The following is a 72,089-nucleotide window of genomic DNA, read 5'->3' on the forward strand; positions in this document are numbered from 1 at the left end:
CAGGTAAACAAGGACACTCTTATCAGGCCAGAAAGTTAAACAGAAGGTGTCTAATCGAGGGCCCATGCCACACTAGGGAACTTAGATTTTATTCTGTAGATGGAGAAGATTCATTGAAGAATCTTAACAAGGGCCTACCGGGAAAAGATGTGTGCTGCAGACAGAACATTCTGGCAGCGTTAGTAATGAAGAATTGGAGTGGAATAAACCTGGAGGCTGGGAGGCCATTGTACTTATCTGGTTAAAGATGCCAACAGGATCTCAAAGTTTGTTAATTTCTGCCCCTGGCAGCACTGCTCCCAACTGAGGCCCAGCCTCACATGCAAATCTGAACTGGCTGCCATTATATTAAAACACTCCAGCTCCACTAATGAGCGGGGTCTGGGATGGGTCTAGTTGCCAAGAGCTTAGTGTCTGGGGTACTTAAGGTGAATCCAGGGAGCCCAAACCTTCCCCTGGGTGCATCTTTTTTTTTTTTTTCTGCCTCATCTCCGTGATTGTGCCCACCTCTGTATCTGTTTCCTGATATGTGCTCCAGGTGTCCAAAGGTGAGCTGTCCTGAGCTATCTACTGTATGACCAGCTGCCTTTTCTAGGCCCACTCACTCTGGCGTGAAGGCCAGAACATCCTTCCTCATCTTCACTTCTGGACATGATTCTGCTCCTCACAGAAGGATCTCCTGGAACCATGAATTCTGCCATTCACCCAACTCCCAGCACTGTCCAGAGAAGAATGGCTAATGCATGCTCTCTCCCCACTCCCCTAGGCCCATGCAAGCAGTGCCAGCGAGCCCAGCAATCTTTCCCACTGTCATGGGACAGCTTCAAGATTTTTTCTACGCAGTATTCCAGGAAACCACTCAAGAATTAGCGCTGGCCATCAAGATGAAGGCCATTTGTCATTCTTGATGGAGGGTTCTGCCCCCTCGGATGTCGATACTATCCAGGGTGACTTCCACTTCACCACAATCCTCCAGTTTGGGTTGCTGGCATTCCTGGGACCTCATCTGGTCTCGAGTCCACTTACTCCTGGTTTCTCTCTTCAACTTGGATGTCTTGAGGCCAAGTCTACCTGAGCCACAACAATTCCAAGATATGAATTATGGAGACAGTTTGTGCTTCTGGGAATTTGGAAATCTTTGGAGGCTCAATCAAGCCTTTGGTCAGCCAATATATTGAGAAGTCCTGCTCTCTTCACAGCACTGGGTGCAGCCCAGGTGACACAGGCTTGCTTCCCCAGGAGCTTACTAGCCAGTTGGAGAGATGTCATATGGTGCCATTAGATGAACCTAAAACTCCGGGCATCAGAAGCTAAATGCTAAATGAGCAGAGAGGATGACAAGTGCTGGAGGAATTCAAAACACACAGGAGCACATATTTTCAGAGACAGCACACAGGGCTCCACCCCCGATTCATCAGCCAGTCACTGGCACGGGTCCCACAAGTGCCAGATGATGGGGAGGCAAAGCCAGATGCTGAGGAATGAGCAGGCAGGAGGAGATGGTGCCCTGCCAGCCCAGCGGGGCCCACAGGGCTTTGGTGATGCCTCCGGGTGCTGGTGGAGGTTGCAGGAGGCCGGCAGGAGTGGGCGACCAGAGGGAATGCCAGTCACCAGGAACATTCACGCGGTTCCCTGCCATTATCCGAAGTAAACTCAGCTGCACCCACAGGGCCCTGAAATCCCTGGGAAAGCAGCCGGCAGAGGAGCCATTTCCCGGTCGGGGAGGCTGGTACCTGCTCTGCGAGGTTTCCTGGTGGCTTCACAACCGCTGGGGCCCGTAGGCTTAGGAAAATGGAGAAGGACAGGGGCTGGGGCAGCGGGAGCAGAGCCCCGGCTTCCTATACACTGGCCCCAACCGTGGACTCTTCTGGGGCTCGGGGCCTGAGCAGAGATACGTCCTTGCCTTACCATTTCTTGGGAATTGCCCAGGCCTCAGGGGTCCTCAGGACAGGAGCGGGCCTGGTTTTTAGTGGACTCCTAAGGATTTGCCCCTGACCAGTCTGGGCCAAGACCATTTTGGAGTGAAAGACAAAGATGCGAAGAGCCTGAGGGAAATCAACTTAGGTACAATTCTACCTTCCCCGCAATATTTGTGTCTAGTGGTTAATCAGGCAAATACGAGCCAAAGGAAAGATGGACTGAGGAAGACACGCTGCGAAGCGGAAAGAGGCAACCTCACCTCTTCACCTTGGGGATCCCTCTCCTTCCCCCCAAAGAAGGCTCCCTGGTGCAAAGCTTGGAAAAGTGTCTGTCACTGGGCCGAGCAGGAAGGGCAGGTAAGAATCATGGGATTGGAGATACACGAAACAGTAGCCTATATTCAATTCATGAATCACTCGGTGTATTACACACAACACAGCTTAGTCAAAGTAGAGAAAAGGGAGTAACGGACCACTTTGAGGAGAAGTCTGGGAGGGAGGTGTCTCAGCTTGAGCAGTGATCTCTGGTCTGGCAAGGGGGTCTCATGACCAGCATGAGTGGAAAGTCGCCTTTTGCTCCAGCAGGGCTCTGGCAGCTCTCAGCAGCGTGGGGTCGGGTCCTCCAGCAAAGACCCTTCAAGTCAGTCGGCTCCCTGCTCTCTTTTTAAGGAGCAAAAGTTACCCCAGGGGAGGGGGTCTTGGCTCAATCAGTTGCTCCTTCTGTTCCTGTGACATAACGTGGACCATCAAATTTCTTATCTAACGCTCTTAGTTTATCCATCTAAGACACTCACAGTCCTACAGTGGACATCTCAAAACAACTACTATGGAAGTTCACCTTGATCACCATGACTCTGTTTTGGACCACTTAACATGCCTTAACATAGCTTAAATCCCATACGTTTCACAGAAGATGAGTAGGAATCATAACACAAAAGAAATCACATCATAACAAAAAGACTTAAGGAGAAAGCAGAATATCCTCAGAGGAGGTAACTACAGAAAACCAGGAAAGCCACACCCACCTCCTGGAGCAAACTTATTAGAAGGCTTGTGTCCTTTATTTCCCGGCTCCCCTTCCCGACATTGTAATCATCTCCACAGCCTGTGGTCAGATGTTGAGGGGGTCCTGTCTGGGGCACCTTCTAAGCATCTGGTAAATCAGTCCCTTCTTCTCCATCTCTGTTGCCTGCCTCTAATGGAGGCCATGGCCTTCCCTTGGCTGCACTGCCCCCTACCTGGGCTTCCTGATTCTAATCTTGCCCCGTAAACAAATAACCTGGATTTTATATTTCCCTTCTGGGAAGGCAATCTGTTAGAAATACAAAGCTGTTTGTGTCACTCTCTTGTTTAAATCCAAACTCTAGATCACAGCTTTCACACCTCTAATTGACCTGGCACATAGTTCCAGACACTCCCAGGACATGCCTCCTCTCTCCTGCCGCATTGCCCTTCACTCCGTTCCTCAAGGGCACCTAGCTTTTGGGATTTTGCACATGCTAATCCCATTGTCAGGAATGTTTTTTCTCCTGTTCTGGGCACTGTGGTCTCCTTCCCAGCCTCAGTACTTGGCTGAAATGAACAAAGGTCTTCCCTGACTGCCTTACCCACTCTGTATCATTGGTCATAAGATACCACCAACTATAAGACATACCACTCAGAAAGTAAACATGCCACTCGTTATCATCTAAGGTCTCATCTATGATAAGGTGCATCTTGATTTCAGAAATATTAAAGTGTTAAATAGAAAAGCATGTCTAGAATCAGTGATATATGGCCAGTAGGTTTTTCCTGTTATTCTCTATCATTGTACCTTGTTCACTCCCATCATAGCACTTAGCCCAATTTTTAATAATATGTATTATTATAGATATATTATTCATTGGAGAGCTGGCTGTGAACTGAAAAGCCCATGATATCTGTCTTGTCATGACTTACAACCAGCTGCCACCACAGTTCCAGGTCCACAGCAGACACTTCATAAATGGCTGTTGACTAAGCAGATGAGAGTAAAGACCACTGGCCTGGACACTGAGAGTTGGGGACTCTACTCTGGTTCTGTCCTTAACCCTGACCCCGGCCAAACTCTCTGCTTCCCTGGGCTCCTCATGCATAAAATGAAAGGATTGAACTTGGAAATGCCCCATGGCCTCTCCCAGCTCTTACTAACATGCCATTGTCAACTGAAAAAAAAAATGCACAACCTAAAAGTTGAGAATTATGTTTTATTTGATGGACAAAACTGAGAACTTAAGCCCACGGGATGCAGCCTCTCAGATAGCTCGGAGGTACTGCTCCAAAGAGGGAAGGGAGGAGCCAGGATATTTAGGAGTTTTTGCAACAAAGACTAGGCAGTCAGACATCAAAAGATTACTGTTAACTAAAGAGAACCAAATAGCTCAAGTTAAGGAATTTAGCACTTTTCCATGTATGTGAAGATGCAAGAGTCTGGGCTCGCTGAAGTCATTCCTTTGACATGTACCTCAGCTCTCTGGGGCCTGTGTCCTGCTTTTCTCCATCCTGAATCCCCTCAGAGTGCACAGCTGGCGTGACTGCAGTGGCTGAGGGCTTGGCAACGGGCAGCCTGTTTGTCTCCATTGTTTGTCTCCATCCTGAGTTCCCTCAGGGCTGGTTGTGGTGGCCTGAAGACTGCAACATCCATTGTTTACTGATATGGCAGGCAACATTTTTTTCACTCACACCGCGAACTAGTGAAGAAAGCTTTCCCCGTTGTTTAGGTCCCATAGAAAAAGTGTCTTATTCCCATAAACGCAAGAGGGACCCTTGCACACCTGCTCCCCTTCAGCCACTTTATCACGTTGGTTGATTTCTTCAAATCCAGAGAAATAAAACAGGAAAAAAAATGCAGGGCAGCAGAGAAGACCACTGTCGTGCTGGCTGGGGCCGCCCTGTGCTGCTTGCACCCCCGCTCTGCAAGAGTATTAAGAATAAATGAGATTGTAGCAATCTTTTCTTAGGTCAGTCTCCCAAGGCAATAGACATAAAAGCAAAAATAAACAAATGGGACCTAATCAAACTTACAAGCTTTTGCACAGCAAAAGAAACCATAAACAAAACAAAAAGACAATCTATGGAATGGGAGAAAATATTTGTAAATGAAGCAACTGACAAGGGCTTAATTTCCAAAATATACAAACAACTCATTCAACTCAACAACAACAACAAAAAAACATCCCCGTTGAAAAATAGGCAGAAGACCTAAATAGACATTTCTCCAAAGAAGACATACAGATGGTCAATAGGCACATGAAATATGCTCAACATCGTTAATTATTAGAAAAATGCAAATCAAAACTACAATGAGGTATCACCTCACACCAGTCAGAATGGCCATCATCAAAAATTCTACAAACAATAAATGCTGGAGAGGGTGTGGAGAAAAGGGAACCTCCTACAATGTTGGTGGGAATGTTAAGTTGGTGCAGCCGCTATGGAAAACAGTATGGAGGTTCCTCAGAAAACTAAAAATAGAGTTACCATATGATCCAGCAATCCCACTCCTGGACATATATCCAGACAAAACTATAATTCAAAAAGATACATGCACCCCTATGTTCATAGCAGCACTATTCACAATATCCAAGACATGGAAATAACCTAAATGTCCATCAACAGATGAATGGATAAAGAAGATGTGGTACATATATATTGTACTATGGAATACTACTCAGCCATAAAAAAGAACGAAATAATGCCATTTGCAGCAACATGGATACAACTAGAGATTATCGTATTAAGGGAAGTAAGTCAGAAAGAGAAAGACAAATACCATATGCTATCACTTATATGTAGAATCTAAAAAATGACAGAAATGAACCTATCTACAAAACAGAAACAGACTCACGGACATAGAGAACAGATCTGTGGTTGCCAACAGGGAGGGGGTTGGGGGAGGGATGGAGTGGGAGGTTGGGATTAGCAGATGTAAACTATTATATATAGAAAGGATAAACAACAAGGTCCTATTGTGTAGCACAGAGAACTATATTCAATATCCTGTGATAAACCATAATAGAAAAGAATATTAAAAAAAGAATGTATATATAGATATAACTGAATCACTTTACTGTACAGCAGAAACTAACACAACATTCTAAATCAACTGTACTTCAGTAAAAATTTAAAAAATAAAAAATTTTAAAAAGAAGTAAATGAGGACCGTTCAGCAGGCAGGTGCCCACCCTCTGCTCTGCAAGGCTGAGGGAGTGCGGGTTTCCTGTGGAAGGACGCTCCTTAGCTCTCCGTGGTGAGATGGTGCTCTTAGGTGGCGTCCTATTTCAAAAGCACTTGTTCAGTTATTCTCTGGGCCATCCGAGGCTTTCTGATAAGGAAATGATATGTGGCGACTGGAATTCCAAGGTCAAAAGGAGTCAGGACATGAGTCTAGAACAGGGGGCAGGAACTCTTGTCTATAAAAGGCCAAATAGTAAATATTTCTGGCTAACTAGAGACCATGGACCACACAGTCTCTGTAGCAACTACTCAACTCTGCCATTGCGACATGAAATAATATGCAATCGATGGGCATGATGGTGTTCCAACAAAACTTATTTATAAAAACAGGTGGTGGGCTGGATTTGGTCTGTGGGCCATACTTTGCCAACCTCTGGTCTAGAATTTCACATGAGATCCTTGGGGATTTTATGTTGACTCGTTGGGCCACTTCTTGGATCACCCAGTAGCAAATGTGCATCGTGACTTTCTCAAGGTCACACAGCTGGTAAATAAGGCTGGGATGGCAGTCCAGGTCTCCTGACCCTTGTCCAGTGCAATTTTCACTGCAGGGGGCAATGCCACCTCATGCTGTTCTCCTAATGTACCTACTATACTGACAACCCCAGACAGTGGGAAAACATGTGCTCTTAGGCACAGAGAAAGGAAGAAGGATTGATTAAGATAAGGCCTTTCATCCTCGTTTAATCAGAAAGTTTAGAAAAAAAGATCTATCAGTCACTCTGAGTTGCCCTGCTTCTGTAAGTCCAGCACATAGTGACTCTGAGCGGGGATGAGGGTCACCCTTTCCTTGTCTCCTAGATCCACTGGATACAGGGAAACAGTATTCTATGGGAAAAATCGCTGTGGTTCGCTTCTCAGTCCAGCTTTCCTGGCAAGGACACTTATGCTCTAATCAGTTGAACTGTTGCTCTAATCAGAGCAGAGCAGGCAGAACAAGGCTTGTGTTTGGGGAATTAACTTTAATTCCCCCATGGCCCATGAATGGTTCCATTTGCTTGGAGTTATTAGCAATCACTTTTCTGGGATGAGCCTTCTGGAAACTTTATATTAACAATTGCCACAGAAACAGCAAGTTAAAAAACAGCTTTAATTAATCCCCAAAAAGCCAGGACCCCCCCCGGATCCATTATGTGGTAGTAATGGATTTCTATTCAAACCCATTTGAATTTCATGAAGCAAAACTGATTCCCATCAGGTGTGTTAAAGCTGGGCTTTAATTAATAAATGAAAACTGAAAGTAGGAAAAACCTAATAATGATACAGGATTTTGGGAAAGGGTACTAGAAGTAGCTCTATTTTCTCTTTTATTGCATCTCAGTTTTGTTTCCAGACACAAATTTTCTCAGTGGAAGTGCCCACAGCTCAAAGGTCTGAGACTGGCCACGAATCTCTTTTTAGTGCCTTTTCATGGTAAAAAAAAAAAAAAAAAAATCTGGTTTGTTTTCCTCAGCTGGCCTGGAAGGGGCTTCCCCCTTCCTTCCTCCTTCTTTGAAGCTGCATTTTAATGAGACCCCAAGGGATGGCTTTGGGGATGCAGGGAGCCAGCACTCAGTTTAATTTAAGGGACTGGCTCTTTTAATTTTGTTTTTTTCTGTCTGGCTCTTGGGCAGTGCTGAGCGCTCCAGCTGAGCTTAGCTCCGCATTCTGAAGCATCACTGGTGTGGTTCACTGAAAAGTCCTGAGAAGACTCAGGGACATAAGAATGATGTGTGTCCAGTGACCACAATGCTGTCTTTAAAAGAAGAACAGTTTTATAGAACAGGGAACTCTGCTCAATATTCTGTAATAACCTAAATGGGAAAAGAATTTGAAAAAGAGTAGATACATGTATATGTATAACTGAATCACTTTGGTGTACATCTGAAACTAACACACATTGTTAATCAACTATACTCCAATATAAAATAAAAATAAAAGAACAGTTTGTCAGTGAGGAAAATTCCACCTCTGCCACCTGCCCTGTGCCAACTTCAACGCCCATTCAAGTATTCATTCAGCAGCACTTTTATTAAGCACCTGTTTTAGGTTCCAGAACTTCAAAGGTGAGCAAGCACAGAACTCATTTCTATTGAGGCTTGCTGTCCAGTATACGATAAACACCCAAACAGACCACTGTAAGCAGACTGGAGGTGGCCAAAGACCCATGATGAAGAGAAAAAAGCCAGGAGCAGACCAGCCTGACTAATACCCACTCCCATCTGAGTAACAAGAGTTATTTATACATATAGAGCGATATAAGACATATATGCTTATATATGCAGAGAACATTTCTGGAAGCATAGAAGATAGCTGGTTATTTCTGGAGGTTTGGCTTTGGGGAAATAGGCAAGGAGAGAGATTTTTACTTTCCACTTTATACTCTTCCGTATGTTCAAAAAACATACTTTTTACAATGAGCATGCATTACTTATATAATAAAACAACAACAACACAGTGTGGCAGTGCCATCAAAGAGATATATATATATAGTGAGTACTGGAAGCAATGAAACAAGTTACCAGATCTAAACTGAGGAGTTTTCTTGATCACTGTAACTGGGACCAATTTTTTTCTGTCTTCTGGACTCTCACAGGCTTCTGCTTATACATTTATCATACATGGCACCTATCATTCTGAACCAGTGCCTCCTTCCCCCTCTCCCTCCTCCCTCCCTTCCTCCCTTCCTTCCTTCCTTTCTTCCTTCCACAGGAGTTGATTGAGATTCTATTATGTGCAAGGCAGATGATTCAATACTGTGTTATGATCAAGCTTGGCTGAAAGTGACAGAAAGAAAAAAAAAATAGTGGCTTAAATACACAGAAGTTTATTTCTCTCACACATAAAAAGTAGTCCAGAGGTAAGCACTCCAGGACCTGTATGGTAGCTCCAGAGTCATCAGAAACCCAGGCTGCTTCTAGTTTGCTGTCCTATCATCCTTGGCATGGCAACTCAGGGTCTAAGATAGCTGTTGCAGCTCCAGCTCTAATGTCCAAATCCAAGCAAGCTGAAAGGAGGAATAGAGAGGGACTCATACTCTCCCTTTTTAGGAGACTTCCCTGAATTACCACACCATGCTCTGCTTAAATCTAATTGGCCGAGCTTAGTCACATGGTCACATCTAGCTGCAAGGGAAGCTGGGGCCTGAAAGAAAGTTGGAACATGTAGGGAAGCTGGAACATATAGCTGGGTGCATTGCTGCCTTCAACAAGTCTAGGATTCTTTTTCTAATAGAAAAGTGGAGACCAGATATTGGGAGGTCATTAGCAATCTCTGTTACACATGGGAGTCAAAACAGAGAGTCCCTGTCCTTATGATGCTTATACTCTAGTAGGGGAATTAGACAGTAATCAAACAATCATGAAAATAACACTAAAATTGCACACTGCGATAAGTGAGGTAAAGAAAAAGTTCACTGGGTTCTAGAAATATATAATTAAAGGACCTGACCTACTCTTGGGAGAAGCCATCAAGTATGTAATGGGGCTGGAGAAGTAAGCAGAAGTCAACCATGCAGGGCCTTGTTGTCTATGTCAAGGATTTTGCTCTTTATCCTAAAACAAAGGTCAGCCATTGTAGGGTTTTGAGCAGGTTGTAGGGTTAAATTATTACCCTCCTATGGTTATGTTATGAAAGATCTTTTTGACAGCTCTGTGCAGAATGTGCTAAAGGGCAGGAAGAATGGATGTGAGGGGGGAGGTTGCCCATCAGCTGAGGGATGACTGTAGTCCAGTTCAGAGTGTCTTCCCTTTTTGGAAATTGGCAGTGGTCAGTAGTGGGGCCACTCAGGGTTGTGCCATTTGTCTTGTCCTGTCCTATTGAAGCAGAGAAACAGAGGAGAGGGCCTATAACCACAAGAGAGGAAAGTCTGCATTGAGTCATGTGGGGCCATATGTTATCTACACTTTCCCAGGGAGAGCATAGCCTGGTGAACTTGGTTGGTTGCCTACACAATAACTATTCCACTCACCTATTTCCTGCTGAGTGAACCCTGATTTACTCAATTGCATGGTAAACTCAGTAAGGTAGATCTCTCCTTCACTCCCGGGGATAACCCATGATTGGACAGATATGGTAATCCTATACCTCTTCCCAGATACTTTCCCAGCCTTCCTGTAGCTAGTGGTGAACTTATGACTCCATGAGATTAAAGACGGGAGTTTCTTGCCTAATTACCCTAGCTAGACCCTCCAGAACAATATGGGAAAAAATGTGGTGAAAGCGGGCATCTTGCCTTCTTACTAATCTTAGAGGGAAGGTCTCCAGTCTTTCGCTACTAAGTATGGTATCAGCTGTGGGTTTTTCATAGATGCCCTTTATGGAGTCAAGGAAGTTCTTTTCTATTCTTAGCTTGTTGAACAAAAAAGCACTGGATTTTGTCAGATGCTTTTTCTACATCGATTGAGATTTTCATGTGATTTCCCCCTCTTCATTCCATTAATGAGAATTACATTGTTTGATTTTCTAGTGTTGAGCCATCCTTGCATTCCTGGGATAAATCACAGCTGGTCACAGTTTATAATTCTTTTTATATATTGCCAGATTTGGTTTGTTGTCATTTTGTTGATGGTTTTTATATGCATATTCATAAGAGCTATTGAGCTATAGTTTTCTTGTTATGTGTTTGCCTTGTTTTGATAAGACAGGGTTATACTAGCCTCATAGGATGAATTGAGAAGTGTTCTGTCCTCTTCTGCTTTTTGGAAGAGTTTGTGAAGAATTGGAATGAATTCTTCTTTAAATGTTTGGTAAAATTCACCAGAGAAGCCATCTGATCCTGTTTTTCTTTGTGGGCAGTTTAAAAAATATTTATTATTACTAATTCAGTCTCTTGTCTATTCAGATTGTCTATTTCTTCTTGAGTTAGTTTGTGTCTTTCTAGGAATTTGTCCATTTAATCCAGTTTATCTAATTTTTTTTTTTTTGCATATGACTATCCATTTTGCATACATTTCCTATATAATCTATATTATCTTTGTAAGTTTGGTAATAATGTCCCCTCTTTCACTTATAATTCTAGTAATTTGAATTTTCTCTCTTTTTTCTTGGTCAATCTAGCTCAAGATTTATTAATTTTATGGATTTTTTTCAAAGAATCTACTTTTGGTTTCATGGTTTTTTGTCTATTGTTTTCCTATTTCCTACTTCACTAATTTCTACTCTAATTTTTATTATTTCCTGCATTCTGCTGGCTTTAGGTTTTTTCCCAGTATCTTTAGATTATTGATTTGAGATCTTTCTTCTTAATATAGGCATTTACAGCTATAAATTTCCCTCTAAGCACTGCTTTTAGCTGCATCCCCTAAGTTTTGGTATGTTGTATCTTTGTTTTAATTCATCTCCAAAGTATTTTCTGATTTCCCTTTTGATTTTTTCTTTACCAATTGTTTTATTTAGGAGTATATTGTTTTTCCACATATTTTTGAATTTCCTAAAGTCTTTCATATTCTAATGAATAGAATATGGCAAAATTGAGACAATATCACCGTTGGGATTAGATTTTTTAAAAAAACTGGTACTTCCATCTTGTTTGCAAAAACTCTTTTTGGTTCTCCCCTCTTGCTTTTTCTAGTGAAACAAGCTGCCATGTTACACACTGCTAGAGAGGCCCAACTGTCAAGAACTGAGGGCAGCCTCTGACCAACAAGCCAGAAACCTCACAAACAGAAATGAATAGAATAAAATTTCTGTTCTTAGAGCTATTAGTCCAGAACTATTACCTGTATGGGATAAGTTTGTCTTTATAGGCCATCTCATAATTTGAAGTTCAATTGCTAAGAATCCACTAAGTTTTTTCTCCACACTTTCCCCAACCCATCCTCCTAAATAATAATGTCAGGAAGTCTATATTTTTTCATTTTAGCTTCAGTCTTGGTGATGGGTCTCTTCTGAGGCCATCCATCTGGATATCTCCTTGGCTACTAGTCCTGGAACAGAGGCCTGCCCAAAAGGAACTCTGGGAAGCCCTCTACCAGCCAACATGGTAACTTGGTGCAAATTAGAAAAAAGCTCCTGAACATCAAGTCACTTCACAGCAATTGGTCTCAAAATGTTCACAATAATGATACAACTCTATGACATCTATGAGGTGAATTGTTCCCCACGGTTGTATAGTATACGCTTGCACAACCGTGAGTGGTGTACAACTTGTATTGAGTGGGCCAGAAGTTTCATTCAGCTTTTTCCATAAGATGGCTCTAGTAGCACTTAGTTGTCTTTAACTTCATTCAGAACAATTTTGTTAGATTGTATGTGAGAGCTGTCATATCAGCGTGCATGTAAAAAAAGACATCAAAATTGGTGAAATTTTGTGTAGCCATTTTAATATTGAAGATGGAAGAGAAAAAGCAACATTTTCGGCATATTACGCTTTATTATTTCAAGAAAGGTAAAAACGCGACTGAAGCGCAAAAAAAGATTTGTGCAGTGTATGAAGAAGGTGTTGTGACTGATTGAATGTGTCAAAAGTGGTTTGTGAAGTTTTGTGCTGGAGATTTCTTGCTGGACGATGCGCCACAGTCGGGTAGACCAGTTGAACTTGACAGCGATCAAATAGAAACAATAATTGAGAACAATCAACGTTATACCACGTGGGAGATAGCCTACATACTCAAAATATCCAAATCAAGTGTTGAAAATCATTTGCACAAGCTTCGTTATGTTAATCGCTTTGACGTTTAGGTTCCACATAAGTTAAGTGAAACCTTCTTGACCATATTTCCGCATGCGATTCTCTACTGAAACGTAATGAAAACGTTCCGTTTTTAAAACAAATTGTGATGGCGATGAAAAGTGGATACTATACAACAATGTGGAACGGAAGAGATCGTGGGGCAGGTGAAATGAACCACCGCCAACCGCACCGCAGGCCAGTCTTCATCCAAAGAAGGTTATGTTGTGTATATGGTGAGATTGGAAGGGAATCCTCTGTTATGAGCTCCTTCTGGAAAACCAAACGATTAATTCCAAGTACTGCTCCCAATTAGACCAGCTGAAAGTGGCACTCGACAAAAAGCATTCAGAATTAGTCAACAGAAAACGCATAACCTTCCATCAGAATAATGCAAGACCACATGTTTCTTTGATGACCAGGCAAAAACTGTTACAGCTTGGCTGGGAAGTTCTGATTCATCTGCCATATTCACCAGACATTGCACCTTCAGATTTCCATTTATTTCAGTCTTTACAAAATTCTCTTAATGGAAAAAAGTCTCAATTCCCTGGAAGACTGTAAAAGGCAGCTGGAACAAGTCTTTGCTCGAAAAGATAAGAAGTTTTGGGAAGATGGAATTATGAAGCTGCCTGAAAAACAGCAGAAGGTAGTGGAACAAAAGGGTGAATACGTTGTTCAAGAAAGTTCTTGGTAAAAATGAAAAATGTGTCTTTTATTTTTACTTAAAAAACCGAAGGCACTTTTTGGCCCACCCAATACAATTGTAGGGAGCAGGAGTGCTACGGGGAAATGATCTGCTTGATGTGGAAGCAGGAATCCGGGGATGCTGGAGAGAGATGGAGCACCTCAGAGGAGGAGGAGTGAGAGGATGGCCTCTTCCCGGGCCTCCCCACCACGTGGGCACATGATGCTGACCTTAACACAGGAATTTGCTAGCTCACAGTTGCCACCTTTACAACCGCAGGATTTTCAGCGTCCCCCAGTTAATTCTGCTCTCAGATACATCCCAGATCAAGTTGGCTTTTGCCTCCTCATTGAGCGCCCCAGCCCTCCAGCCACTTGAGGGCAGTATCTCACCACTGCAGCTGCTGCTGGGCCTGCACTCAGACCAACGACTGCCCCTTGCTTAGGCTGCAGCTTCCTGGGCAAAGCACAGCAGAGCACTTCAGATGCCAACACTCCAGTCTGTGTTCCCTCTCGTCTCTGTCCATCGAGAGCCACACTGCATCCCAGGTGGAAATCTACAACCCAGACCTACCCTGGTCCTGGCTCCCAGGCCCTTCGGCAACAATGCTTGTGCCCCAGACTTCATGCTTCGCCTCGTGCAAACAGCGCCCCGAGGTCTTCTCTCCTCTAACATTTCCTTCCTTGAACTTATACTTCCAACTTTTTCTCCACAGACTAACAATTGCCTCCAAGCATATCAACTGGTGCAAAAGGATGTCTGGGTATCACTGTTCCACCAGTTTGTTAGATGCAACCAGATTCTGAATACCTGTCATGGGGTGTCAGAGACACTCAGAACTTCCTATTACAGTAATTCTGGGAAACAGACCTTTACTTCAGGGAAGGGATCTCCAAACTTTTTGGGAGTTAGAATAGCACTGTTTCCCCCCTACAGCCATATTACTACTGGTACAAGAGGTGCATACAGGGTGAAGAGGGCTAAAATCCTTGAGCAAGTTGTGTTTTACGTGACCGTGTGTGTGAGATGTTGACCCACATAAACCTTAATGCAAGATTAGAAGATTAGAATGGAAGCCCCTGCCAGCTTCACTCTTTTCCCTACCGGAAATCCCAGCACACCTCTGGGTCCAGGTTGGGGATGAATCACAGCAAGATGGCTAAGGATGGTAACCGGTTTCCAGAGCAACTGGATGGAGCTTTGGAATCTGTCCTGAAGGGGTTTCTGTGCTGGACACATAAGCTGTGTCCGGGAGACTGGCTTCCAACCAGAAGAAAACTCAAAGTTCAGTTTTCGGGTGAGTAAATCACTATGTTTGGACAAATACGTCAGTCAGATGCTTGACTGAAAATTTCCTGGGTTTTTCCTAGTCTTCTAAATACCTCCAGATCTTTCCTTGAACTTTTCTAGGAGGTGATTGCTTCTATTCTCACCATGAGTCAACTCAATTAAAAAATTAATGAATGTTAAAAAAAAAAATTAATGAATGAGCCTGCATGGGGGGAGGGGAAGGATGGAAGAAAAGAAAACTGAACAAGCATTGGAAGACCATGACTACAGGCTTTGTCATTAACTATTTGGGTGACACTGTGTCTTAATGATCTCACCATTAAAATAATGGTTAAATTAGCTGTTCTTTAAGGCAACTTGCAATGCAAGTATTCTCTGAGGACACCCTCTCCCTCCCTTTCTGCCCTTCCTCCCGAATTTCTTCCTTCTTGCCCTCTTTCCCCTGTGCTGTCTCCTTTCACTCTTCCTTTTCCTTTTCTCTTATGTCTGTTGTTTTTATTCCCAGACCTTTACACAGGCTCTTTTATTTTCATCACCAGGAGATTTGTGCCAATGAGTGTGATGCAAATAAAGTTAGACAGGATTTTGGTTCTGACTGAATAAGAATTACTCCACTTGAATTTTAAAAAACCAACCCAGTCCCTGTCAGCTGATTCTATTGAAAGTTTCTTGGCTCCTGGATTGTTCGATCCACCCCCTTCCCCATGAGTGACCTACACACAAAATGCATCCCTGGAAGAGTGAGCAAACTCAGAACAGTCTTCCGAAGTGAAGACTTTCCTCTCACCTACCAGATCAGAGAACCCAAGTTCAAAATTTAAAAATTCTATGAAGCCAAGTCTATCTAACGATAATGAGTTGAGGATTCTCAGGAACATTTAGTATTTTCTGGCACACACACACACCAGGCTTGGACCACTGCTGTCAAAACAGACTGGAATTAGCAACTTCGACTTTCTAAATGATCTCTCTTGCTTATAGAAACAAGTGGCCATGGTGAGGTAGTGAAATCAGGAGGAATAAGAAGAGCCACAAAAAGATGAAGCATCTTGAACTTCCTAGTTATGAGTTAGGGGGAGAATAGGATCCAGCTGCTTGAGGGGATCACATAATATGAACAAATCATGGGAATAAGACATAATTCTACTCTTTTTCACCATTTTTATCAAGGAGATGGAAAAAGCAAATTGAATCAAATAGAATAAACAATACCTTTGTGCCTAGAGCCCAAGAAAGGTGAGAAGAAATTAAGAGAGCTCCTAGTTGCCCAGATGAATTACCTCCCAGACAGTTAAGATGGACATACCATCTTAGCAGATGTTTCGATGCCTTGTCCCGTATCTCTGGGACCCACCTGAGTTTGCAGCTAAGGTGAACAGTTTCTGCATGTGCCAGCCTCCCAACTCAAGCACCCAACCCTCTCTTCTTCTCTGTGTGATGGGTTTCTCTGTTACCGCCAGGCATCATTTGACTGCTCCCAGACACAACCCAGAAAGCAAGAGGGGCGTTAATGCCCACAGAGGCAAATCTCAGACCAATGGGGAATAGGATAGCTGCTGTAACCTTCCCATCCTCCAGGGAGATGCTCTTAAGTCACGGTCCACCTGGTACTCAGGATCAGGCAACAGTTACCCACAGATGCAGGCTGCTCCTTAACGCTTCCTTGCATGGGCATTTTGCTTTCTCTGTCTCACTTTCCCTGTTTCCTCACTTGAGCTTCCTGGCTTCACTTCCCAAACAACCTAAACCCAAGTCCTTGTCTCAGAATCTGCTTTTCTGGGAACCCAAACTGAGGCTCCGCTATGTAATTTTTTGAAACTGTGGTAAAAAATACAGAATATAACATTTACCATTTCAACTATTTTTAAGTGTATATTCAAGGTTAAGTGGCCTCAAGTTTCATCCCTGTTGTGGCACGTCTCAGAATTGCATTCCCTTTTTTTAAAAAATTCAAATTTATTGAGGTACATATAGAAAAATTCACCCTTTTGAGGTATATAGTTCAATGCGTTTTGACAAATGGACACAGTTGTGGAACTGCCACCATAAATCAAGATATAGAACATTTTCATCACCTTAATGTACAGTGGCATTAAGTACATTCACATTGCTGGGCAACTATCATCACCATCCATCTTCAGAATTTTTTCACCTTCTCAAACTGAAACTCTGCACCCATTAAATAACAACTCCTAATTCTCCACCTCCTCCCAGCCCCTGATAGCCATCATTCTACCTTCTGTCTCTATGTATTTGACTACACCAGGTACCTTGTATGAGTGGAATCATACATTTATTTGTCTTTTTGTGGCTGGCTTATTTCACTTAGCATGATGCCTTCAAGGTTCAGCCATGTTGTAGCATGTGTCAGAATTACATTCCTTTTTAAGGATTTACTGAGGTACAAGTTGCATATAGTAACATTCACCCTTTTGAGGTATACAGTTTAATGGGTTTTGACAAATGGACACAGTTGTGGAATGGTCACCATAAATCAAGATATAAAATATTTTCATCACCTCAAAAAGTCCCAGTGTGTTCAAATAGCCAACACACACATAAAAAGATGCTCAACATCACTAATCATCAGGAAAACGCAAATCAAAGCCACAAGGAGATATCACTTCACACCTGTTAGGATGGCTCTTATCAAAAAGAATTTCTTTCCTTTTTAAGGATGGATAATATTCCATTGTATGTATATACTATTTGTAATCTTTAAGAATTCATGTTAAACACTAGAAATGTTGAAAGGCTGCGGAGGGACTAGTTTTCAAAAAGGAAAGCATATTAGTTTTTGCTGCACAGCAGGCAACCTCAGACTCTCAGTGGCTTACAACAACAAACATTTATTTTTCTCACTCCCAGGTGTGCAGGTCAGCTGGGGCAGCTCTGCGTCAGGCTGTGGGTCTGGTTCAGATCAGCAATATGTTTCTCATTCTTTGTGGACCAGCAATCCCTGGGACAGGTGATTTTCATGGTGAATGGCAGGAGCACCTGAGGAGTGAGTGGATGCATAATGCATCTTGTATGTTTTACATGCCTGCGTCTACCCCAGTCTCTTCTGCTGCCTTCCTCCAATTGGCCAAAGCAACCACATGGCCACGCCAACGTCAGTGCTGGGGGAAAATAGAATCTTCCTGCTCCTGTGCGAATCCTGAAACATCACACAGAAAAAAACTTGGGTACATTATTTTAATACAGGAGAGTGGAGAATTAGTAGCAATAATCCAAGCTACAACAGAGTTGATTATGGAAAATATAGGTGAGTAAACCTGATATTGATCCCCAGTAAATTTCAAATGGGGTTATTTAATGGGTGGTTCTTGAGTATTTAAAAAGGAGAATGATGGCTATATGGATTCAGCACAACTTCATTAAGAATATATCAGGTCAATCTAATTTCTGATCTTTTTTCTCCCTTATATTTGCTTTACAACCAAATCAAGGGAATATGGCAGTTTTACTTAACTTGGATTTTAGAAAGGTACTCTAAATTTTTTTTTCCTGCTATATTCCGCATGTTGTATAATACATCCCTATGGCCTATCCTACACCCAATAGTTTGTACCTCCTACTCCCCCACCCCTATATTGCCCCTCCCCACCCTCGTAACCACTAGTTTGCTCTCTGTATCTGAGTCTGCATCATTTTTGTTATACTCACTAGTTTGTTGTATTTTTTAGATTCCACACATAAGTGATATCATACAGTATTTGTCTTTCTATGTCTGACTCATTTCACTTAGCATAATGCCCTCCAAGTCCATCCATATTGCTGCAAATGGCAAAGTTTCTTTCTTTTTTATGGCTGGGTAGTATTCCATTGTGTATACATACCACATCTTCTTTATTCATTCATCTGTTGATGGACACTTAGGTTGCTTCCATATCTTGGTAATTGTAAATAATGCCGCTTTGAACATTGAGGTATATGTTATGCATCTTTTCAAATTAGTGTTCATTTTTTCCAGATATATACCCAGGAGCAGGATTGCTGGGTAATATGATAGTTTTATTTTCAGCTTTTTGAGAAACATCCATACCGTTTTCCACAGTGGCTGCACTAATTTACATTCCCACCAACAGTGTACGAAGGTTCCCTTTTCTCCATATTCACCATTTGTTGTTTGTGTTCTTTTTGATGATAGCCATTCTGACAGGTGTGAGGTGATATCTCATTGTGGTTTTGATTTGCATTTCCCTGATGATTAACAATGTTGAGTATCTTTTCATGTGCTTGTTGGCCATCTGCATTTCCTCTTTGGAAAAATGTCTATTTAGTTCTGCCCACTTTTTAATTGAGTAGTTTGTTTTTTTGATGTTAAATTTATGGGCTGTTTATCTATATTGGATATTAATCTCTTATCAGTCATATCACCTGCAAATATTTTCTCCCATTCAGTAGGTTGTATTTTTATTTTGTTGATGGTTTCCTTTGCTGTGCAAATGCCTTTAAGTTTAATTAGGTCCCATTTGTTTATTTTTGCTTTTATTTCCTTTACTTTAGGAAATGGATCCAAAAAAATATTGTTGTGGTTTATGTCAAAGAGTGTTCTGCCTGTTTTCTTCTAGGAGTTTTATAGTATCTGGTCTTACATTTAGGTCTTTAATCCATTTTGAGCTTATTTTTGTATATGGTGTTAGAGAATGTTCTAATTTCATTCTTTTACATGTAGCTATTCAGTTTTCCCAGCAACAGTTATTGAAAGACTATCTTTTTTCCATTGTATATTCTTGCCTTTGTTGTTGTATATTAATTGACTATAAGTGCGTGGGTTTATTTCTGGGCTCTCTATCCTGTTCCATTGGTCTATGTGTCTTTTTTTGGGGCCAGTACCGTACTGTTTTGATTACTGTAGCTTTGTAGTATAGTCTGAAGTCAGGGAGTGTGACTCCTCCAGCTCTGTTCTTCTTTCTCAGGATTGTTTTGGCTATTCAGGGTCTTTTGTCTTTCCATACAAATTTTAAAATTACTTGTTCTAGTTCTGTGAAAAATGCCATTGGCATTTCGATAGGGATTGCATTGAATCTGTAGATTGTTTTGGGTAGTGTGATCATTTTAACAATATTGATTCTTCCAGTCCAAGGACACATCTGTTTGTGTTGTCTTCAATTGGCAGTTATACTTTATTTGGATTTTAGAAAGGCATTCTAAATTTTTTCCATAATATCCTTGAAGATAAAATGGAGACATACAGATTATATAACAGTATAGTTGGACAAAGCTACAGATGTTTATACAACTATTCTTAAATTTTTGACTAATGGGTCATGTGTCATTCTGAGAGGGAATCTTTTATGGCATACTACAGAGATAAAGTTCTGTCCAGGCCACCATTTTTTATGAGTGATTTGTGTGAAGATAGGCATGTGAGTGAAGCAAGCACAGACTGGAATTACAGATAAAAACCAAGAGCTTGAAATTTAACAGGAATAAATGCCAACTATTCTACTTATACATTTTTAAAAACACCAAACAAACAAAAATCAACTACAGGAACAGGAAGCCCATGAGAATGACACAAGGGAATGAAGAAAACTTTAAAACTCTACTGGGGACCATAAAGGAAGACTTGATTAAAGGGAAAATATAACTAATTCTTACACAGGAAGACTCAATGTTATAATGATGTCAATACCCCCTCAATTGATATACATTTTAATAAATGAGTTTAACTCATTCATATTTTGGGGAATTACTGATACGTTTGGAATTCTTTCTCCTGGCTCTTTTAATCGGGGCAGCGAGCACATGTGAACTTCCAGGGTACTGGCAATGTTCTATTTATGGACCTGGGTGGTGCTATATAAACGGGAAGCCTGCTTGTGTCTCTTCTTTACACCCATACCACTACCAACGCTTCACTTCACTTCTGACACCAGTAACACTATCTTATCTCTTAGAGACACACACTGAAGTATTTAGAGATGAAATGATATGATGTCTGGGATCTACTTTAAAATAATTCATTAAATTATTTTGGGGGAATGCATGAAGAAAGAATAACAGAAATTTGATGATTTGGCATAAGGGGGTGTTCAACATTTGTGTGCGTTTGAAATTTTCCATAATGAAAAATTAAAAAATAAAGACAGCCTTTGTAAAGCATCCACCTCTGCTCCTAGGAAGCACTCAAACCTGTTAGCTAAAATCACAATAACCACAAGCATAGAATGTTAGAAAATATTCTACCAATTTTTACTGACAAAGTTTATAAAAGACATTGAAGCTGATAATATTGATGTGATTTGTGTTAAAGTATATTTTAACTGGGAGAAACAGACTGGATTAAGAAAGGGCTCTGACTTCCAACTTAATATATTTACTTAATGTCTTGAATACTGCATATAAATAAGTTCTTGGACTGTGATTAAGAAACTTAAAAAAATAAAATTCTTAAGTTAGCAGTTTAAGTTTCCTTGTTTTAATATTTCTGGGCGACAGTTTATTCCTGGAATTTCCTGCTTAAATTATTTCTTCCTTTTTCTCATTAATATTCTCACACTTTCAAAACTCAGCATAAAGCAAGTTAACAGGAATCTTCTTTTCGTATTACCGTTATGAGATAAGAAGCAAAATGTCTTGCGTGATAAATGGATATGAGGTCTAATTTTTTTCACATTTTTGGGCTCATTTCATACATACTCTCTCAGTGTACAATTAACCCAATTAACTTCTGATTAGTCCCTAATAGGCTGGGAGGGTTCATTACATTTTGAGGGCCATTTGCCAAACAAGGCAAAAAGAAACATCCCTGTAATCTTCCTCCTCATGTGTAGGTACTATAACAAAGTAAGGATAAAGAAGGCATGTTGAGATAACCCTACGGTCCAGGGATCCCAGATGCAGTCTCTGGAAATCCCTTCAATGGGCCATGTCCTGGGGTGTCATATGTGAACCTGACAACCTTAGAGAAGCTCAGGGTAATCATTAACTTCCAACTTTTTGAGTCCAACACCTTCTGGTGCTCCTTGATATTTTGAGAAGATAATATTATAAGGAAGGGGAAAATGCTCTTCAAAATCACAACTGCCTTCAAGGTCAGACATAGAGTCTCTGTCAGGCTTCTGTGCTAATATGCTAATGAGCCCTATTTTTCAACTGATGACTCTTGATATGGGCCTGGTGCTGGGTTAAGGACTAGGGGCTGAAGAGAATTGAAGTATAGGTCTTAATAAACAGCAAGAATTTGTAGTTCCTGGGGACAGGATTGGGGGAGGAGGGGTAAGGAAAAGAGACTGAGGGGTAAGGAAAAGAGGCAACCAGCTAGTTGGCATAAGGCCTTGAATGTAGGGAGTCCTGCCAGTGAAACATCTGGTAGCATTAGTGGCCAAAATGACCTTTAGGAAGAGGGAGGTCTAATACACAATTTAAAACAATTTTGCAAATAACTTTGGTTTCCCCAAACCCTGCTATACAAACAAAGGCCTTTATGATCAGACTATGTTTATTTCTTGTTTGCTTGGTAGGAGAAGGGTAAAGAAAGTCAAAGAAACAGGTTAAGTTTCCTATCAGGATGGATCCAGCATAGAATAATGTGAAGTTCATAAACTCAAGTAATTCATCAGGAGAAAGAAATTAGAGAGAGATGTGATTATGAAAACCCATAGTCTTCTGAGAATTTGCAAAAATTGGGGGTAAGAGCTTAGACTTTTTACAAGTTGTGGTGTGGGCGTTTGAGCAAACCTTCTCTAGCTCTTAAGAGGCAGAGCTCCCTTGGCTGATAATGAATCACACTGTTAGGGGAAACACTGACTGAAACCACCCACCCTGGCCAGGCAAAGACAATAACAATTTGCACTGAGTTATTTTATGACAGGAGATCCTAGTAAGGAACAAGGAACTAACAAACCACCACCAAATGGAAGAAAATGGGAAAGGTCAAAAGGAGAGAGGAGACGCCAGTCAACATGTCCTACCAACCCCCCAGAATCCTCCTTGCTGGAAACCATCTTGGCTGAGTGATGCGTGCGTCACCAGCAAGGACTCTCAGTCAGAATGATTAGCCAGAGACAACCTAGAAACTAATCCCATCACCATAAAACACGAGACTGCGAGCCATGTGGCAGAGCAGTTCTCCTGGTTTCCCTTACCCTCCTGCTCTCCACCCGGGTGCCCCTTCCCAATAAAGTCTCTTGTTTTGTCAGCACATGTGTCTCCTCAGACAATTCATTTCTGAGTGTTAGACAAGAGCCCACTCTCGGGCCCCGGAAGGGATCCCCCTTCCTGCAACAACATGACCCTACTGTGTGTGCTCATCCTAAAACAACATTGCCCAAACTTCAAGGAAGTCATGCCTAGTTTCTACTGTTGAAATGAAAGCTAAGTTCCTTTCATCAGTCCCCTTCAATCTGTTCCCATTTGAAGCCGAATCTGGCCTCTGTACCCCAACACTAAATTAAATCTTGGAGACAGAGTTTTGGGTGAAGTAGAAAAGAATAGCTTTATTGCTTTGCCAGGCAAAGGGGGTCACAGAGGGCTAATGACCCCAAAACTGTGTGTCCCCACCTAGAGAGCGTAGTGAGAAATTTTCTAGTAATAGTTCAAAGAGGGCATGATCAGCTTGGACATTCTTCTAATTGATTGGTGGTGAGGTAAGTAGGAGTCAGCATCATCAACCTTCCGGTTCCAACTGGTCTGGGGTCTTCCTACTTGTGGGCAGCATACTGTGGTTAATTGTTAACTTCTCCCGGCTGGTGGGGGTTTCAAACAAAACAGCTGGAAGATATTGTTGTGTGTATCCCTTGATGGGGAACCAGGACCCTGCCCCAAGGCTGCACTATTGTTTCTCTTGACTGCTCCTCCCTTGTCTCACATCCCCTCCCTTCCCTGATTAGCAACTGTTAGAACCTGCCCCTAGAACTCAGGAAAGGTCATTGAGGCTGAAGGAAGCCTATTTCCTAATCAAAGAAGTGGGGAACACAGGAAGGCTTTTGTGCCCAGGAGCCCCACAGGGTCCTGCTCGGTATTACTTTGAGCCTAAGTAGTTGTAATCATTTCAGTCTATCTTTGAGCGAAAATGGTTCAATCTCCATCAGCATTTTAGTTGAATGTCTCTGACGCATTTCTATTATGATGTATTTCTTGTGTAAGACTGTGTTTAAAACAAATATTATCCAAGTTCAATGCTTCTAACCATTGCCACTGGATCAAGAGGGTTGTGTGTGCCCTGGATTTGATCATCTCAGAGATGCAGAGGACTCCAGACGAGGAGTATAAAGTTCCATGTTTGGGTCTCAGCTCTGCCACTTAACTCACAGTGTGACCTTGAGCCCTCGATTTCCTTATCTGCAAAATAGGGTCACAGACCTTCACTGCTCACCTCATAAGACCATTGGAAAAAGTAAAAGAGATAATTTATATCAATGATCTTTTTCAGCATACAGTGTTATGTAAATAAAGGTGAATAATTGAGCTGATGATATTTAGATAATAAAGACGAAGGTATTTCCTTTGCTAAGGACAATTTGGTTTAGCAATGTACATGAGAAGAATTACTGAACCCTGAATGTTCTTCATTGCTCAGTGGGTGATCTGGTGACAGTCTAAACAAACACAAGATTGGGAACTCCTTTAAGCCTTCCTGGTTGTTAATTTCCCTTTGAGCATTCAAGCCGGCCAACAACCCAACTAACTTCCAGTTTCTCTCTGTGAACAAACTCTGCATGGAGAACTTCAGCCAAACTTACTTTAGTGGTTACTACCCTGAGGCTCTTGATGTTACTGAGGACTTCCTCAGTAAACCAAGAATCAGATCTTTAGAGAGGGCCAGTCTCAGATAAATAGCCTCAGGGCTGTAGTGCTTCAACTGAGAAGAGAAACACCTTCCCCAGTAGCATCCTCTGGCTTTCCTACTGCTTCACACCCCTTCAGCTGCCCTTCTCTGCGGTCATCACTCTGGATGAATTCTCTTCCTAGCTCCAGGGAACAAGATTGAAGAACCTCCAGGTCTCAACCATGTGCATGTTTTTTAGACTTAGGTAACTGGGGCAGATCTTTTTATGGTAGGGTGAGAAAGTCACTATTGTGACACAGGAAAAATAGAAACGAATTCGGACAATGAGAATTCTTGGTATGAGATTATCATGAGGGATAGATGTCATTACACATTTATCCAAACCCATGGAATGGGTACACACTAGGGTAAATTATAGGCTTTCGTTGATTAGGATGTGTCAATGTAGGTTCGTCAGCTGTAACAAATACACCACTTAAGGATGTTGATAATTGGGGGGGTCAATGCATGCATAAGGGCAGAGGGTATACGGGAAATCTCTGTACCTTCCTCTCAATTTTGCTGTGAACCTAAAACTGTTCTAAAAAATTAAAGTCTTTACAAAAGAAATGCAACAAAACTATAATAATCTAAACAAATATACTCTTAATGTTAGTATTAATACATCCTTTCACAATCTAAGCCTTAAAGTTCTTGATATCTCTCTCTCTCTCTCTCACACACACACACACACACACACACACACACAGAAGCAAAGTAATTACAGAGCAAGCTCCTTACCCACCTGTCAAGGCACTCACTGGTTCTGCGTGAATGGCTAAGTCTGGGGGCCACATGCTGGCTCTTGGCTCCACCTTGGTTTCCCAGTCTCTCATTCTTGAACATCCAACAGTTATCATCTAACATTTATGGCCAAACACTCGCCGAGAACCGAGCCCTACTCTTTGTTCCTTCTCTATTTTTTTCTTAGATGTGTCCTTTCCTTGGGCTTACCCCTTTTCTCCTCTTCTTCCCATTCCTGAGAAGAGCAAATATGACCTATTTATACATTTCTTTATCTTTGTTGTCTTAATATCAGTAGCCCAATTATTAATAACATACTCCATCTGTTACACAAAGCAAGTCAATCAAAGAGCAATGGATTGGTTACACCAAAAATATATAGTTGGGAAAATGAACAGTTGGGAATAATTATAAGGCTTTTTAAAAATAATGACTTTTCCTTTTTATAAAATAATAAATGTTCACTATAGAACTTGGCAAAACATATGAATAGCCCTAAAACCCTTCGTTGGAGATATCTGATTGTGCATTTGGTTGTAGGACCCAGATGCAAATGAATGTTGTCTTAGCCTAGAACATCTTCCTCTTTACATGGTACCCACAAAGGAAGCAAGATCAGGAAGGATGACTCCTTACTACTAGGAGGGGTTCTGGATCCACGTCCAATACTAGACCTGCACTGGAACACATGGAGTCCTCCTTTTTCTGAAAATAATTGGGCTTAAATGGCTTTGAACCAAAGTAGACTATAAACTGCTCCATCTGGAGCCTCCGGTCTTGAGCCCAAGGGCAGTGATGTCTTATTGGAGCCAAGGGGAGAGAGGAGTCAGGACAGGGGCCACCTAGGCCCTGGACTAGCCCTGCTCTGGTAGGCAGTAGCCCTGGGCCCAGCTGTAGGTGGAGATTGCATGGCACCCCACCCCGGCCACCTGTGCTGGCCCAGAAAACAAGGCCCCTTGGTGACCTGGGATCTGATGGATGCAGATCCCTCTTGACCTCTTGGGGATGGGGTAAGGGGAGAATGGGGGAGGGGTGGGGAGAGACGAAGAGAAGTAGTCTTCCCCCAGAGACCTTCACCTTTGACCCTACAACCCCACTCCAGGGATTGTGTCTAATGAAATAATCAGGTGCACGTGAAAGCTTTGGCTATAACAATGGCCATTACAGCCTTACTCATGATATTTAAAGTAGTTCAGATGTTAAATGTTAAATAAATTATGACAACTAAATTATGAGGCTCTTAAAGGGCCCCTCAGCCTATCAAAGCCATTTTCAAGGAGTTCAGCTCATAGCTCAAGAATACTTACTTTTCTAAATGTCACATGATTAATCTGTTTTCCCCACAAGTAAAACATCAGAAAAAAAAAAAAAAAAGTGAAATGCCTTTCACAGATCCAAAGAGTAGTGAAAAAGCCAAAAATAATACTGACATTTGGAACTGGACAGCACTTTAGAGATAGTTTAGTCCAATACCTCTCACTGTGCAGATGATAAAATTGAGCGCTGTGAGGGGACATGACTTACTTGAGATGGGGTCAGGACCAGAATCCTGTTTCTTGGACTCTCCCCAACCCAGGGCTCCTTCTGCTGCCCCTCTGAGGCTGCAGGGCCCTTTGCATTCTGGGAGAGATTTGGATCAGACCCTTCCAACTGACGTAAACTCTGATTAAATTTGGCATTCAAATAGAGTTGCTCAATTCAGCAAATAGGAATAAGGACACCCAGTAAAATTCGAATTTCAGATACACAACAAAAGTTTTTTAGTATAAGTATGTCTCGTGCATATGTGTACAAATAAATATGTATACATATATACTAAAAATGTATTTTTATGTGTTTATAAACATATGTTAGTATATACCTATATATATATTTAGTATATATATGTACACTAAAATTATTTATCTAACATTCAGATTTTACTGGACATATATTTTAAAAAACTGGATATATTTTTACTTGCTAAATCTGGTAACCCCACATGCAAAAAGAGATAGGAGTCAAAGTTTGTTAGCATAAGAATGGATGATCCATTTCAATTTCCTGGTTTTTACAGACGAGAAAACTGATGAGCAGAGAGAAGCTGTGACTTACTCAAGGTTTCAAAGCTGTAGGAGGACCAAGTTGAGACCAGAAATCAGAGTGATGACTCCCAACCTGTGAATCTCTTAATAAAATTGCAAGGAGGTGGTCTCATGTTCAGTCAATCCTCCTCCACACCTCTCTTAGGCTATGGCCTCACAGTGAGGGCTTTCCATATTGCCAACACAACTTAGTCCAGCAGAGCATGCTGGGAAGATCTTTTAGAGCAGTGGTTCTCAGACGCCACCGTGTATCAGAATCACCGGGAGGGTTTCACAAATTGCTGGGTCCCACCTCCAGTGTTTCTGATGCTGGAGGTCTGGGGTGGCACCCTAGACTTTGCATTTCCAACAAGTTTGCGGGTGATGCTGACGCTGCTGGTCCAGGAACCACAGTGGAGAATCACTGGTTTAGCTGATGCAGTCATGCCTATCTATATGAGTTCCCCGATTAAACAAGAAAAAATAAAATCCTCGTGTTGGGTAATCTCGTATGTCAGTCATATAAAATCTTATCATGTGTGTTATGAAAGACATTGCTTTTAGGGGCAGAACCAGTCTAAAGTAGTTTGCTGAGCTGAGACCAGTAAGATTGGACTACAGCAATGAATTACACGATTATGAGACAAATTTAGCTGGCAAGGGAAAGAGGGAATAGGGAACAATAATTAGTTTCAGGAATGGGGAACCACGTGAACAATTTGAGAATGCACTGTAGTCAAAATGTTCTGTGACTATTTCATACCTTTTGTTTTCTCCCCCAAACTTAGCTATCAAATTACGTGACAAATTGCAGCTGAATGAGACATTTTGTTAACATTGTTAGGGCCCAGATGCAAAGTTTTGAGGCTTTTGTTCAATCACTTTTGTGGGAACTCAACGCTCTATTTTCACTCATCCATGCTACAGCGTCCAGTACAGTTTCTTGTTCTCCTTTCCTCCTCCTCACCTGTCATGGGGCCTCCTGGACTGTCCCCTGAACAATGACTTCATTGTCACACCTCTTTTGGCTACTGAAAGAAACAATCAAACCAAAGTTTCCAAATATCTCCTTCTCATCCTTGTCCTCCTTCAAATGGCCCCACCACAGCCCTGAGCTCCAAGGCTGAGAAGTCAAGTCCATGGTCAGCATCTCGCCTTGTCCCCCTGCATGTAGTAAGGCACATATGCAATGATTATTTGACGTTGCATCAAATGGCATAGCTCAATTCTAAAATTACTAGAAAATGCTATTAAAAAAAATCACATTCTATCTTGAAACTGAAGGGTCTGATAGATACTCATGGGAAGAGCAGTCTTTTCTGGGAAACTCAGGTGGCCATGGTGGAATTCCATGGATGAAGCTTAATTGGAAAATATCCATGGCAATAACTAAAAAACAAAGGGGGAAAAGCTCCACCAGCCAGCAGGTGAGCTGGAGAGTGGCAGTCCTCAAAGCTTATGGATCCTGGGAGCTCATTCCCAGCTCACCTGAAGGCAGAGGCCTGTTGTCCCATGAAGTTGGAAGCTAAAAACAGAGGGAAATGGTTCCCTAAATGTAACTGAAGCCCAGAAGCTCTCCCAGGTAACAAGAATGGCACCTCACCTCCATGGAAAGTGCAATAAAAGCAGATTTCAAATTCTGGCTGGATATTAAGGAAACAGAAATTAGAATGAACTCCTTCAAGGATAGACGTGTGGTAGGCAATTTAATACAGGGTTCTGGTTTCCTCTCTACCTCTCAAATACCATGCCTGTGACTCCCTACAGGGAACCCAATGGAGGTCAGGAATAAACACTTGTAATACATCCTAATAAATGAGACCACAGCGAAAAGCAGCATTGGTGTGCAGGATTACAGCAGTGAAATGCAAGGCAGGTGTGTCCCTCAGACCTTCTCACTGCCAGGGTTCAGAGGCTTCAGGGAGCTGGGTGGATACATTCCTGGGAAGGGGTTGGACAAAGACATGCTATTCAGAAGACCACTATTAATCATAGGTCAAATTGATCTGCAAGAATCAACTAAGCAGAAAGCCTGAGCAACCAGTCATGTGGTAATGAGATATTTTTACTTTTTCCTGAGTTCAGAGGTTGAGGAAATTAAATAGCTTACCCAAGATCCAGTAGCTCTAAGTGGCAGATCTCAGACCTGGACTGAGGTCTTCTGTCTCACCATCCCATCTGTTGTCCACGCCAGCCCACTCTCATGTAGGAAAAGTGGTTTGATACAGAAAAAGATAGGCAAGAGAAGGGAGTTTATCTTTGCATTCACAATTAATGAAGAGGATCAGAGTCAAGTCTTTCCAACTGTAATTGGGCTGAAGATACTATGGATAGAGTAGGTGAATGAGAGAGCATAAGAAGAAGGAAATAGAGTGGCCTAGAACAGAAGGCATGGAGGGTGGGAAGGCAAAGGGGAGAAATGATGAATAAAAATTGTAGGAAATATATATATATATATAGGTGTACGTGTGTGTGTGAATGCACTATGTGACAGGCACTCTTCTAAGTGCTTTACCTACACAAGGTATTTATAATTCATAATCCTACAAGGTAGGTAGGTGGTCAGTTATTAGATAGGTGGTCAATTATTATGGTCATTCTACAAATGAGGAAACCAAAGCACAGAGGAGGCAATTAGCTTGTCCAAGGTCACATTGCTCAGTCACATTGCCAGTAAATAGTAGAGCTTGCATTTGAACCTATGGAGTTTGCGTCCACCCTCTGTGCACTTAACCTCTGTGCTACCCAAGCCTTCCCAATGAGTAAGTCACCTGAGAATACCACGGACATGGAAGGAACACTTTCATGAGGTCCAGGTAAAAATGGTCCAGGTGGGACTGGTTGTCAAAGGGTAGTGGTGCAGGATGAGCTCAGCTGGTGGAAGAGCAGAGTGATGCCTCCCCATAACCGAGGTTTGGAGCCTGTGTGTCCGAGTAGAAGGAGTGTGGATTTGGACCCTGCTCTGCCTGACGTGAGCTGGGTCATCTTGGAAAAATCACGTAGGATCTTTAGACCTGGATTCTTTATCTAAGTGAGGAATCCAATAGAACCCTTATAATATTAGATAGGTGGTAATTAAACAATATTGCCCTATTGCTACCCCTAGGGATATTTAATGGTGTTTCACAGAAAGTATCTTGGAATTGAGTACCTGGGGATCGAATTTTGGATCCCTCTCCAATCCAGTTAATTCTTCTCCCCAAGAGAGATTTCGAACACTCATCCCATTACCACCACATGCAGAAAAACGCTGGCCCTGCAGAAAGGAAGCAGCCAGCAGAGAACACAGAGATCCAAATCATCCATAGTAGACGATCAGAGAGGCACTATTTTATTATGGGAGCAGCCAGCCAGCATCTCGCAGAAGGTATTGGTGCGAACAGCCTTTATAGAGACCACTTGGTAAAGGTTGAGCTTAAAGGGATGTTTACTCACATGTCTTGGTGGGAAACTTACTATTGAGGGCTAAGCCTAAAGCATGAGATAGGCATCTCAATATAGCAGATTGAGCAGACACACATATATAGCAGTTGTCTCAGACTGTCCTGTCCAACAAGACATGGTTTTGGCTGAACTGATTAAGGCTTATCAACAGTGCCTTGTGAGAGAGCTGCAGGATGGTATCAGAACTCATGGTTCCCTTCATAGTGCCTTTGTATGTAGACATATCAAAATCTATATATCAATCCATCTGTAAGTATATGATCTTCAAAGAGTATGATGCTCAGTTCTTTTGATGTCAAGCCTCAAGTTAAAGAAATGTTTAACTTGGAATGTTTGTGTGTAGCTGTCTAGACTTGATGAACACTATTACATGTACAATTCTGTGCCTGGAGTAGATAAAACAGGCAAGTGGCACCCTTTAAAAATTCTATATTGGTAAGATTCATTTATTTGTGTGCACATATATACATATATATATATATATACATTAAAATATTATATGACAAGCTCTTATAGTAGTGTTTTGTCCAGAACAGGTACCTTCTACAAGTAAATCTCTCAGACAGCATCATTTTCTAAGTACCTTAGGTCTTTAGATGACTATATTTGACTTGATGGAGATTACAAAGGGAAATTCTACAGACTAACCAAAGCTGATCACACATCTGCATAATTATCAATGGCTTGCTAGGGTGATCAGAAAGGGAGAGCCCAGTGAAACCCATCAAGGACACTCTGTCAGTGAAGTGCGGGTGGAAGGCTATGAACTGATGGAAAGGGAGGGATTAGGTTAGGAGAATAGGAAACGTTTCCATTCAGGACACACATCCTGAATTCCCAAAGAGGAGGAGTTAGTTAGAATAAAACATGAACACAGTGTCAGCTGAGTAAGAAAATGATGTCATTGGAGAAGTAGTTAGAACACACAGTTGGGGCATGTGGTCAGGTAATATACTGAGAAGGCCTCCAGCAGGATCAGGAATAATCTGTGCCTTAAACAGTGCAGGAAGATGGGCTTCCTGCCAAGGCTGTGATAGGCGGGAGGATGACAAACATCTTCCTGGGAGAAAGGAGGACAAGTCAGAGGAGGAGCAGAGTAAGAACTCCTAGAAGTCTCCGCAGTAGAATGGAGTGGTCTTGGGGCAGATGGTGTATTCCTGGCTACGGGAAAGCGTAGTGTGCTGTGACCAGATGATGTCACAGAAAAAGAGAGCCAAGTGTATGTGTGATGTGTGCTCCTGCTGGATGTTCTAGATGCAGGACATTGGGTTTTTACACTGGAACACCAGTATCCAGCCAGGGAGCTTTGGCCATGAGAGCCAAGACAGACAAACACATAGATGAAGAAGAAAAGGCAGTACCATGCAGGATCAAATCCAGTGAGTGGTGCACGGAGGATGTGGCCAAAGGAAGCAAGCAGCACAAGAGGCAAGAGGAAGCAGCATGTGACCTGGCTTTTGAAGGAAGGGGCAGGAAAATGGGTAAAGAAAAGAATGACATTCTGCTTGATGTTTCAATTCTCTAAACCAGTGGGTCTCAAACTTGAACATGCATCAGAATCACCTGGATGACTTGTTAAAACACAGACTCGTGGGCTCCAAACCCAGAATTTCCTATTTAGTAGATCGGGGATGGGGCCTGAGGATTTGCATTTCTAGCCTGTTCCCAGATGACAATGATGTCGCTGGTTTGGGGACGACACTTTGAGGACCATAGATCTAAAACAATGGCGAGGAAGAGTTTGAAGTTTTATTTTGCAAACTTGGTCATCAGTGCCCTTCAAAAAGACCAGAGTTAGGCTTTGTTAGGGTCAAGAATAAGAAAAGGTCACACCAGGATGGTCCTGGGGATGAAGATGCCAAGGGTGACAAACCCCAAACTAGCTCAAGAAGCAGAGAGCTTGGTCAGCCAGGGAGACCAGACAGACTCAGAGGGTCTGCTTATGCATTTGGAGCCAAGGGACACTCAAGAAAGGTCCCCTGAGACCAGAGATTTCTTCCATTGCCTTGTCATAGCTGTCTGAAATACCAGTGTTAATGTTCCATCTAAAGCAACAACAACAAGACCTCTGGGCACTTCCTTCTGAACTTATAAAGAATTCAACCAGGGAAGAAGGAGGGGCAACTTGCCAAAAATCTACCACATGGGGAGGACAGATAGCACTTGGAAAACTGCGGCATCCGCATTCTGCTTTCCCCTTGGTATCCCCAGTTGCATGTTCCTTGAAGAGCCCAGACTATACTTTCCACAGGCTTCTAATGTTTTTTTTCATGTTGATTACATTAATCATTAAATTTTTTTTAAACATCTTTATAGGAGCATAATTGCTTCACAATGGTGTGTTAGTTTCTGCTTTATAACAAAGTGAATCAGGCTTCTAATTTTTAAGGAAACAATGTGGAGGGCCGATTTCAGAGAACGGTAAAAAACTGTGTGGCTGACAGGGTCTTGGTGCTCTGGCTGGTGTCAGGCCTGAGCCTTCTGAGGTGGGAGAGCCAAGTTCAGGACATTGGACCACCAGAGACCTCCGGGCCCCATGCAATATCAATCAGCAAGAGCTCTCCCAAAGATCTGCATCTCAATGCTAAGACCCAGCTCCACTCAATGGTCAGCAAGTTCCAGTGCTGGACGTCCCATGCCAAACAACTAGCAAAACAGGAACACAACCCCGTCCATTAACAGAGAAGCTGCCTAAAATCATAATAAGTTCACAGACACCCCAAAGCACACCACTGGACGTGGTCCTGCCCACCAGAAAGACAAGATCCAGCCTTATCCACCAGAACACAGGCACAAGTCCCCTCCATCAGGAGGCCTACGCAACCCACTGAACCAACCTTACCCACTGGGGGCAGACACCAAAAACAATGGGAACTCTTAACCTGTAGCCTGTGAAAAGGAGACCCCAAACACAGTAAGTTAAGCAAAATGAGAAGACAGAGAAATACACAGCAGATGAAGGAACAAAGTAAAAACCCACCAGACCAAGCAAATGAAGAGGAAATAGGCAGTCTACCTGAAAAAGAATTCAGAGTAATGATAGTAAAGATGATCCAAAATCTTGGAAATAGAATGGAGAAAATACAAGAAACGTTTAACAAGGACCTAGAAGAAATAAAGAGCAAACAAACAATGATGAACAGCACAATAAATGAAATTTAAAATTCTCTAGAAGGAATCAATAGCAGAATAATTGAGGTAGAAGAATGGATAAGTGACCTGGAAGATAAAATAGTGGAAGTAACTGCCTCAGAGCAGAATAAAGAAAAAAGAATGAAAAGAATTAAGGACAGTCTCAGAGACCTCTGGGACAACATTAAAAGCACCAACATTTCAATTATAGGGGTCCCAGAAGAAGAAGAGAAAAAGAAAGGGACTGAGAAAATATTTGAAGAGATTATAGTTGAAAACTTCCCTAATATGGGAAAGGAAATAGTTAACCAAGTCCTGGAAGCACAGAGAGTCACATACAGGATAAACCCAAGGATAAACACGCCAAGACACATATTAATCAAACTGTCAAAAATTAAATATAAGGAAAACATATTAAAAGAAGCAAGGGAAAAGCAACAAATAACACACAAGGGAATCCCCATACGATTAACAGCTGATCTTTCAGCAGAAACTCTGCAAGTCAGAAGGGAGTGGCAGGACATACTTAAAGTGATGAAGGAGAAAAACCTACAACCAAGATTACTCTACCCAGCAAGGATCTCATTCAGATTTGATGGAGAAATTAAAACCTTTACAGACAAGCAAAAGCTGAGAGAGTTCAGCACCACCAAACCAGCTTTACAACAAATGCTAAAGGAACTTCTCTAGGCAGGAAACACAAGAGAAGGAAAAGACCTACAATAACAAACCCAAAACAATTAAGAAAATGGTAACAGGAACACACATATTGATAATTACCTTAAATGTAAGTGGATTAAATGCTCCAACCAAAAGACAAAGACTGGCTGAATGGATACAAAAACAAGACTCATATATATGCTGTCTACAAGAGATCCATGTCAGACATAAGGACACATACAGACTGAAAGTGAGGCGATGGGAAAAGATATTCCATGCAAGTGGAAATCAAAAGAAAGCTGGAGTAGCAATTCTCATAATAGAAAAAATAGCCTTTAAAATAAAGACTATTACAAGAGACAAAGAAGGACACTACAGAATGATCAAGGGATCAATCCAAGAAGAAGACATACAATTGTAAATATTTATGCATCCAAAATAAGAGGACCTCAATACATGAGGCAAATGCTAACAGCCGTAAAAGGGGAAAACGACAATAATAGTGGGGGACTTTAACACTCCACTTTCACCAATGGACAGAGCATCCAAAATGAAAATAAGTAAGGAAACACAAGCTTTAAATGACACATTAAACAAGATGGACTTAATTGATATTTATAAGACATTCCATCCAAAAACAACATAATACACTGTCTTCTCAAGTGCTCATGGAACATTCTCCACGATAGATCATATCTTGGGTCACAAATCAAGCCTTGGTAAATTTAAGAAAATTGAAATCATATCAAGTATCTTTTCCGACCACAATGCTATGAGACTAGATATCAATTAGAGGAAAAAATCTGTAAAAAATACAAACACATGGAGGCTAAACAATACACTAGTAAATAACCAAGAGATCACTGGAGAAATCAAAAAATACCTAGAAACAACTGACAATGAAAACACGACGACCCAAAACCTATGGGATGCAGCAAAAGCAGTTCTAAGAGGGAAGTTTATAGCAATACAATCCTACCTCAAGAAACAAGAAACATCTCAAATAAACAACCTAACCTTACACCTAAAGCAATTAGAGAAAGAAGAAGAACAACAACAACAACAAAAAAACCAAAGTTAGCAGAAGGAAGGAAATCATAAAAATCAGATCAGAAATAAATGAAAAAGAAATGAAGAAGACAATGGCAAAGATCAATAAAACTAAAAGCTGTTTCTTTGAGAAGATAAACAGAATTGATAAACCATTAGCCAGACTCATCAGGAAAAAAAAGAGAAAAGACTCAAATCAACAGAATTAGAAATGAAAAAGGAGAAGTAACAACTGACACTGCAGAAATACAAAGGATCATGAGAGATTACTACAAGCAACTATATGCCAATAAAATGGACAATCTGGAAGAAATGGACACATTCTTAGAAAAGCACAACCTTCTGAGACTGAACCAGGAAGAAATAGAAAATATGAACGGACCAAACACAAGCACTGAAATTGAAACTGTGATTAAAAATCTTCCAACAAACAAAAGCCCAGGACCAGATGGCTTCACAGGCGAACTCTATCAAACATTTAGAGAAGAGCTAACACCGATCCTTCTCAAACTCTTCCAAAATACAGCAGAGAGAGGAACACTCTAAAACTCATTCTATGAGGCCACCATCACCCTGATACCAAAACCAGACAAAGATGTCACCAAGAAAGAAAACTACAGGCCAATATCACTGATGAACAGAGATGCAAAAATCCTCAACAAAATACTAGCAAACAGAATCCAACAGCACATTAAAAGGATCATACACCATGATCAAGTGGGGTTTATCCCAGGAATGCAAGGATTCTTCAGTATACTCAAATCAATCAATGTGATACAGCATATTAACAAATTGAAGGATAAAATCCATATGATCATCTCAATAGATGTAGAAAAATCTTTCGACAAAATTCAACACCCATTTATGATAAAAGCCCTCCAGAGAGTAGGCATTAAGGGAATTTACCTCAACATAATAAAGGCCATATATGACAAACCCACAGCCAACATCATCCTCAATGGTGAGAAACTGAAACTATTTCCACTAAGATCAGGAACAAGACAATGTTGCCCACTCTCACCACTATTGTTCAACATAGTTTTGGAAGTGTTAGCCACAGCAATCAGAGAAGACAAAGAAATAAAAGGAACCCAAATTGGGAAAGAAGAAGTAAATCTGTTACTGTTTGCAGATGACATGATACATTCATAGAGAATCCTAAAGATGCTACCAGAAAACTACTAGAGCTAATCGATGATTTTGGTAAAGTAGCAGGATGCAAAATTAAGGCACGGGAATCTTTTGCATTCTTATACACTAATGATGAAAAATCTGAAAGAGAAATGAAGGAAACACTCTCATTTACCATTGCAACAAAAAGAATAAAATACCTAGAAATAAACGTACCTAAGGAGACAAAAGACCTGTATGCAGAAAACTATAAGACCCTGATGAAAGAAATGAAAGATGATACAAGCAGATGGAGAGATATACCATGTTCTTGGATTGGAAGAATCAACACTGCAAAAATGACTATACTACCCAAAGCAATCTACAGATTCAATGCAATCCTTTTCAAATTACCAATGCATTTTTCACAGAACTAGAACAAAAAAAATCACAATTTGTATGGAAACACAAAGACCCTGAATAGCCAATGCGATCTTGAGAAAGAAAAATGGAGCTGGAGAAATCAACCTCCCTGACTTCAGACTATACTACAAAGCTACAGTAATCAAGACAGTATGGTACTGGCACAAAAACAGAAATATAGATCAATGGAACAGGATAGAAAGCCCAGAGATAAACCCACACACATATGGTTGCCTTATCTTTGATAAAGGAGGCAAGAATATACAATGGAGAAAAGACAGCCTCTTCAATAAGTGGTGCTGGGAAAACTGAACAGCTACATGTAAAAGAATGAAATTAGAACACTCCCTAATACCATACACAAAAATCAACTCAAAATGGATTAAAGACCCAAATGTAAGGTCAGACACTATCAAACTCTTAGAGGAAAACATAGGCAGAACACTCTATGACATAAATCACAGCAAGATCCTTTTTGACCCACGTCCTAGAGAAATGGAAATAAAAACAAAAATAAACAAATGAGACCTAATGAAACTTACAAGCTTTTGCACAGCAAAGGAAACCATAAACAAGACGAAAAGACAACCCTCAGAATGGGAGAAAATATTTGCAAATGAAGCAACTGACAAAGGATTAATCTCCAAAATATACAAGCAGCTCATGCAGCTCAATATCAAAATAACAAGCAACCAAATCCAAAAATGGGCAGAAGATCTAAATAGACATTTCTCAAAAGAAGATATACAGATTGCCAACAAACACATGAAAGGTTGCTCAACATCACTAATCACTAGCAAAATGCACATCACAACTACAATGAGGTATCACCACACACCAGTGAGAATGGCCATTATCAAAAAATCTACCAACAATAAATGCTGGAGAGGGTGTGGAGAAAAGGGAACCCTCTTCCACCGTTGGTGGGAATGTAAATTGATACAGCCACTATGGAGAACAGTATGGAAAGTCCTTAAAAAACTAAAAATAGAACTACCATACGACCCAGCAATCCCACTACTGGGCATGTACCCTGAGAAAACCATAATTCAAAAAGAGTCATGTACCACAGTGTTTATTGCAGCTGTATTTACAATAGCCAGCACACGGAAGCAACCTAAGTGTCCATCGACAGATGAATGGATAAAGAAGAGGTGGCACATATATACAATGGAATATTACTCAGCCATAAAAGGGAACGAAATTGAGTTATTTGTAGTGAGGTGGATGGACCTAGAGTCTGTCATACAGAGTGAAGTAAGTCAGAAAGAGAAAAACAGATACCATATGCTAACACATATATATGGAATCTAAAAAAAAAGGTTCTGAAGAACCTAGGGGCAGAACAGGAATAAAGACTCAGACATAGAGAATGGACTTGAGGACACGGGGAGGGGGAAGGGTAAGCTGGGACAAAGTGAGAGAGTGGCATGGACATACATACACTATGAAATGTAAAACAGATAGCTAGTGGGAAGAAGCCGCATAGCACAGGGAGCTCAGCTCCGTGATTTTTGACCATGTAGAGGGGTGGAATAGGGAGGGTGGGAGGGCGATTCAAGAGGGAGTGGATATGGGGATATATGTATACATATAACTGATTCACTTTGTTATACAGCAGAAACTAACACAACATTGCAAAGCAATTATACTCCAATAAAGATGTTAAAAAAAAAAAGAATTCAACCAGAGTAGATAATATCTATAAAGTTTTGTCCAACCCTAATTCTACCGTGCACGGGCGAACTCTGGTCTCTGCCAGCTCACAGCCTCCGCTCAGGACCCGGCAAGGTTATCATCTGGGCTCCTGACACCTGAGGGCCTTTGAGGCTGAGGTTCCATCTACTCCTTTTCTTGCACCTCCCCCACCGAGGAGCAGTGATTGACTATAATAGGTTCTTATAAATAGCTAACAGTTGTTAAATATGAATAATTAATAGCTTTCAAAGTAAACAAATACACAGGGAATGCTTTCATAAGATCTGATTTTAAACTGTCTTTATTTTTATAGTATTTTTTTGTTGAAGTATAGTTGATTAACAATGTTGTGTTAGTTTCAGGTGTATAGCAAAGTGATTCAGTTTTTTATATATACATATACATGTATATGTATATATATATTCTTTTTCAAATTCTTTTCCATTATAGGTTATTACAAGATACTCAATACAGTTCCCTGTGCTGTACAGTAGTCCTTATTGTTTATCTATTTTATGCATAGTAGTGTGTATCTGTTAACCCAAAACTCCTAATTTACCCCTACCCTCCTTCCCCTTTGTAGCCATAAGATTGTTTTCTATGTCCGTGAGTCTGTTTCTGTTTTGTAAATAAGTTGTTAACTATTTCTTTTTATGCACACATACATGTGGTACAGTTTCATTTGTAGTGAGCTGAACTTGGTGTTGCTACTTGGCTTCCAGGCCCACTTCTGATGCTGAGAAGCTGGAGAGCCTTTGCCTCTCTCAGGCTATTTGATCCCCCATCAGTCAGCTGGAGACACCTGGTTGGCTTATCTCACAGGATTGTGCAGAGGAGGCTCAAGTGAGATGGGTGTACTTTGAAGCTCTTAGGAAAGGTACCAATACAAGGGGCTTAATTAGATGTGACTTCTCTCCATTGTTCCCTCTGGTGTGATTCTTGGCTGTTTAACTTTTATCCAGCCATTGGATGACAAAATGGAAAAGACAGAGGTACTCCTGCCCTGTCCTTGAGAAAGGAAATCAACTCACTTTGAAGCTCTTCAGGGAAACACTTTGTACGTGGATGGAGAGCAGGTTGCAGATCCCTTGATACCTGATGATAAATTTAATAGATACTTATTGGAGGGGGAGCAGAGGTCATGCAACACTGAGAAGTCATCCAACAGTAGCACTTGCTGTGAGGATCCTTTCGGAATGAGGCAAATCATCATTAACTCTCAAGAGGTTTAAAGAGCCATTCTAGCTAAATCACATCTCTCTTGTGTTATAGATGTGCAGTTGATATTTCAGACCAAAGTATAGGACCTTATATTCATCCTATAATTTTATTCTGTTTTGTCCTTTGAGAAGTATAAACAAATATGGGCTCAGTGCAAGGATAGCTAAATTTCATGGCGACAGTTTGGGGACAGGAGCAGGCTGAAGCAAGAGCCCTGAGGAATGTCTCTGGAACTCTATCTCCAGGTGGGGACGGTGCAGATGTTTTTGCGTGGATGCTCTCGGGTGTTCATAGTGTCCAATACTTTGCAGAAACCCAGATGCATCACCAGCTGTGTTATCCTGTTTCCCAGCCCAGAATCCCTGTTAAGGAAGAAAATGAGGTTAGGGTTTCTATTCATGTCCTGCGATCACTCCTTCCTTTACACTCAATGACCACAAACCATGCCTTTAACAGTCTGAACTGACATCAAACTCAGCCTGTTTCTAGTCTTCTAGCACCTCTCCCCTGCTCAGACGTCCTCAGAAGTTATGGCTGGGGCTGATCCATCTCGTTCATGTGTTCTTTTATTTCCCCAGGAGGGAGCCCACCTAGGCTGGGAGGCTCGAGGTGCTTGGACCAGCTCGTCACTTTCCAGACATGCTCTTTACTCATCTCTGACTACCTGGCCTCACCCATGTTTGTTCTGCCCTTTGCAGTCCAAGGCTTGTTCTCTTTGATGGAGAAAACCGAAGCGAATGAGGAAGGATTAGGGGTCTATTTGCTTAATGCCATTCCCTGCACATCATTTTTAATTTCAGACAGCTTATGGAAACAATTCTGCAGTACCCCTCCTTGATACCTGTTTTCTGCAAGAAAACCAGAATTATGTCAAACTCTCAGAAAATCTGTGAGGTTGTCTGTAGCTGCCCTCCATCTCCTGTATTAGCTCCCACTTCCCCTCACTGTGGCCACTCCTTCTGGTGCCTGGTCTTTGTAGGTTTTCTATCCCACTTTTGGGGACCCTGCCTGGCACATACTGAAGCTGAAATAACAGAGAGGTCTTTCGTAAGAGAACTAGAGGCGGGTGGAAACCAAACATTCTCTTTAGTATTATAATGTCCAGGAAATAAACTGGCAGGGGGTTAACCTTGGTAGGATGGATGATCTGATTGCTTACCCATATCTCTCCCTGAGGTTAGATCATGATGAGGGTTTGTCACCTCTCCCCTCCCCTCTCTACCTCTCTCATCTGCTGGACCCCACCTGGTAGTGATCGTGGATGAAGCTGAATGATTGACAGCTGACACTGGCAACCAACCCCGAGAGGACATGGGGATCCAGAGTGGACTGGGGATGGATGGGGACTATAGGAGGAACAAAGGAATTTAAAATGACTCAGAGGCTGTGGGAAAGGAGTTACGAGAGAAACAGGGAGGATTCCAGGACCGGATGTTTCTCTGCCCATGGCAAGGGGGTGGCCACCTGGGGAACCTGAGAATCTAGAGAAAAGACTCTGAGTTGATTGAACAGTCTGGGAGGTCAAGCTGAACAGAATGGATAATCCACTCCCTAAATTCCTCTGTCCTGGGAAGGCTGTGTGTGCTGTAATAGGACACTGAAATGAAATGAGGAGTGAAGGACCGCTCATACGTACCTTCCTCTAGGATCCTGAACGTGCTTGGCTGGCTCAGAATAGGGTTCCTTGGTGATGGATGCCCCATCCCAATTCCCATGGCCCCACCCTGGTCCTATGATAAGTAGCATAGAGCTAGCAGCACACCTGGTCTACATTCTTTCCCTGGCAGGCTGTCAACTCATTCTTACTAAGGTGCCAACTGATTAGTAAGGTGCTATTGGTAAGACCTAATTGCATTCCATAATATTAAGTCCACAAATACATATGAACCCCCTGCCGTACACATGGCACTGTGATTGGTACTGGGGCTACAGCATTGAATAAGACACTACCTGTCCTCATGGGTTTCATATTTAGTGGGGAGTCAGATATTGAGCACTTGATCGCAGGAATGGTAAGAGTAAGATGTACTATAGAAGAGGATCCCTGGGCACTTAGCCCTCACAGGGGGACTTCCCCCAAGCCTGGGAGGGCCAGGCAGACTTCCTTCAGGAAGTGACCTTTCATCTGAGCTCTGAAAATGAGTAGGACTGGGTAAGTGCAGAAAGGAGAGGACATAGAATGTTCTAGAAAGACACCAGCATGTATATGATTGCCCTGAGGTAGTGGGAAACAGAGAGAAGTTTCCATGAGTGGAGTGCAGTGACTCAGTGGGGAGGCTGGTGAGGTGGGCAAGAGCCAGGTCACACAGGACTTCGCAGACCATTGCAACACTTGAGGATTTTATTCTAAGAGCAATGGGAAGCCAATTAAAGGCTTTAAATGGGGGAGTGAAATAATTAGATTAGCATTTTAGAAATGCAAATGAATAGAGTAGGGGAAACAGACTGAATAGGGTCAAGAGAACAGGTGGTGAGGCCAGCTGGGCGTCTGTTATTAAACAGTGCAGATAAGGAATGGGGACATATTGAATGAAGGTGGTGGTAGTGGTGATGAAGAGAAGTAAATCAATTTGAAAGTCATTTAGGAGGTTAAATATCTGACGTGGGGGTTAACTGGATAAGGTGTAAGCAAGCTGTCCAAAATGGCATGGGGAAATGTCCTTTGCTGATGTAGGGTGATGGAGGAGGACAAGTATGGGAAGAAATCGGGGCTGGGTTTTGGACATGTTGCATTTGGGAGATGTTGGAAAAAATCATGCATTTCATGTGACAGTCTGAGTCCACCATCAGGGCCCATGGGCAAATGCCACCCAGAAATAGGCCTCCAACTACAGACCAGTTTATATAGCGATCCTGGCTGACCTGAGATTACTGAGGTGTGTGTCTAAAGACAAAAGGGGAATAACTGAGGAAATTTACAAAAATGACTTCATTAAACTGTATCAAAGCAAAGTCCCAGCATACTGCTTAAGAATCCATTTTGCTATGAGCCTTTTATTTATTTCTTTTTTGAGGTAAAATTCATATAACAGTCATCATTTTAACCATTTTAAAATGTACAATACCGTGGTTTCCAGTATAATCAAAATGCTGTGTAACCATCACCACTATCTAATCCCAGAACATTTCATCATCCTGTACCCTTTAAGTAGTCACTCCCTATTTCCTCTTCCCCATGTTTATTTGCATGCTTCATAATTTTTTGTTGAAAACTAGACATCTTGAATGTCATAATGGGCCAACTCTAGAAATTGGATTCTCTTCCTTCCTCAGGGTTTCGTATTGATGCTTGTGCCTACTGTTTGTTTTGTGACTTTTCTAATTAAAAAAAAAACCCTATTGTTTGTCATGTGTGGCCACCGAAATTTGATTAGCTTAATTGTCAGCTAGTGATTCGACAGATTTCCCGAAATGCCCAGAATTAAACACAGAAAAATATCCAGGTCTCTGCAGATGTGTGTGTGTGTGTGGGTGTGTGTGTGTGTGTGTGTGTGTGTGTGTGTGCGTGTGTGTGTGTGTTGGGGCATGCCACCCACTGTACACTGGGCAGTTTACAACCCTGCCTTAGCCTTCACTTCCTGCTTCTGCAGAACCTGAAGGTCAACCAGAGGTGAAAGCTTAAAGCCTTCTCAGGTCTTTTCTGAGCATACGCCCTGCCCTGGGCATGTGTGTGGCCTTCGATTCCCAGGAATATGTGGGAGCTTTTCAAAGTCCTTATTCCTAAAGTATCTCACTCTCCATCCTTTCCTCCCAAGCTCTTTGGTATGTGTATCATGTGCCAACTGTTACCCCTTCCTCTGACAGCAGTGGCTAATACATTTGCCTTTAAATGTTTCTGACAAATACCCCTTAGCTGCCTCTCCACTCTGTGAGAGTTCCAATCCAGGCAAAAAAAAAAGCAAGCCTTTTGTGCCAGTTCAGGGAGCCACCATTCAGGTCAAACCAAACAACCACAGTTATTTGAGCACAACATCTGCTCTATATCCAGCACCAGGAGCCCACACCGGCAATGAGGGCTCCATCTTCAAGACTGCAGCCGATCCAGGGAGGGGGGGATGGAGCCAGGATAAGCTAAAATGTCACAAAGATTTCCTACCAAGATTCAGCCACCTTCTTCTTTAAACATTCAGCTGGCTGCCATAAACCTTTGACTAGTCCCCAGAGTTCCAATAAAATTGATTTTGACAATTTTCCCCAGTTTATTCACTGTTTTTGTAGAGAGATTGTCTCTTGGAATTTCCTACTGCACCAATTCACAGGCATCTTAACAGTGTGTCTTTGCCTAAAATTATGATAGGCTTTGAGTGTTGGCAGAGTTCATGATGGTTGATGAGAAACACAGAGACAGAGAAGCTAAATATTGTCATTAGCTTGCTTAGGACTGGAAATGTCCATGGGGTATGACCAGGGCACAGAGGAGGAGCAGATTCATTGAGTACACACATAATGGATGGGGTAAAGAAATAAGGATAGGAAGATCCAACTTTGTTTGTTCTTCTTTCTCTAGTTCCTTTAGGTGTAAGGTTAGATTGTTTACTTGAGATTTTTCTTGTTTCTTTAGGTAGGCTTGTATAGCTATAAACTTCCCTCTTAGAACTGCTTTTGCTGCATCCCATAGGTTTTGGATCGTCGTGTTTTCATTGTCATTTGTCTCTAGGTATTTTTTGATTTCCTCTTTGATGTCTTCAGTGATCTCTTGGTTATTTAGTAATGTATTGTTTAGCCTCCATGTGTTTGTGCTTTTCACGTTTTTTTCCCTGTAATTCATTTCTAATCTCATAGCGTTGTGGTCAGAAAAGATGCTTGATATGATTTCAATTTTCTTAAATTAACTGAGGCTTGATTTGTGAGCCAAGATGTGATCTATCCTGGAGAATGTTCCGTGCGCACTTGAGAAGAAAGTGTAATCTGCTGTTTTTGGATGGAATGTCCTATAAATATCAATTAAATCTATCTGGTCTATTGTGTCATTTAAAGCTTCTGTTTCCTTATTTATTGTCATTTTGGATGATCTGTCCATTGGTGTAAGTGAGGTGTTAAAGTCCCCCACTATTATTGTGTTACTGTCGATTTCCTCTTTTATAGCTGTTAGCAGTTGCATTATGTATTGAGGTGCTCCTATGTTGGGTGCATATATATTTATAATTGTTATATCTTCTTCTTGGATTGATCCCTTGATCATTATGTAGTGTCCTTCCTTGTCTCTTGTAACATTCTTTATTTTAAAGTCTATTTTATCTGATATGAGTATAGCTACTCCAGCTTTCTTTTGATTTCCATTTGCATGGAATATCTTTTTCCATCCCCTCACTTTCAGTCTGTATGTGTCCCTAGGTCTGAAGTGGGTCTCTTGTAGACAGCATATATATGGGTCTTGTTTTTGTATCCATTCAGCAAGCCTGTGTCTTTTGGTTGGAGCATTTAATCCATTCACGTTTAAGGTAATTATCGATATGTATGTTCCTATGACCATTTTCTTAATTGTTTTGGGTTTGTTTTTGTAGGTCCTTTTCTTCTCTTGTGTTTCCCACTTAGAGAAGTTCCTTTAGCATTTGTTGTAGAGCTGGTTTGGTGGTGCTGAATTCTCGTAGCTTTTGCTTGTCTGTAAAGCTTTTGATTTCTCCATCAAATCTAAATGAGATCCTTGCCGGGTAGAGTAATCTTGGTTGTAGGTTCTTCCCTTTCATCACTTTAAGTATATCATGCCACTCCCTTCTGGCTTGTAGAGTTTCTGCTGAGAAATCAGCTGTTAACCTTATGGGAGTTCCTTTGTATGTTATTTGTCGTTTTTCCCTTGCTGCTTTCAATAATTTTTCTTTGTCTTTAATTTTTGCCACTTTGATTACTATGTGTCTCAGTGTGTTTCTCCTTGGGTTTATCCTGTATGGGACTCTCTGTGCTTCCTGGACTTGGGTGGCTATTTCCTTTCCCATGTTAGGGAAATTTTCAACTATAATCTCTTCAAATATTTTCTCTGGTCCTTTCTCTCTCTCTTCTCCTTCTGGGACCCCTATAATGCGAATGTTGTTGCATTTAATGTTGTCCCAGAGGTCTCTTAGGCTGTCTTCATTTCTTTTCATTCTTTTTTCTTTAGTCTGTTCCGCAGCAGTGAATTCCACCATTCTGTCTTCCAGGTCACTTATCCGTTCTTCTGCCTCAGTTATTCTCCTATTGATTCCTTCTAGTGCAGTTTTCATTTCAGTTATTGTATTGTTCATCTCTGTTTGTTTGTTCTTTAATTCTTCTAGGTCTTTGTTAATCATTTCTTGCATCTTCTCAATCTTTGCCTCCATTCTTTTTCTGAGGTCCTGGATCATCTTCGCTATCATTATTCTGAATTCTTTTTCTGGAAGGTTGCCTATCTCCACTTCATTTAGTTGTTCTTCTGGGGTTTTATCTTGGTCCTTCATCTGGTGTATAGCCCTCTGCCTTTTCATCTTGTCTATCTTTCTGTGAATGTGGTTTTTGTTCCACAGGCTGCAGGATTGTAGTTTTTCTTGCTTCTGCTGTCTGCCCTCTGGTCGGAAGATCCAACTTTGATCAACTGTTTTCCCTCACTTCTCCCTCACATCATCTACCTTAATAAATAATAATTGTTAAATATTATGTGGCTTAACTCTTGTGCTAGGCACTGTTTAGGAGACCAAAGAAAAGGAAACTACATTCGGGCTCAGAGGACATGTTTAATTTTGCTGATGAGATGTCATTCATTTGCCTTAAATGGTTCTGGAACTGATGCAGTGGGGTGGACGTAGGTTGCTGTCCGTGATTAACATTAGGATTTGCAGGGACTTCTTTAGGATTTGAAAGGACTTGACCTGTGCTCTCCAATCTGGAAGTCACGTTCCTGCCTGCAGTTGCTCCTGTGGCGTTGGCTGTTCCCACCGACCACAGCTGCAAACACCCACCTGGTGCTCCCGGGCTGCCCCAAAGGCTGCTTCTCACATGTGGTCCTCAGAGTGGACGCAGTGGCCCAGAGATGGGCACCATGTCCGTGCTCCACGTGCTTGAATGCTCAGGGTTAGCTGCCGCGGCATTTCAAAACACTTTCCAGGAGGCGATCAAGATCTCAGTTATTTCTCTGACCTTGATGTCCATTGTTTCCCTACTCAAAGCCTCTCGGAGAGTAAAGGTTACCCCTTCCGCTGCCTCCACATCCCAGAGTCGTTCCTGCTTCCTTGCCTTTGCTTCTGCTCTCCCTGTCCCCTACGTCTGGACTATCCCTCTCTTCTGACTGCTTAATTTTGGTGCATTTTTCAAGTTCGAGGTCAGCTTGCATCTCCCGAACAAAAGCTTCCCCTGACCTCTAGCCCCAAATCATTTCTTCCTCTTTCAACTTCTAGCGCTTTTGTTGAGACCTCACCTGTCATTTGTCTCCTACTGCCTTGTGACCTCATCATTCTGCTGTGTCAAACCATTTAACTTTTCTTCTGACTTCTGAGTCCCTTCATGGTGAAACCATGAATGGAAGATCGCTTTATTATTTTCACCCCTGTGTCTAGAATTTACTATGTACATAGCAAGGGTCCAGGAAATACCTGTGGAATGAATGAGCAACTAACTCTTGCTCTTTTCAAGATGTGGTGGTCATTTTAGTGAACACAGAAGGTCACTGTCACACAGTTTTGACCCCAAGCAAGGCTTTTTTTGCATTGTTTCCTCACCACATGGCTTCAGAATATCCCTGATTCACTCATGTCCAAGCAGCATTTGGAGCCCATTTGCTCTTTTTCGTTACCCATCCCCCGTTTGGCGATGGCGGCTCTAAGACAGCGCTGTTGTTCCTGCACTCAGCCACCATGGCCCACCGTCCAGAGTGGCTCACTCTCCCCTGCTTCTCCTCTCAGATACCCAGGTTCCAGGATCAGTTCTTTACTTAAGGAGTTTCTCAATGGCTTGGAGTCAAGAAAAGTGAAATGGGACAGAGTATCCACTTTAGACTTTGGCTTCTCTGTAGAGCAATAATAACAACAATGACCTACACTCATACAGCTTCTCATGGTTCACAAATACACCGCATATTAATAATTTCATTTGACCCCCCATAACCACCCTGTGACTTGCACCTGGAAATGTTTGTCATGGGAGGGAGTGGAGAGACCTCCAGGCTTGGCGTTGGGTTCCTTCCCTTGCTGCAGGGAATATCACACCTGGCCCAAGTGTGCCTATAGAAGAATTAGATTTAAATACTATAATAGGATGGCTGACAGCCAAATAACATGTTCCTCATTTGTTCTTAAGGAAAGCCAGAGAATGTTCTACAATGAAATCTAGTCAGAGGAAAATAACTTTTATCACTCATGAGCCTTGAGGGCCCAAATAACTTAACCTAAGGCATAAGAGCCTGGGCTTGGGGGGCTGCTGGGAAGATGGGCAGGGAACAAGGGCTACATAACAAAGAAATGCTAACTTTGAAACATAGAGGAAAGTATAAATTTAAGAGGTTCTCCCATAACTTTTGATATTTTAATGTATTTCTTTCTTGCCTTTCTCTTTGCATATAAATATTACACACAACAAATTTATAATTGTATTTTTTACTTGATTCATTATGAATATTATTCCAACTTGTTAAAAAATTCTTTCAAAATATCACATATATTGACTGGAACAATATTCCAAGATGAAGACATATCATAATTTATTTCACAATTTTCCAATTTTGTGATATTTACATTGCTGTCAACATTTCTGTATTATAGATAAAACTGCAATTATCCTTATGCCTCAATCTTTGCTGTGTCTCTAATTATTTCCTTTGAATAGATCTCTAGAAGTGAAAAATATAGGTCAAAGCTCAGCAACATTCTCAAAGGCTCTTGGTACATACATAGTCAAAACCTCTTGAAAGAATGGTCTACATTTGATGTATCCATCCTTGAGTTCTTTTTGTCTTGGCCCACTGAAATCTGGCTTTTGCCCCATCAGCCTCTCTGAAACGGCTCTCATATAGTTCACCAGTGATTTCTTACTTGACATGCACGTTTTCCAGTCTCATCTTCCTTTTGATTCCTCTGTAGCATTTGTACTGTCAGCCACTACCTCCTCCTCAAACTATGCCCTTGACTTCTGAATCTTTGTCTTTATGGTTCCTCCATCACATCTTCCTATGCTCAGGAGTGATTTTTGCTATAACAGAAAACCCTACTAACAGTGGCTGAAATAAATAAGCCCTTAGTTTTCCTGCACACAAAAAGATGAAGTACAGCTGCTGACATTGGCTTAGTAGCTCAGCGATGCTAGGATCAACATCCCTGAGATTCTCCTGGCCTTCTTCCCGTGCTTGTTGCCTCAAGATCACAATACAGCTGCTGTGGCACCAGGCATCACATCTATCAATACATTCAAGACAGGAAGAACGAGGCAACCTCTGTCTCTTTGCAATCTTTTAATTCAGGAAGGGAGTTCTCTTTAGCAGACTTCCTGCTGTGTTTCATTAGCCAGAACTGGGTCACATATTGGTCTTTAAATCAATCATGATTCATCCTCTGGAGGCCTGGGAAGGTATTAAGCTCCTGAGATCAAGGGATCTCAACCTCCTATCTGAACAAATCAGTGTTGTTTTAGTAGGAAAAAGGGGGACGGAAAGGTGGAGAATGGCTTTGCATGGGCAATAGAGTTGCTGCACTTGGTGATTTAGAGTCTCTCTTCGACCCTCTGTCCACTTGACCTGCTTCCTGGGAACCTGAAACACAAATACAGATTCTTTCCTACCCACATTTTGATGACAAGTTCAAATCCTGTCTCTCCAGTCCAGAGTCCAGCTACCCTCTTGGTTTTTCTCCTAAGATTCCTCAGGCAGTAGTGTTCCCTGCAGGTGCATTCAGAACCTTCCATCAAACTCATGTCCCCTCTGTAATGACTTCTCCCAAATGTGCCCCAACATTAAATAGTCCAAGAGCTTTCAAATGTGTTTTAATGTCTGAACTTTTTTGTTTTAAATGAACCTCACATGGAAAGACATATGAAACAGAAGACTTGCCTTGCAGTCCTCCTCTGCCTTCACAGGGTGGGCGGGAGTGGGGGCTAGACTCCTTTGAGAATCTTTAGGACACTGAGAAAGAGTTTGTCTTAGTGTCTTAGCTTGGGATCCCCAAAGCAGATTCTAAGACGAAAGCTGATATGTCTCTACTTTATTAGGAAGTGCAGCCCTGCCTGGGAAGCTGGAGTGAAGGAAAAGGGAGCAGGGCAGAGAGGAGAGGAGAGAAAATAAGCAAGCATATTCAGGAGTCAGCTGCCACTCATGATCAAGTGCAACTGACTGCCTGATCTTTTCTGAGAGGCCACATGAGCTGTTGCACCTCAGAATGATCTGTCTTGGGGAGAAGGTGAAAAGAATTTATCTGCTGGCTCCCAGAACCCATTGGTGAAAACTGTACCCAAGTGCCTGAACATTTCCTGTCCATTATATGCAAGGGCACCCAGTGGGTCTTGTGACATCTCACAGCTCAGAGGCAGCAGGTGGGCCCCAGGGCAGGAAGTGAGAGGCCCACAGCATGAATGGGAGGTGAGATTCTGTCAGAGGTCCCTGAACAAGGACAGTCCCTGAGGTGGCCAGCCAAAATAAGATGAGGCCACAAGGATCTGAGGCGGTGCCCAAGGAGTGTTTGATATAGTGGGTGAGCACTCCCATTTTACAGATGAGAAAACTATAACCCAGCAAGGGGAGAAGCCTTGCCCAGTGTTATACAGCTAGTAAGTGGCAGGAGCTGCACACCAGACTCTCAATCCAGTCCTCTTTTATCATGCTCTGTGTCATTAAATGGTTTTGGGGGCTCCTCTTCCTCCTGATGTCTCAAGAAAGTGTAATCAAAGCCCTGACCCTTCTCATTTGAATTTCTTAAGTGACTGGCACCAACTCCATCCATCACAGACTGTGTGCACATCTTAATTGGAACATTATTTTTTTTTGTCAGCCAGTTTCCTTTATAATAGTTAGGAGAAAGCAACTCTGTAAAATCTAAGTGGAAGTCTATTCTTATCAGCCACATCTGCCAGTATTAGTCAGGGGCTTTCCTCATCTTTGCCAGAATTGAATAGCAGCAGTCTTTATTTAATAAAATATTGAGAATAATTGTAAACCAAGACTGATGTACCAAAACTCAGAAGAGTGCTTTATAGCTTCATATGTTTTATAATATTGCAAAGTGCCTCCTATCCCTTTCTGTAATCAACAGGTTATAAATCAGGCATAACTATAATAATCATAAATAGATTTTCTTCCAGAAGACAAAACCAAACTGGAGGGCAGGTATCAATAATTCATAAATCCACTGTGTGCTTTTTTCAGCACTATCAAGCAATTCTCCAATTCTCAGCAGACACTGACTGGGTGTCCTGCAACTTAACTCAATCCTGACACTGCCTACCTGGGGATAGTGTCAGATCCCACACGTTAAGGGCTCAGTCCCACAAAACTGCACCCCCTACAGGCCCCTTCAGACGCCAATCGCAAGTCCAGGTTGTCACCTGTGCTTATGACAGAACAGCTATAGATCAGAAGTTCCCACGACCCTCTCCTCAGGTTTGATTAATTTGCTAGAGTGGCCCATAGAACTCAGAGAAACATTTACTTATGTTTACCAGTTTACTAGAAAGGATACAGATGAACAGCCAGATGAAGAGGTATGTGGGGCAAAGTCTGGAAGGGTCCTGAGTGCAGGAACTTCTGTTCCATAGAACGGGGGTGTGCCACCTTCCTGGCATGTGGATATGGTCACCTACCCAGCAGCCCATCTAATCTCATCATTCATGAGTTTCATCTGTAGCCATTCCCCCTGCCCCTTCCCAGAGGTCGTGGCTGGGGCTGAATTTCCACTCCTCTAATCACTTGGTCTTTCTGTTGAACAACCCCAGCCTGAGGTTATGAAGTAGCCTCACCTTAAGTCCCCTCATTAACATAAACTCAGGTGTGATGAATGGGTCTCCTAATGAAGAACAAAAGACACTCCGATCACTCAGGAAATTCCGAGGGTTTGAGGAGCTTTGTGCCGGGAACTGGGGACAAAGATCAACTATTTCTTATTATACCATAATAAATGAGTCACATTTTTAGTTTTACAGAGAAAAATGGTCTTTTGTTACCTCATTTGAGACCCTGGACCTTACTGAGACCTGTTTTTCTGTTGTCTAAGTCTGTTCAGGCTGCTCTAACAGAATACCAGAGACTGGGTGGCTTATGAACAACAGAAATTTATACCTCACATTCTGGAGGCTGGGAAGTCCAAGATCAAGGCGCTGGCAGATTCAGTGTCTGGTGAGAGCTACTTCCTGATTTATAGATGTCTGTCTTCTCACTGTGTCCACATCTGGTGGAATGGATGAGGGAGCTTTCTGGGGCTTCTTTTTTTTTTTTATTTAATATATTTATTTTATTTATTTATTTTTTTAGCTGTGTTGGGTCTTCGTTTCTGTGCGAGGGCTTTCTCTAGCTGCGGTGAGCGGGGGCCACTCTTCATCGCGGTGCGCGGGCCTCTCACTGTCGCGGCCTCTCTCTCGTTGCGGAGCACTGGCTCCAGACACGCAGGCTCAGTAGTTGTGGCTCACGGGCCCAGTTGCTCCGCGGCATGTGGGATCTTCCCAGACCAGGGCTCGAACCCGTGTCCCCTGCATTAGCAGGCAGATTCCCAACCACTGCACCACCAGGGAACTGGGGCTTCTTTTATATGGCACAAATCCCATTCCTGAGAACACCACCTTCATGACCTAATCACCTCCCAAAGCCCCCACCTCCCAATACCATCACTTTGGGAGATTAGGCTGCAGCTTATGAATTTGGGGGGGACAAAAACATTTAGTCTGTAGCATCTGTGAAATGATTTCCTGAGGTTAGGTGCCTCCTAGGAAATGATGTTTAAGTAAGTCACTCATTTTTAGAGAATTCAAGCACAATCCCCGTAACTGACAGGCAACAAGTAACGGACACATCAGAACTTCTGTAAAAACAAAGGGCAGTAGTTACCAACATGCAAGCACACATTCCTAATAAATTCACTAACCTTTGCTTTCCTTTCTGGTAAACATATATCCTGACCACGAGATACCCTTTATGTGGACTCGGGTTTGTGCTGCAAATTGTACTCACAAAATAATGGCACTTCCTGAGAGATTTAGGTTGTTATATTCTTGACTTAGCTGAATAGAATGTGTGTTCTGGTCTTTGATAATTGACTGATTGCCCTAGAGAAATAACTGGAATTCATTATGCTTTCACTGGAGACTTGTGTGACTGTGTGTGCTATTTATATTAAAAGTATTGTTATCAGAAACGCATTTGTGTTTAATCTACTCAGCCACAATTTTCTTTTTCCATGAAAATTACTCACACAAGCTGGGCTGCTCAACTCTCATTACGAGTAAAATTCCTGCTGCCGAGGCAGAGGTTGGGTTGGAGGTATGCTGGGGTCATAGAAACTACAGTCTCCTCTTGCGTATACATTTTATGATGGTCTTCATAGAGCCAGAGACAATTTCTAATGAAGCAAATATTATTTCAGCACTTAGAAAGAAACCTCCTAAATGTCTCTTGAGATTCTTTTCATTTATGTAAACAACAACAACAACTACAAAACCATTTGGGGCTCGTTTGCAATATAGTCGTGTGTACCTCATCCTGGCATTGGGAGATAGGGATTTGGGGGTTAGAGATCCAATTCCACATTTACTAAGGGCTTACAGAGATGGCAAGAGGCTTTTCCCCCCATAACTGTCAAGTCCATAATCATGTTCAGAAAAACTGGGGCCATGATAATACCAACCTGAGGGAGGAGAGGGAGAGGGGCAGGAAGAGAATAAAGAGATCACGTTTTTAAAGTTAGGCAACTCACAGTCTTTGTTCAGTGGGTTATAACTATCAGAGTTTAAATACAGAAACTAAGTGTGTAGGAAGCACTCGGTAATTGATTGACTGAGGCAAATATTAGATCAATTGTCTTCTAGACTCCTGGATGCTAGCTTGGCATAATGTCTGTTCAGGAATCTAGCACAATAATGTATGCCTAATGAAGGCTTTTGGGATCGAAGGATGAAGTTTATGGACCATTCTGGGGCTGGCAAACTCAATTAGGTGCCAACAAGGCACAGGTGATGAGTTTTCTGTCCTTATGGGTGTGAGCTACTCATCAAATCATGGGTCACTTTGATAAGCATCAGCCACTGTTGGTGACGAGGAGAAAAACTCAAGCACCATGATTAGAGGATAAATTCCAATATGTTATATTAACAGTGTATTGTTTGTATGAGATAAGTAGGATATTTTAACAGGTTAGGAGGTGAATAAAAATGACTTGGAGAAATGAAATGAGGTGAAGCAGAAGAGTCAAATCTCAGTGAGTTCAAACGTCTACACAGAGCAGAAGAGGGGAGGAAGTAGAGTAATGAATCTCAAACTTTTTTTGATCACGGCCCATAATTAAGAAAACCATTTAGTGGTGTGACCCACAGTGTGTGTGCTCACGCTCACATCCTCATCCCCATACAAACATATCTATCTGAAACTAAAATGTCACCAAGTGATACTCTTATCACAGTGAACTGTGATGTTTTCTATTCTATTTCATTGTTCCAAAAATGCTGGCGGGATCTGCTAAATTGATTTCACAGCTCATAATTATTGGGTTATGTCCTATAGTTTGAAAAAACACATGACTGGGTGAAGTAAGGACAGAGCAGGGAACATGCAGTTAGAATTTCAGTGAGGTCTTATTGCAGGCTGAAAGAAGAGAATGCTGGGATGGTCCAAGCCAGTCAAGAAACTTGTGGGAAGTTAGCAGGCTGAGAGGTTGGCCCTGCCTGTGTGAATCAGGCCAGTGTCAAGATCTGCCCAAATCACTTGATACCTCATACCTGGGCTGACCTGCCTTGAAGGCACTGCAGGATTTCCATGAAACCTCTAAGATAGGGAGTTTGTAGGGGATATTGGTGGCCAGTATCACTGAGTGATGCTAGGGACAAAGGATTGGTGGTAAGTGCTGCCCTGCTTCATGGTTATAATCTTTGCAGACCTTACAGATGACATAATTTACATAGTAGGGACTCAACTCTTCCCAGTTTAAAATGCCAGAAGAGCTTCCCATGACACTTAGGATTAAGGCCAAAATTTTTGCTATGGGTCATACAGCCTTGACGATTTGTGTCCTGACCCTCTCTCTGGCTGCTCTTCCTTCCACCCACCCTGCCTTGAAGCCTGTGACAATTTCAAATGCTCTTACTTTTTCCTCGGCCTTCCCTCACACTGTTCCCTCTGCTCAAGCCACTTTTCTTGTTCCACATACAACTTAATTTTTGCTCCCCCATGAAGCCTTTCTTGACCACTCCTCACCCAATGAGATTAGATCTGCCAGTTAGAACTTTCAAACAGGGAAATTCAATTATTTGCATAAGCATGTATTTAATATATATCTCCCCACTAGACCGTGAGCTCCATGAAAGCAAGAACAGTATCTGATTTTTAAAAAAGGCTAAAACAATGAATTTAAATTAAATGTCTTACTAGAGAACTGCACTCAATTTTCTTTGATCATTTAAAAAATATCTCTTCAATCTATGTTTATGTTACCTTTCTCATTATATTTTTTTCTTTCTTTTTTCCTTAATTCTTCTGAAATGTTTACATATTTTATTGTCCTTCTCAAAGAACAAGTTTTTGGTTCTATTTACTTTTTTCTACTATTTCTAGTCACTGTACCACATACTCATTAATTCTAGTAGTTTTATTTAAAAAACAGCTAGAGTCCTGAGGTTTTTCACTGTATAGTTACAGCATCTACAAATAAAGACTTTTTTTTTGTATTTTTCTTTTGAAGAGTTGTATCTACTATTTCATTTTCATGTCTTGTTGCTTTATTTTAGCCACCTAAACAATGTTAATAATAGTGATGATAGCAAACATCTCTATCTTGTTCCTGAATTTGGTGGAAATGGCTTTAGTACTTTTCCATTTTTTATGCTGTTTGCTGTGCTGTTTTCAGTAGCTAGCATTTATTGTTCCCTGAGGGGTCAGTAAGGTTGAATGAAAACCAGAAGTGTCCTGGGAGCCAAGTGAAAACAAAAAGTATTTCAAGAAGACAGGCATGATTAACTACGTCAAATGCTGGATAGGGCAAGTAAGATAAAGCCTGAGAATTGATCAGTAGATTTAAAATCATGGAGGTCATTGATGAACTTGACAAGAGCATTTTCCATAGAGTAGTGGCTAGAATTGGTTAAAGAAAGAATGGAGGAGAAGAAGTAGAGACACCAAGCAGATGTAAGTTTTGTTTTGTCAAGATTTGTTATAAAGGAGGGAAGAGATTTGTTATAAAGAGGGAAGAGATCAGGGAGAGCTGCTAAAGCGGAATAGAGTCAAAAGTTTCTATTTTGTTTTAAGATTCAAGACTTTAAACCATATGGGAAAGCTGCTGCTTACGACCTCATGAGGAAAAACTAATGATCAAAGAGAGAGGGGAGCATTTATAAAGTAATATCCTTAAATAAGTGAGAGAATGGGTCTTACACATAAGTGGGAGGTGACTTCAGATACAGTCACCAGGGACTGTTTACTGCAGGGACAGTTTATCTACAATCAGAGGAGGGAATGCAGAATATGACAAATGGGGACCAACATTAGTGAGTGGGTCACAGTAGTCACCTATTACTTCTTTTTCTCAGTGTATTTAAAGATTTTCCAGGTGATTCTAGTGGATTGGAGTCACTGGCCTATAGTTAAAACCAAGCAACCCAAAGGGCCTATTGCTTTCTCCTCCAACTCTATGCCTGTGTCTCATTTTTCTGCTGGTGAGAAAAGACATTTCCAGAGCATCCTGGGGTGATGGTGAAGAGAGAGTTGCCTCTAATTTGTCAACCTTAAGTCCCAGCCTGTGAGAACAGCCCCAGGCCTGTCTCACCTTCCTAGCTGTACAAGCTGCACATATGAGCAAAGACAAAGGAGTTAGATAGATAGTTAAATATATAGATAGATAGTCTATAGGTCAGATCTCTCCCAAAAGAGGGAGTAGGACACCTGGCACAGCACAGGCTTATTTATATGCCCCTGCTACTGGGACTCTACCTTCTAGAAGTCATGGTCCAGTTGGTTCCTTAAACATGGCCAGTCCATACCACCAGGAGAGAGGCCACATGCAAAGTCATGGGCCCTGATGCCACGTTCTTGGCATAGAAGGAGTGGGGTGGGGAAAAACTGCTTGATAAATCTAAATTGGCTCCCTTCCTCCACCTAGGACCAAGTCAAAAATGGGTGTCAGAAGAGATTAATTTGGCTAGCACAATTGTCTTGGTCCATTTGGCCTGTTTAACAAAAAATACCATAGACTGAGTGGCTTATGCAAACATTTATTTCTCACAGTTCTGGAGGTTGGGAAGTCCAAGATCAGGGTGCTGGCAGATTTGGCGTCTGGTGAGAGCCAGCTTCCTGGTTCTTAAACCACTGTCTTCAACCTGTGCCCTTTTATAAAGGCACTAATCCCATTGCTGAGGGCTCCACCCCTCATGACCTAACCACCTCCCAAAGTCCCTAAACACCATCACATTGGGGATTAGATTTCAACATAAGAATTTTGGGGAGACTCAAACATTCAGTCTATAGCCACAGTATTTTAAAAAATTATATCAATCCACCCTCAGCAAGGCAGGCATGGCATTTTCCTGATCGATGCGGCTACTCCCCGCCTGTGTCCTCCAGGACCACCGCAGACATTGGCACCCTGGCCTAGCCACCTAGGTACAACTTGTAGTATCTAGTCATAGGCAGTGTAGAAATGCTGGTACATTCTTCCCCCCCCAAGAAAAAAAGAAGTCCAAAATGACCTGGTGACCTTCCCAACCCCTAAGCTCTGTATGGTTATTTTCTGCTGATTTACCCCTACCTAGGCCAGCTGTTTCTTTAGGAGTCTTCTCTTGGGGTAAAAATAAGGAACAACCTGTTTCTTGATAGCAGCATCCACAGGAGAATGACACCATGTGATATAAATGTGATGGAGGGTGCCTAGTTCCCACTCATTCCCCTGGCATTGTGCAGTAATGGACTCTAATATTAAAATGCATATTTCACACCCTTGTCCCACGATTTGGAGGATGGCGATTCACTATGCATGAGCCATTCACTCATGCTCATCACACAGAGAAAATTACATTTTCCCAGTTGCCAAATGGAGGAGATAAATTATCTCATGTGGACAAGCGCATTGCTCCCAGAGCAGTTTCACAGACCCAAGACACTGATCTAAAACACCCAGGAGGGAGACTGAGCTTTCCTGGGGCCAACCTGGTCAGCCTCTTCAGGCCCACCAGGCCCTCGCCCCAGTGGGTTTACTGTGGTGGGACTTTTGCCCTTCCAGCTTTTTGGGATAAAATGAGCATCCCTGAGGCCTCTTATTCTTCCTTCCTAGGAAACATGCTATAAAAATGAATAAATCAACACAAGAACATTTCATACTTATGCATACCCACTCAATTGATAATACTTATTTGTAATGAAAATTAAAGAAGCAAAATGTTAAAATGTTCTCTTTGGAGAAGATACATTGGAATGTCTTACCACTGATGTACACACATCTGCTTGTTACACACTCTCTCCTTATCCTGATGTTAATGAAGGTCCAGATGACTGCTGTCTCTAATTTAGCATCTAATCCTAAACCTATTACCTACATACATATAATTAATAGCAATTGTATCTACACAATAATTACAGCTACCATTTAGTACCCTTCACATCACTGTTCTAACCACTTAATGCATTTTCCAATATGATCCCACAACTGAAAATTTTTATGCTTTTGCCCACGTTACAATGAGCACAGTTATATGATTCACACATTAATTCTTTCAACAGTTATTCAGTGACTATTACAAACCTGGAATTGTATGAGGCCCTGGAAATAGAGGTGGGTGTGAAGCAGAAATAACCAGAGTACATAGCAGACCCTACGAAGTGTCAAAGTGGAGTTCTCGCACTGAATGCTTTGGGAGTTGGGAGAAGGGAGGGCTCATGGGCAGCTAAAGCCACTAGTGACCTCATTATACAATATTTAGGTTATATTTTTCTCTGCCTAGAAAATCGGCTCTCAACCATTCCATCGCGGTGCACGCATTAAGTGACGCCCCTAATCGGTGTGGACGACTTTGGATTTGCCAGAAGGCACCACCTAAACACTAATTATTACCAGTGAGTGTTACGGGTCTAGTGGCTTCTGCTTTCCTTTTCTCTGGCTTCCTAAGTGTTGCTTCCCTTCTGTTAGTTTTATCTCGGCCGTGCAAATGAGCACAGATTCACACCCCGGGCGCCAGGCTCTGCACCCGTGCACGTGCGCTCTGCGCCCCCTCGACCTTCGGCAGTTCCCCCCTCCCGCGCCACCCGGTCCCCGCCGGCCACTTCTCCTCCCTGGCGTCCCCGCCTCCGGCCGCTGCAGCAGAGCGGGGCGGACCCGGCAGAGGCCGGGGTTTCGGCCGGGGCGCAGGAGCACTCCGCTTCCCGCCGCCCCATCCCTCCCGGGCAGAGCCTGAAGGGTCCCCTCCCGTGGGCAGGAGTGAGGACGAGCTTCAAAGGTGAGGGAGGACTCTGGGGAGCCTGCGCCCAGGCTGGAAGGCCAGGCTACCCCGGGACCTGGGCTAGACTCAGAAAACGCGGGCGCCCGGTACCCCAGGTGAGGTTGCCTCCGAGGGGGCTGGGACGGAGAAGGCCCGTCTACACTGCACGCGCTCGGCTCCGGAACAGCGCGGCCGAGCGGCCCCGGGGCTGCAGGAGAAGAAAGCGGGGCGCGCGGGGGAGGCAGCCCCACCCCTGCCGCCAAAGGCCGGGCTCCCCCGCGCCCGCCGCCGCAGCAGGTGGGGGCCCGGCGGGCCGGGGGCGGGGCCCGGCTCGGGGCGGAGCCTCAGCGGCGAGCACTGGGAGGTGCGGGCGCGGGTTGGGGCCGGAGCCGCAGCCGGAGCAGGAGCAGGAGCCGCGAGCCGGGCTGTCCCGGCGCCCGCCGGAGCTTGCAGCGCGCCGGGGCTGGGACCGGCCGAGCCGAGCGCGCCGGCGCCGCGACCGCAGACAAAGGCGCCGCTCGCTCCCGGGCCGCCGCGCTCTCGGGCTCTGCTTTGGGTAAGTGGCTCCCCCTTTGCTTTCTTTCTTCTCCCGGCTGCCTGCTCCTCTCGGAGTTCCACGGGCTCCGGAGAAGCTGGAGAGAAAGGAAGAAATGACACTTCCCCTCTCTCTCTGCAGCCCCATTTCACCTTAAAAAAAAAAAAAAATCCTAAACAAAACCCCCAGCAAATTTCACACTAGCGAGTTTCCGAGCGGTGGGACGTCTCCCGTGGGATCGACTCGGCCGCCCTCTGTGACCCCTTGCTCCGCCGACTGCGCGCGCCTGTGTAGACCCTGGATCGGCGATTTGGATGTGAATGTTACCGCTGGGCTCCCCCCGGGCGGGAGGTGTAGGGGAAGAGGCTACAGGGACCGGACGCCGCGAGGGGACCCCATCCCCAAGGACAGTTTGGTGCGTTTTGGGGCGCCGAGGGGCTGTTCGCACTGCCAGTTCAGATTCGGATCTCGGTGATGGGGTCTGCCCCAGTCCTCTAGCATCCTCCCCTCCAGCCTCCTTCCTGTCTTTTTCAAGGGTTAATATAGCGCCCCCTACGCCCCACCCCACCGAGGCTCACACTCTGCCCCTTCGCGGCCCCAGGGAGGAGGCTCGGGGAGCCCGAGAGAGCGGGGAGGGAGGGAGCTCCGCCGCTTTTCCCGCTGGGTAACCTCAAACCCGAATCTGCGGGGAGAGCGGGCGGCTACGGGCGGAGAATAGGGTTTGACATCACAGCGCGGTCCCGGGCGGGCTCCCCCAGCCTCTTCCCCGGCTGCTCTCCATCAGAAAAGCAATCGGAAGCCCGGCTGGCTTTTTTGCTTTTGTTCTGCCCGTAACTCTCCGGAATCCGGGGAGAAGCCGGGGAGAAGCCGGGGCGGGCGGATTCCCCGGGAAGGGGACCCTGGCGGAAGCTCCAGGTGCAACCCCAAAGTGACAATTGGAGGCGGCGGCTGTTTCCCGCCCCTGGGTGGGGAAGAGATTCCGATAGCTCATCAATGCTCGGGATCTGGCAGCGGGTCCGCTGCTTGCTAAAGAGCGGGGTGTCCGCCGCGGCCGCGCGCCGTCACGCGCCTCTCCAGCACTCTGGAAAACGCTACCTCGAGACGCGCATTTCCATTCATGGATCTGTGCCTGGGACTTGATTAATGTCACCTCTGCCCAGGTTCTCTAAGGAGTGAGTGTCTGCTTCTATTCAATTTAATAGCCATTTATAGGGGCCTACTATGTGCAAGGCAGCAACCCTACGATTATCTTAATTTAAAAGATACTTACGGAGCACCTACCCTGTGCAAAACAGATGTGTTACAAACTTTTCAGTTTAGAGGATTTTTATTGAGTACTTACAGTGTTCAAGGTACCTGTGCTCTGACCTTATTTTAATAGATATTTACTGAGCATCTACTGAGTACAAGCTGGGTTTTTTTCCCCGCTTTTTTTTCTGAAGGTTTGCCCAGTGTATCTTTTGAGAGAGGGGATATGGAGGCAAGGAAGCCAGAATATGTCTTCGAACCCTTCAATTCCTTTAGTAACCTGCATTTTAACCTTTCCAGACAGCTTGTTGTGTGGTTTAGGAAGAGCTGGTCTTCTACACTACAGCTTGAGGGTTTCTCACAGGGGAGCAGGGCAGAATAATGAAAAGGCTACTCTGGGACCTCTTTCCAATTCAGTTTCCTCACATTGAAAAAAAAAAAAAAAAAAAGGGAAGCAGTTTCTTTGTGCAAAGCACCATGCTAGTTATTGCAGGGAATCAAAGGTTAATGAGGCAAAGCCTTGACACTCAAAGGGTGGAGAGTCTGTGGTAGGGACAGAAAGACAGACAAAAGACAATCAATTAAACCAGGAGGGTGGGGGGTTGGGGACATGAAGATAGGGCCCGCATGGACCTGCCAGCCGCTAGCTCCAAACTGGTGACTGGGTTGAGAGTGGCTTTAAAATCCCATCATTGTGGTGTCTGGGGACCTACAGGCAAAATCAAATGGTCTGAGGGTCCTACCTACTAAGAGATTAGATGACTCTATTACTCTGATACTCCTGGGATCCTGAGACATGCTGGAATATCCAGATTGGCAAGAAAACCATGGGTCCCCAGCCTCTTGACAAATAGTTGTTATATATAGGCTGTTATCAAGGAAATGTAGTCTAGTTGGTAGGATTGTAGTCTAGTAGGAGTTCTCCAGATAAACCCGTAAACTGACTGCTTGGGCAGCATACATGAAAAGCCAGGAGCAAATTCCTCCCAGAATTGAATGTCGAAAACAAAATTCTGTCCTCATGGAATTGTGCCTTTCCTTTCATCAGACGGCGAGAACTTGCTCTATGTCTAGTATGGTTGTCTTTTTAACTTGGCCTCCATCAATTCCTAGTAAGTGCTTTATCCTAGCTTCTTGGTACAACGATCTTTTTCTTCCCAATTTATTTCTGATCTCCCTTAAATTTTTTTTTTTCTTTTAAATTCTGCACTGTGTTATTTTTTTTGTTATGAACATGAAAGCTCCCCTCAAGTCTTTTCTGGAAGTAGCCCCATTATGAAAGATACCTAGGAAATATGGTAAGCACTAGATGAATGACTTGGAGGCCCTGTACGTATAAGAAGAGGGAGGAAAAAAAGGCCAAAATCAGGAATGTACAGAGAAAACATAAAGTGACCTTGCAAGATGGAACAGGATTCAGATAGGAAAAGAAGACGAACAAAGACCTCCCTCCCAAATTGAGGGAAAGGTTGTAAGCGAAAGTGTGATAGAAAACAAACCATCTTTAGAGCACTTTAGGAATTTGATAGCTATTCATCTGGAAGAGTTTCCATTCATTCAACAAAGAAGCACTGCCCGAGCATTTAACTCTGTGTCCACGACTTTGCTAGGTGTCAGGTAGGGGCTTCACCCAGCACAGTCTGGGGTTCACTGTGATTCCCACAGCTGGTGAGGACCCTTGTCTCCTGTTCCAGCTGCAGGGATAGCACTGCATCCCTACCATTCTTTGAAACATTCCTAGAGTTTTTTCACCTGAGCTGAACTGTATTGTAATCTTCAAGGCCAAGAATGTGACTTTGGGTTTTTTCCCTGCATCCTTCCCTGCCTACAGGATCCTACATAGTCTGTAGAGTAGGTGACATTTATTCCAGAACCCTGCATTGCCCATTCCTTCCCCCTTTCCCTACCTCGTCAGGGCCTGGCCTCTCTTCCTCTCCACGACTTTCAGCTGCCCAGAGCCTTTCACTGTATGAAAACGAGGGGCAAAACCAATCTGTCATCAGTCACTTTCTATTGAATATGAATGTAGGTCACTGTTCTCTCTTCCAGGGGTCCTTGCACTTTAAGCCTCATTATGGAAGGAAAGGCTTTGTCCACCATGAGAAGATTTCAAGCATAGACAAGTGGGTATTGGAGGTAACTGGGTAGGCGAAGCGCCTTTCCTGGTGCTCCTGAAATTATGCTACCACCTCCTCACGTAGGCCCTCTTGACAAGGGTCTCTGCAGTGCCACAATCCATAAAAGTCTGGAGCCTTCATTGCTTCTTACCGTAGCATGGTGGTTGAGGTCAGAGTGCAGCTCTGCCTGAGCTCCCTGTCAACCTGGCCTTCACTCGCTCTGTTCTTTAAACATTAATCATTTTCTAGACAGAATCCTTGCTTCCTTCCCTACAGGTGCCATTATTTTAAGGCTGGGATTCTCAACCTGGGCACTCTTGGTGTTGTGGGCTGGATAATTCTTCGTCGTGGGGAGCTGACCTGTGCATTGTAGAATGTTTAGCAGCAGCCCTGGCCTCTACCCACTAGATGCCAGTAGCACCCCACACCCCCTCCCCAAGTTGTGACAATGAGAAGTGCCCCCAGTTATTGCCAGATGTCCCCTGGGGAGCAGAGTCACCCCTGATTGTGAACAGCTGTTCTGAGGGGTTCTGGTTGCTCTGTATCGTGCTGTGTAACCATTCCCACTTTTCTGGGAGAGGGCTTCTCTGATGTAACTTGGTTGGCAAGACAGGTGATTGGTAAGTGTGTACTATACATTGTGGAATTTCCGTATGAATAATTTCATAAATCAGAATAAACATCCTTTGTCAGGACACATATCCTAATCTGGTCATCACAATAAGTCAATCTTTGGAGGCAAAACAACAATCACCACCACAACCGCCCCCCCCCCCCAAAAAAAAACAAACCTCTCAAATTCATCCCCTAGCATGTGTTTGATTTATATACTAGGAATGCAGGTAGTAGGACCACCATTGGCAACCAGGATTACCCACAGGGTCATGCCCAGCCCACTGGGCAGCAGTGGGGGAGGGAAGTAGGCGAGGATCCGGTTCTGAGGAGTCCTCTTTAAGAAAAAGACAAAATAACCAGGTGAACGTGTGGTTGCTAGAGCCCCTCCCCAGCGTTGGGAGGGGTTCTGAGGTTTCAGTTTCACTTGCTTCAGGTGAAGCTGCCTCTGGGCATCGTTTTGAGGAGTGACAGCACAGCTGTGGCTGCAGGAACGGGAAAGTGGAGGCTTTCTTCTACCCTTGACTGGCAAGAGCTAAGAGAAGCTTCTCAAAGACTTGACTTCAGTAGAGCGCAGGGATCAAAATAGAATCGTTAAATACAGGGTAGCTGGTACTTCTGTTAATATCCGCCTTCAGAAGTAGAACTTTCATAGCGCCAGCATCATCACCTTCTTCGCAGGATGGAACAAGGGGCATGGTTAGTTCAAGTTTAGCAGCAGGATCCTTGAGTTCTTCTAGTGGATGGAAGTAACTTAATGAACCCTGTAAGAGTGATGTTGGCCTAGTGCCCAAGTTATTGCTTCCAAAAGCGAGTGAAACTCTTTTTCAAGTCACTGTAATGGTATTGGAAAAGTGTACAGATTTCATTGATTCAAACTTCTATTTTGGAATACCCAAGCGGGGGGTGAGACTTTTCCTTTCATTGAAACAGGCCAGATAGGAAATACCTTTTGCGGGCAGGGTGGGCAACTAACTCAAGTACTCAAAAACTTAAAATAATGAAACAACCACACAAAAGGCCTCTATATTTCAGACTTTTCATTCATTCACAATCTTTTTCCTTAGTCTAAATGGACCTATTTTCAAGGAGGAAGAGAAGGTGCTATGATTAGTATCTAAATGTGCCTGCTGTGCATGAAACTGATCTGCCAATATGCCATTGTCTAGATTTAACAAAAATAAAGACTCTCTATTGGAAAATTTGCTGTAGGAGGGATTCTTTAAAAAATTAGTAGTTTTCCATTTGTCTTTAGAGTGATTTGATTTTTATAAAACTTTTCAAGAGTCGAGATCAATTTGGAGATTTGGGATCAAATCTACACGTCATCACAGAGCTTAGACCTGCAAGGGATCTTGGGAATCAATGACCAGCTCTCCTTGCCCCATTGTGTAAATGGGGAAACTGAGGCTGAGAGAAGTTAGGTGGTTTGCACAGAGGTCAGTGCTGAGGCTGGGCTAGGAGTCCGGAGTTTGTCCTGTTCCCTTTGATACTCATGCCACCGGGGTACCTTTCCATCTTTCCAGGTGAATATTGGTGGAGGAAGAGCCAGGAGGAAAAAGAGTTTGATAACTTGTCTCCTTTCCAGGTCATCTAATCCTGATAGAACGAATCATTGATTCAGACTGATTACATCTATGCCCAAGGTGTGTGTGCATACAGGTAGCACTGAGGGAAAACTGGGACAGTTAGATTAGTGGCATGAGATTATTTTATAAAACTTCCTATGTACAGCACGGTGACTATAGTTACCAATACTGTATTGTATATTTGAAAGTTGCTAAGAGAGTAGATCTTAAAAGTTCTCATCACAAGAAGAAAATTGTAACTACGTGTGGCGATGGCTTACTGTGGTGATCATTTTGCGATATACATACAAATATAGAATCATTGTTTTACACCTGAAACTAATATAATGTAATATGTCAGTTATATCTCAATAAAAATTTTGAAAAAATTATTTTAACTTCCTTTAATGTTCTTTTATATTGTTTTTACAGTAAATAGTTAGAATGAAACATTTATTTCCCTATTTGGGAAAGTAATACAAATTCATTATTGAAAGTAGCAAGATGAATGAAAATAATCATTCTACCTGTGATTGATCTGATCATATTGTGTTATGTTTATTTTTAGTGTTTTTTTCTGAGCTCATTTTAAAACAATTCAGATCATACTGTACATATAATTTTAACTTTTTATCTTGCTTTTTTCAGCTAATATTATAACAAACAATTTCCATGTTATTACAAACTCTTTGTAAACATAATTTTTAATGACTACATAATTCAGTACTTTGGAAGCCTGTTAACTTATCACAATATTTTGTTACTAGTGGACATTATTTGCTCCCAATTTCTGACTACGGTGTCATTGCAGTGCATAGTTTTGTGCCTATACTTTTCTACAATTCGGATTGTTTTCTTAGTAAACATTCCCAGATAGTGAAATTACTCTACCAAGTGTGGAAAGCACCATGTTAATAAATTGCTTTCTAGAACTGGAAATGATTTCACCACATCATTGACAACATAGGGTCTTTTATTTTTTTAATTATTTATTTAAGATGGAAAATATGTCATGGTTGTTTTCATTTTGGTTACCAACATGGCTAAACATGTCTCTGTAGGATTGTTACCCTGTTTGTATTTTTTGTTAATTATCTATTTACCCTCCCTCCCCCACATGGATATTTTATGAAGAGTTCCATCTAACCCTACTGTTCCACAATTCCAACACTTCAAAGGCTGTGTTTCAGGCTGAGCTCTTTTTGTCGCAGTGATGGAGCTGTCTGTTCCGTTCCTGAAGCGAGCTCGGGTGGACGGGGAGCTCCATCCCCTTGGTACCAGGCAGCATACAGTGAGTACTTATTCAGTGCTTCCCAGGCATTAATTCTCAATCCTTACCTTGTGAAGTGGGTACTGTTTTACTATATGAAGCACAGAAAGGTAAAATAACCATAGTCACATATACTTTTAAAAGGGTTCTGATCACCAATTCCAGTGTATGTAGGGTTTTCCCCACACATCCGAGCAATTCTCTGTGACACCAGCTGGGTATGCTATGATTCAACCCAATTCTGACACTCTGTACCTGAGATAGCGTCAGATCCCACAGGTTAAGGGCTCAGAACCACAAGGCTGTCCTCCAGTTCCAGTCACAAGCTGGGTTGTCACCTGTGCTTCTGTCCAACTGGCTATAAATCATGACTCCCTCCTTGAGTTCAATTAATTTGCTGGAGTGGTCACAGACTCAGGAAAACCCATTTACTCACTAGATTGCTGGTTTATGACAAAGGATATTAAAGGATACAAATCGATAGTCAGATGTAGAGATACCCAGGGCGAGGACCTGAACAGAGGAGGTTCTGTCCTCGTGGAGTTTGGGGCCCAGCACGGTGGCATGTGGAAGCGTTCTTTTTCTCCAACCTGGAAGCTCTCTGAACCCCTTCTTTTGGATTTTTATGGAGGCTTCATTACAAAGGCATGATTGATCAAATCATTGGCCATTGGCAATTGATTCAACCTCCAACTCCTTGCCCCAACCTGGAAATCAGGGGGTGGGACTGAAAGTTCCATCCCTCTTTCCATGGTTGGTTCCCCTGGCAACCAACCCCCATCCCTATGTACTTTCCAAAAGCCACTTCATTAATATAAACCCAGGTGTGGTGGAGTGGGGCTTGTTATGGATACCAAGACACCCATTTCACCTTTTCGGCTCTAGAGCAATTTCAGGAACTGAGGACGAGAGACCAAATATTATAACAAAAGATATTGCCATTGCACTTATCGCTTAGGAAATTCCAAGGGTTTTGGGAGCTGTGATGTGAAGACCATATATATGAGAAACATATTTTGTTCATCTGAATGGCCAAATACATATTTCTTATAAATCACAATATTGCAACTTTTAACCACTGTCGTACTACCTCTGGATCTTTGCTAAAGTGACCTGCCTCAGTTGTGTAGTTGGTCTTCGAGGGAGCTGGGCTTAGGAAAATTAGCAACTTCCTCTGAACTCTATTGCCTGTTACTGGGAGAACTTTGGGGTATAAGGTAATTTTGCTACCTTAAACTTATTGCTAACTTTTATATCTCTTAGCCTCTCTTCTGTTTTTCCATCCTTTTTATATCTCCTAGCTACATCTGGTCGTTTTTCTGACCTATCTTCTAAGTCCCACCATGTCTCTTCAACTGTATGTAATCTGCAGTTAAATCCATCTGTTTCTTTCTTAATTTCAGTTACTGAATTTCAGTTCTAGAATTTTTAGCTCTTTTTCAAATCTTTAATGTTACTTTATATAGTCCTGGTTCCTTGTTCTGAAATTTTTAAGCCCAACTTCTATCTCCATAAGCATAGCAACTATAGTTGTCTTACATTCTGTGTCTGATAATTTTTCCATCTGGGATGTGTCTGTTTCTTCTGTTTGTTGTTTGTCCAGATTCTCATGTTGGTTCATATTTATGTCATCATATGTCCTCGTGTGCCTTGTTGTCTTTGAATGTGTGTTAGATATTGTTTTGAAAAAAAATTTGTATAAATGCCATGTCTCATCAATTAAGAAATACATTTTTTCACATTTTAATCTCTGAAGTTCAGATATGGTTTACAATTGATCGAGACGTGCACTTATAGTTGGTAGCATTTTTCTCTTTTAATTGGCTCGTACCTAAAAAAAATAGTGCATAATACAATTAACAATACTGAAGGTTGATGAAATGAAATAATTTGAGGCTTTGAAGGATGATAAACATGACAAGAGTTCTAGAGAGCCTTTTAAATAGCCTCTGCGGGCTTTTTGGGTACCAGCAATCCCAGATCAATTTGAGCACTTGAGATTTTCTAGGCCATCCAGATGACAGGAAGCCAGACTAGTTTATTTTTTGTTTTCTCTTACTAAAAACAGGGCCTAGCTCTTTGAGGTCCCAACCACAGGTGTGAAGTGGCTTACCAGGCTTTAACCTTAGGGATGCCTTGGGTCCCTGACCCCGTCAGGCTGTGCAAAGTGCTACTCAGCTTCCCAACTTTCTCTTCCTGGTTGACAGATTCCCCCCAACTGGGTAAGCGTGGCTCCTAAGACCTAGGGCCACATCTAGGGATCTTCTCCCAGATCTTAAGCCTGAATCCCCCTCCCTCATAAGCTCTTTGGTGCTTTTAGGAAGAAGTTTTAAAAATATTTCATCTGGGTTTCTTTGTTGTGTTTGCTGGGAAGGTTGGTTCTAATTATGCAGTTTATCACTGCCGGAAGGAGGCAGTAGTGAATCTGATCTATCTTAGAGCCCGACAGAAGAGCGTGAAATACCAGCAGCTCTTTGCCAGCTCATGACTAGAGAACTTTCTCCCTCCACTCCTCATATGTCATCCGGGTTGCAGCTGGAAAGTGGAAGTTGGGATGAATACATTTCTACAAACTGGACACAGCTAAATATAGATATATTTCCCTATATAAAAGAGACTAATTCCTCAGGTTTTTCCTAGTAAGGCAGGTGACGTAGCAGAGAGAGCAGTTGCAGGAGTGGTATCTGGAGCCCCATCCATCATCCGTCTCCATCTGGTCTCTTCCTTCTCATCTGTGCTGTCCTGCAGAAAGATGGGGATTTAGGACCAAGGAACCTGATGAGGGAGCAAGATGCTCTTTATTCCAGCAACCGTTGAGAAGTAAAGAAAAGTAGACCATATTTTAGCTAGGTAAGATTTCTTCCATTCATTGTGGGCCCCCGAAATTTCCACTGGGAGAGCTGAATTTCTCACCCATGGCCGAGGCTATTCCTTGTGGAGACTAAACTATTGTGTCCACAAGCCTCAGGGTGGCCTTTCCAGGGGACTCTTCTTAAATCTTATTTTTCAAAAGAAGATTCCTTTCTGGCTTTTCAAAGACATATGCTTACCTATGTGTTCTCAAAATCAGCAGCCAAATGTATTTTCCCCCTACCTTCTTCCAACTCTCATAGATGTTTTCCCACCAGCTTTCATGAAGCCAGAGAAATTTACAATGAGAAAAAGGTTGAGTGTTGAGTTTGAAAAGGTTGGGCAAAGGGGCACAGAATGGCGGGAAGCCCTCCCTCCCACCTTACCAGAGCCTCCATTGGATTTTTTTTTTGGTGGGGGGGGCCCTTATTTTTATTTGGGGCTCTTATTTTTATTTTCTCCCTGGAAACCTCAGAGCTGTCCTCTCAGAAAATTGCTATCTGCCCAGGGAACTGCAGATCCACTATCACCCTTCAGGAGTGTAGCCACTGGGTAAAGTGAAGGAAGGTATGGTAGCAAGGATCTCTCTCTCTAGAAAGGGCTTGTTTGGGAGGGATATCCCCACCAACTTTTTGGAGTCCACCTCATACCTTTTATGTATTCCATGATGATTTATCCATCTTATTTTTATTTTTATTTAATTTTACAATATTTCACACATAGGAAAGACTACATATAACTTAGTCCATCTATTGCTAGAAACGGAAATCCTCCAATTAGGTTTTAATAATTGTCCTTAAAGGAACAAATCTGTCATTCCACTCCCAGGTGATTCTAGTTTGTGACTGATACCTTTGGAAGAAATGATTAATGACTTAATTTTGAAGAAGCAAATTTTCTATTCTCCCAGAAAATGTACCTTTCCATGATTATTTTTGGAGGCAGAATTACTAGAAAGCCCCACCAGCCATAAGAATTTATGAACCATGATGTCTGAAAACTCTTCAGCCTGAAAGGAAGTAAATTAATTCCTCCAGTGTGATTCACTTTAGGTACAAGCCAAATTCCTCTATTTATCCATAAGTTAGGCTCTTAAGCTGGTTTTTCTAAAGAGGCATAATTATTTTGACATCAAGGCCATTTTCTATATTTCTATCATCAAATTTTCCATTGATTTGAATTTGAGGTTTTTCCCAGCCATTGTGAGACCATTTTGTCTGCTAATAAGAGATAATATGCTGTGATTTCACTAACATGTGTGAGAACCACAGGGAGTTCAGACAAGGTTAGCTGAGCAATTTCTGTACTTGTCATAGAGACCAGGGCATTGCGTTCAGGATGTGGTGGCAATGGCACTTTTTACCAAATAGTCAGAACTTTTTAGAAGACTCGCAACTGTAAAGTATGGTAGCTCTTTCAACAGAAATAAAAGGGAGAGAGAAATTCAGAAATCTGAAATGATTTTATTTGTAGGAGGAAGATAAGGAAGGTGATTGCAGTAAACCACTTAGAAGAGGAGGTGAGAACTATATAACAATGGAGTAACCACAGTGACTCTTTGAGCTTTCCAGATCCGAGGAGAGACAATGAAAAATGTCTTGATCAATAACTATAACAACCCACCCATCTGCTGTGTAATAAAGCCAGTGAAATATGGGCCATCAAAATGACAGGGAGAACTTTAGGATATACAGAGTAAGGAGAGAGACAGTATTTTTTACATTGTGAGTGAGAATACGTCTGGTAAATAGTTCTGGGCATGTCGTGACCTGAATAACTGTCATTTTCCTATACTTTACCATTTTCTTGAGCTGAATGGAGACTAAAGACAAAAGGCTTAGGTCCTTATTAATTTTGTTAGGTCTCTAGATGAAGGATGATAGGGAATATGAGTCCAATAGGAAAATGCTCTTAGTTTATGAAAGTATTTTAGTTACAAACTTGATGTCTCATTTCTAAATTTTTGTGCATGCTTTCATTCTTCAAGAGTTATTCAGTGAGTTTGTTAATCCTATAAACCCCCTTTTTATGAGCAGTCTTTGAAAGTGAACCCGAAATACATTTATGGAGCAAGAGGAGGTAAAAAAAATCCCTTGGCTTCTCTCTTCAATTTATTCAGAAGCAGATCCCCAGAACCAAAGATTTATCTATAGATTTATCTATATTTAACAGCTGACTTTTCTTTTTATTTCACCAACAAACAACACAGTGTTTTTGCTTTGCACTCCTGAATTGAGGATTT

The sequence above is a fragment of the Eschrichtius robustus genome, chromosome 14, assembly GCF_028021215.1.
Source record: "Eschrichtius robustus isolate mEscRob2 chromosome 14, mEscRob2.pri, whole genome shotgun sequence".
NCBI classification, from domain to species: Eukaryota; Metazoa; Chordata; class Mammalia; order Artiodactyla; family Eschrichtiidae; genus Eschrichtius; species Eschrichtius robustus.